At 34.2% G+C, this 63,341-nt stretch overlaps 5 protein-coding genes and 1 non-coding gene across 9 annotated transcripts in view; 2 read left to right on the plus strand and 4 right to left on the minus strand.

The window, feature by feature from the left end:
- Positions 1 to 5,405: 5,405 nt before the first annotated feature.
- LOC101264274 (probable LRR receptor-like serine/threonine-protein kinase At1g06840) lies at positions 5,406 to 19,911 on the minus strand. Its single transcript, XM_004249655.5, has 21 exons — positions 19,692 to 19,911; positions 19,493 to 19,596; positions 17,332 to 17,479; positions 17,160 to 17,231; positions 16,989 to 17,060; positions 15,514 to 15,657; positions 15,348 to 15,419; positions 15,177 to 15,248; positions 14,977 to 15,051; positions 14,355 to 14,423; positions 14,197 to 14,265; positions 13,890 to 13,961; positions 13,683 to 13,769; positions 13,167 to 13,235; positions 11,120 to 11,640; positions 9,881 to 10,042; positions 8,630 to 8,913; positions 7,896 to 7,947; positions 7,225 to 7,469; positions 6,838 to 6,972; positions 5,406 to 6,037 (listed from the first exon to the last, which is right to left on the minus strand). The coding sequence occupies exons 2-21, from the start codon at positions 19,584 to 19,586 to the stop codon at positions 5,690 to 5,692; spliced, it is 2,862 nt and encodes a 953-aa protein (XP_004249703.1). The 5' UTR covers positions 19,587 to 19,596; positions 19,692 to 19,911; the 3' UTR covers positions 5,406 to 5,689.
- Positions 19,912 to 20,974: 1,063 nt separating this feature from the next.
- Positions 20,975 to 32,465, minus strand: SNAT (histone acetyltransferase TAP1). Its single transcript, XM_004248987.4, has 8 exons — positions 32,209 to 32,465; positions 32,041 to 32,126; positions 30,531 to 30,591; positions 25,876 to 26,059; positions 24,684 to 24,783; positions 24,430 to 24,530; positions 21,497 to 21,590; positions 20,975 to 21,384 (listed from the first exon to the last, which is right to left on the minus strand). The coding sequence occupies exons 1-8, from the start codon at positions 32,274 to 32,276 to the stop codon at positions 21,305 to 21,307; spliced, it is 774 nt and encodes a 257-aa protein (XP_004249035.1). The 5' UTR covers positions 32,277 to 32,465; the 3' UTR covers positions 20,975 to 21,304.
- An 867-nt stretch (positions 32,466 to 33,332) lies between these two features.
- On the plus strand, positions 33,333 to 37,157 carry LOC101261972 (mannan endo-1,4-beta-mannosidase 6). Of its 3 annotated transcripts, none has more exons than XM_010329401.4 (6): positions 33,333 to 33,647; positions 35,148 to 35,418; positions 35,589 to 35,783; positions 35,947 to 36,069; positions 36,170 to 36,381; positions 36,450 to 37,157. In XM_010329401.4, exons 1-6 carry the CDS (start codon positions 33,532 to 33,534, stop codon positions 36,880 to 36,882), a joined length of 1,350 nt encoding a protein of 449 aa, XP_010327703.1. In that variant the 5' UTR covers positions 33,333 to 33,531; the 3' UTR covers positions 36,883 to 37,157. The 3 variants fall into 3 exon arrangements, with proteins under 3 accessions (XP_010327703.1, XP_010327704.1, XP_004249033.1); XM_010329402.4 differs by lacking the exon at positions 33,333 to 33,647 and adding an exon at positions 33,783 to 34,799; XM_004248985.5 differs by lacking the exon at positions 33,333 to 33,647 and adding an exon at positions 34,791 to 35,065.
- A 154-nt stretch (positions 37,158 to 37,311) lies between these two features.
- LOC101261471 (serine/threonine-protein kinase AtPK2/AtPK19) lies at positions 37,312 to 42,241 on the minus strand. The gene is made up of 7 exons (XM_004248983.5): positions 42,095 to 42,241; positions 39,901 to 40,768; positions 39,611 to 39,693; positions 39,411 to 39,531; positions 39,109 to 39,282; positions 38,499 to 38,603; positions 37,312 to 37,889 (listed from the first exon to the last, which is right to left on the minus strand). Exons 2-7 carry the CDS (start codon positions 40,540 to 40,542, stop codon positions 37,587 to 37,589), a joined length of 1,428 nt encoding a protein of 475 aa, XP_004249031.1. The 5' UTR covers positions 40,543 to 40,768; positions 42,095 to 42,241; the 3' UTR covers positions 37,312 to 37,586.
- Positions 42,242 to 45,078: 2,837 nt separating this feature from the next.
- Positions 45,079 to 45,152, minus strand: TRNAI-AAU (transfer RNA isoleucine (anticodon AAU)). Its single transcript has one exon. It is a non-coding gene; the product is annotated as a tRNA-Ile (tRNA).
- Positions 45,153 to 53,097: 7,945 nt separating this feature from the next.
- The window catches only part of LOC101260883 (phospholipid-transporting ATPase 1-like), an 11,012-nt gene continuing 768 nt past the window's right edge, over positions 53,098 to 63,341 (plus strand). Inside the window, exons 1-8 of one of the 2 annotated variants that reach the window (XM_004248982.5) lie at positions 53,098 to 53,396; positions 53,730 to 55,958; positions 57,912 to 58,251; positions 58,521 to 59,310; positions 59,426 to 59,549; positions 59,777 to 59,996; positions 61,721 to 62,179; positions 62,276 to 62,575. In XM_004248982.5, coding sequence (XP_004249030.1) covers positions 54,119 to 55,958; positions 57,912 to 58,251; positions 58,521 to 59,310; positions 59,426 to 59,549; positions 59,777 to 59,996; positions 61,721 to 62,179; positions 62,276 to 62,477 — 3,975 coding nt within the window. In that variant the 5' untranslated portion in view covers positions 53,098 to 53,396; positions 53,730 to 54,118 and the 3' untranslated portion in view covers positions 62,478 to 62,575. The remainder of the gene's footprint in view (positions 53,397 to 53,729; positions 55,959 to 57,911; positions 58,252 to 58,520; positions 59,311 to 59,425; positions 59,550 to 59,776; positions 59,997 to 61,720; positions 62,180 to 62,275; positions 62,576 to 63,341) is intronic. The other variant, XM_010329403.4, reaches the window with a different exon arrangement.

Here is a 63,341-nt window from a genome sequence, read left to right on the forward strand (position 1 = left end):
AAACAAACTCATACAAAACAAAACGAATGAAATGTTCTTTTAAGGAACGTTGTAAAATTGAAATAGACACGTAAAACTGAACAGATGGAATAATAACCATATTAATGATTGTTTATAGCCCACAAATATATATGTTAACATAATGCCAGACTTATTCCAGATCACTTTTGTAATTAAAGAACTTAGGTAACACATGAGTTTAGGTGAGAAATAGATGGCAATTGCATAATGGTCTTTGTCATGATTTGTTCAACATTAAATACAAAAACCAAAAGTGTGATATATATATATATATATATATAGTTATTATTAAAGAGATACAGCAAAAGAGAAGTCGTCAAAGAGTTGATATATTTAGCAAAAAATGATGACTTATTTGGTATTTGGATTATATATAGGAGACATTAAAAAGTAATTGAAGTCTTTTTGTGCCGTTGGCTGGTGGAGGATGCTGCTAGCCGACAGTTGTTCCTTTTTCCTTTTTAAAAATAGCGGTAGGCGAAAGAAAAAGAAGATACGCAGTTAGGTAAAAATTCATATAGTCAATTAAATCGAGAGATGTGAGAAATGGTGGAATCAGAATTGTCTAACATTTATTCTATACTAGTTCTTGAATACGTATGTTACACGTGTATCTCATGTTATTTAATATCAAACATTTCAAATGATATAACTATTTTAGAATAATTGATGCATTATACAATATTTAAAGGGTAAAAATGATGTTTCTGGTAAAACATTCAACTAAGGTTGCACCTTGCAAAGATCAATAGAGTTTGAAGAATTTCTGATTGTATTGATAAAAACTTTCTAATTTTAATCAAGTGAGATACACTACATTTATTGGTAAAAAAAAAAGATTACTACTTCAATTATATGATTTGTCAAAATTGTCAGATGTCTAACACTATATTTCCATACAAATAAAAAAAGTTAATTAAACAAGCAATATATCAATAAGAAAAAAAATGACCAATAAATAAAAGATTACATAAGAATTATAAGATGTGAAAATATAAAGTGTAATGGACTAATATTTTCTATTTAACTTATAAAGAGAGAAATTGTGTATATGAAAGGTTGTGAATGAATGTATTTAATTGTAGAAGCTAAAAAGTTTAGCAATTAAAGTCATTAAAAAGTGAAAAATAATAAATTGTGACATCTAACCATGTATTCTCTTCAATTAAATATTGATATTGTATGAATCTCTCCATATGCTCTAATGTTTAAGTTTTTTAATCTAAAACGGTAATTATTTTAAGTGCTCAAAATTCAACAATTAAGAAGAAAAATTGTTAATGCAACTTAATGATAATGCCAAAAGGAATACTCTTAAATGCACTTCAAATTATTACAGTAATATTTTAGTGGTATGTAAAAAGTTTTTTGTTATGAAACTTAAATTACTATTTAATAATAATAATAATAATCAATAATAATAATATAATGATATTATTGTAGTAACTCAACTATATAGGGTTATTTTATTTTAACTTTCGACTTTTTTGTTCACACTTATGATAATATATGATACATAAATGTCTATAGGATTTGGATGAAATCTCTTTACTTCTACTTGACTTTGTCCTTGATTTTGGATCGAGACTTGAATTTATACATTCTACTCTACTTTTTGTATTTATGAGACATAAAAAAGACTTTCTCGTCTAAATATTAAAATAATCAAAACGATTGAGAGTAAGCTAATGTACGTCCGATCTTTTTTAAACTATTATATAATTGAAACTTATATTTTCTCTACTAAGATACTAAGATGGTAATATCTATGGCATTCATTTGATTTAATATAGAAAATATCACTTAATAGTTTTATTCGAACATACATACATATATATATATATAATAGGTCAAATATTTGAGCAAGGGGTATTGCGTCAATGTGGCTGCGCTGTTGCTTGAACGGTATGAATTTAAATTAATCTAAATAAAATAATTAATATCAAATATTGAATGAAAAATAATAATTAAAAATTAGATAAAAAAAATTAAAATATAAATGCAAGAGAAAGAGACGGAGATAGATACTAGATAGATTGAGTAGGCAATTATCAATGGGGAGGATGACTAATTTGTTATTGTCCAACTTCACACGTAGGGGTAATTAATGTTCTTCCGCTAAATATTAATTTAATGACCAAAATTTTAGTAAGATTTTTAAATCGTATGATAATGTGTAATGATATATATTATTGATAAGATATTATGTATATAATTAATTAATCAGTATTTGAAATTTAGTCATCAATTAATTTGGAATCGCAAACCTTTTTGATAACATACATTTGTCTTTGATTGTGTCATCGATATTGAGTAGAAATATCAAAAGAGGGGATGACTATTTTTTTATTGTCCGACCTTACACAGAAGGGTGGTTAATGTCTAAAGCTAAAAATTAATTTTGTGACGAAGATTTTAGTAAGAATCCCTGAATTGTATCATGTATGATTGACATATGTTATTGATAGGATATTATATAATTAATTAATTAATCGGTATTTGAAATTCATTCATCAACTAATTTGAAATCGTAATCAACTAATTTGAAATCGTAGATCTTTTAATAACATTTGTCTTTGATTGAGTCATCTATCTAGATTGAATAGAATTATCAAATGGGAGGATGACTATTTACCTTACACAGAGGGATGGATAGTTAATGTTCTAAAGCTAAATATTAATTTGATGACGAAGATTTTAGATATTAATTTGATGACGAATATTTTAGTAAAATTCCCTAAATTATATCATGTTCGATTGACATATATAATTGATGAGATATTATTTATATAATAAATCAATCAATATTTGATACTCAGTCATCAACCAATTTGAAATTGCAAACCTCTTGATAACATTTGTCTTTGATCGAGTCATGAGTAGAATTATCAAATGAGAGGATGACTATTTTGTTATTGTCTAACCTTACACGGAGGGGTAGTTAATATCTGAAAGCCAAATATCAATTTGATGACGAACTTTTTTGAACAGATTTCTAAATTGAATCATGTATGATGACATATATTATTGATAAGATATACATGTAAAAGGTTTATCGAATGAGTAAGAAAAAATTTCGATCTAGTCAATTCAAGTTCAAGACCACCTTTATGAAGCAAAACCTATACTTCTGACCCACTTCATGCCAAAAGTAATTAAACGGTGAATGATTATATATATATATATATATATATATTGGTAACGCTTAGAATATTTATATAATTAACACTTCAATTTATAGGAGAAAATAATGAAAGGAACTTTATAATTATTTTTTACTTCAGGATATAAAGACGAGAAGAATTATGTTTGATATTGGTTGAGTTTCTTCATCTTTTCTTGTTTGCTTTCTGAGAATATATTTTAGTTAACTTAATTGCGTTTGAGTTATTTTTATTTGAAAAATATCATAACTTTTTTATCAACGACACAAATTTTATACAAAAATAAGAACAAACGTATGATGTACGTTTTCAAAATCGATTAAAAAACCATGAGATAAAATCTAGTCAGTCATATTCTGATACAAAATTTTCCTTATCCTTTTCAACCTCTTATTTTATTTGGGTTGAATTACATTTATTGATATTATCAATTTTCAATAAATAGTCTATTATCTATGTTGGATTAACGATTTAAACAAATATGTCTTGGTTCATATGTATTTTGGAAGTTAATTTTAAGGACATATTTAAAAATATAACTATGTAAATAAAACATATATTATTTTTTATTATCAGTTTGAGCTGAAATTATCATAATATTCAGTAATTTAATTGGTTTATAAAAAAAACAAAAAAAAATATTAAAGATATAACTAAATGAATAAAAACGTATAATCTTTTCTATAATAATTCAAACTTTTGGAAGAAATGAACATACAATTTAACATGCTTGGACTCTTTCTTTTTATTTTTTATCCGGTGTTCGATATCCACATTGAAGACTGATCAAATTTTACTGATTCGATATTCCAACTAAATTTAGATTTACAATGAGAAGACCCACAGTGGGAGGTAAAACGCTCTCTAACAAAGTCGACCTCGTACATAAGGGGACTCAAACTGAAGACCTCTTGATTAAGGATAAAATAATACTTACCACTCCACCACGACCCTCGGTTACTTTCGACTCTTTCAATCTCTTCTTTTTCCTTTTTTTTTTTTGTTTATTTGTTTAAACTTTGAAAATGGTATTTCCACACTGCACACACTCCGGTCCTAAATGTTCTTCCTTCTTTTCAATACATTTATTTAAAATATAAATAATAATTTAATACAATCATGTCATTGTAGTCCTTAATGAGTGTGAAGTTATTAATATCTTAAAAAATAATATGTGAAATAGTTTTCACATATAGCCACTAAAAAATAATTTAATTACTCTTCATAACTATAGTTTGATAATTACAATTCGTAGCTACATGTTATAGGGAGGAGAGAGGCGAACGAGACTGTGAGAGAGATGAGAGGCGAGAGAGGTGAATTATATATGTTTATTGGTTAGATAATTATATATTATACATATGTATTTGTATATGTGACAAGCGAGATTGGTAGAGAGAGGAGAGAGGCGAGTGAGATTGGGAGAGGGAGGAAAGAGGAGAGAGGAGAGAGAGAGAGAAGTCAGAGAGTAGGAAGATCGAGAGATGAATTGTATATGTATATTGGTTATATAATTGTATATTATACATATGCATTGTATAAAAAGCAAACGAGATTGAGAGAGAGAGGAGAGAGACGAACGAGATTGGGAGAGGGATAAGAGAGGCGAGCGAGAGAGTGAGAGAGAGTCAAATTGTATATATATACTGATTAGATAATTATATATTATACATATGTATTTGTATATTATGACGAATTATACATATACACATATAGCTAGTTATACAAACTCGAAGTCAGCCCACATAATAATGTATAATATTAGTCGTGAGTGGTAATTATAGCAAACTATAGCTATGATGAATAATTAAGTAGTACAAGTTTGTTTAACCGCGTAATTTTCCCAAAAATATTCCATATCCTGTATTTAGTATGAGGAAATATTTTCTCCTTAAAATGAGTGAATAATTATTTTTTCATGTTAATAAGTAAGTAAATATATTATTCAAAATATTTGTATATAATATTATACATATACAATGGAAGAAGGGGAAGGTGGGTGGGTGGGGATTTCACTTTATAATGAATCCATTGATTATATACTATTTATTATTCCTCCCACTTTTGGGGTAGGGGTGATGGTGAAGGTGGGATCATTAATGTAGAATGTCATTATAGAATTAATATACAGATTATGAAGCAAAGACATTGGATGACACAAATAGAAAGTAGTTAATAATAATCTCCAAAGGGAAAATAAAGGATGTAGTAACATAACCATTTGTAAAAATGATCTGATGATATAAAAATTGTTTACGCTGACGGTATATTCCGTAAACTCATCACTTATTATGGTCATAAACAAGAGGGCATATCTAATGGAAAACAACGTCACCATATGATTATATACAAGTCTTTTCATGGTCTCAGAGTTGATTCAACCTGCTTATAATACATATATGTACATTACATACCTCAGACTAAAATGTGAAACTTCTAATACTTCAGAATCTGACCATTAACATGTTGGTAAATGAAGGGTATATAGCAAGTGATTAAGCGCATCAACGAGGCCTGATGGTGGGAATGACACCGCTCACAAGCTCAATTCCTTCCATAGTTGTGTAGGTGGTAGTGTGTCTGGAATAAGTTGAAGTTGGTGGTGATGATGACATTCCAGACGTGGAAACATCTGTATCTGGTGGAATATTATAGTCGAATACAGATGGAAGCATGTAAGTGATGTCCTCTAACTCTCTCACCACCTCCAGCATTAAAGGTCTATCCTTTTGTTCATCCAGTGAACACCTGAGAGCCAAATCCAGGAATTTCTTGACACAATCTGAGGAATATGGACCTATACCCTTGTCGATAATAGAAGACATCATCCCTGATTCACATGCTGCATTCACCTGTCATTGGTTCAAAGAAAACTTTTTCTTACTCTGTTCGTCCAAAATGAATGACACTTCAATTTCTTACTCTGTTCGTCCAAAATGAATGACACTTCAAACTATTTAAGGAGTCCAACAGTTTTTTTCTAAATAGTTGAGCTTTAATTCTGAGAAATGAGAAGTCAATGCTTGATTCACCACGAAAAATAGATGTGTTGATACTGTACTCTGATCTTCTGCCATTCTCGCTTTCTAGGATAGAGAGTACTAGTTGTGGATCAAATTAAACATTGAGGACTTCACATATTCAAATAAGTCAAACACTAACAGGATACTGCTAAGACTTTGGACATATTATTAGTGTTGATCTCACTTTCTAGCTATCATAATATTTTAAGTCAAAGCATCCATCTTTGGGAACTCGTCCTAAACATTCAACAGTAAGATATAAGGTTTGGGGTAAAACAACTTTCACTACTTCATTACTAACCATTTCATGTTAAGATCCTTCCATGCAACACAAAATATGAGAAAGCTCAACTCAAATAGCCATTAACTAGTGTAAGGGTTGCCAGCAAGTATACTGATTCATATGCGGTATCTCAACTTCATAAAATAGATCACATTGGAATTTATTGAGGTTCTTCTCAAAGCCACAAAAGAATTGGAACTCGTGAAAGCAAATGATCTCTACTGATTTAGTACAGATCCATTAGCAGACAGCGACTATATCTAGAAGAGCTATTTAATGTTCCCCAAAAGATTTGTCTTCATGAACAAAGTAAAATACCAAGATAAGGGGGGAAAGAATCAAGTACCTCTCGGACGATGTTCCTTCCCTGAGATATAGGTCGCATCCCTGTTAAAAGCTCCAGAAATACAATACCAAGGCTATAAACATCACTTTTCTCTGTCAACTTGTGAGTAAAGAAGTACTCAGGATCAAGGTAGCCCTACATGAGTGCCAAATTTTGGCAATTGTCAGCTATCTTTGAAAAAGCAAAGAGAAATAAATGAGAAGGTAAAAGGCAATATTGAAATACTAGAAGATCATAGTATGTGTATTCATGATCAAACTTAGAGAATGAAGTCCTCCTGGTCTGTAGCCATGATACCTAGATTACTCAAGTTGCAGGTCTTATCTCATTGCAATTTTCTAGCATTTCTATTTCAGGCTTCGACATATAAAACGAGTAAAGCCTTACAGGAGTTCCTTTCACAACAGTTGATACATGTCCACTCGTTTCAGCATCAGGTAACGGTGCAAGCTTTGAGATTCCAAAATCAGAGACTTTTGCAGTGAACTTAGAGTCCAACAGTATGTTATTTGCTTTGATATCACGATGGATTATTGGAGGATTAGCCTCAGTATGGAGGTAGAGGATGCCCCTGGCAGCACCTAAAGCAATGTATAACCTTGTTCCAAGACTCAGACGTTCCCCATATCTAGCTGTATAAATAAGTAAAAAAATATTTAATGTTCTCATGGTAAACTTTGGAGGTACCTGTTTAATATTCATATTGGAACTGACACGTGATTAAAATTAAGAATATAAAGTTCCATGTGATAAACTTGTTGATGAACACACAAGTCAAGAAAGCAGGAAAACAAACAGTGACCATCGGGATTCAGGAGTCAAATTGAAGTAAAAACTTCAGAAAAAATGGGACATATTTTTCACCCTGAGTGATTAGATATTTAGATTTACTTTCATCTATACAAGCATTCTTTACTAGAGGGACATATCTTTCACCAGCTTTATCGGATAAGAAATACTACACCAGGAAAAAAAGTGATAGAGGAGAATGAATGTGCTTGATTCTAACACAAGAAAGTCAAATGACATCATAGACAAAGGAAGGATACATCACATACCAGAGAGAAGATCATGCAAGGAACCATTTGGCATGTACTCATACACCAACATCTGCATGCACATGTAACCTACTATTACAAAAGTAGAATAAAAGACCACAAAATATAATATCCATTCTTATCCTTCCATCTGCCTTTTGATTTGATTACTTTATTAGAAGACATGCATTTCACTAATGTGACTAGACTACGCAAGTATAAGAGGGATGTAATTGATGAGCTAATCATAGATGGGAATTTGGTTGAACTTAATATTCAATAATCTAAGTGATATGCTCATAAATTGAATCACTTAACATGTGATAATAATTGGTGAAAAAAAAATGTATGACGAAAATACTATCTCAGAAGACTTTTGCTTGAGTTTACTTCAGAATCAGCCAAGACTATGAACGTCGAGCTGCAATTTAACTACCATTATGTGATAGTTGTCATTTCATTTGCATCTGGATTGTATCAAATGAATTTCTCTAAGCAGAAGGTAACTGACATTATGCTTGATTGCGTCTGCACAACGGCAATGAGGCATCCAAAATGATTGAGGATACGGAAAAAAATTCAATTTTGACCTAGGTGTTCAAATGGCAATCAGACTTCAACAAGTGGCTAAACTGGTACATCAAAGAAATTATTCCACCGAACATACTCCCCTCTTCCCTCTGAATGCATGAATAGCAGCATGGACTTGGCTCTGTGAGTGTGTGTGTGTTATTTTTCCAGTTTGAGAATCTTACTTGTTCACTTCCTTCATTACAGTATCCCACCAAGGAAACCAGATTTCGGTGATGTACACGTGACAGTAATTCTATCTCAGTATAGAACTCTTTCTCCCCCTGTAATGAGCCTTGTTGTGCACGTTTTATTGCCACTATTGTTCCCTCTGCCAAAGTGCCTTTGTAGACTTTTCCATAGCCTCCTTGGCCAATTTCAGCAGTACTGCTAAAACTGTTAGTTGCTGCCTCTAATTCCTTAAAACCCAATGCCTTAACACCTTCTATTCGCATTGGAAATTTTGGTACTACAAAAGAAATGAAAGTACTATCACTATGAGTGCCATGTGGTCTTGGGTAAGTTCGTTTAATAAATACATCATTGCCACAAGATCCAATTTATTAAAAATCAGATATTCATTGAGAACTTCAGCATGAAAAGTTGACATAAAAAGAATGAAAGGAAAAGCTTAGGTGATGGTAGCATGACTTTAATGCAAATGAACCTTTGATACAATAGTTGGCTTCAGCTAACTTTGTTCACTTTAAGAATATGAATTAATCTGACTAAGAAAAGAACATAAATAATCATCTAATTGATGTACAAATAACAGAAGCACTACAACAAGAGTATTACTTAGATATACATGCCCATTTCCCAGCAAACACTTCCTATTTATTTCTTTTCCACTTTTTGTTCTAAGGATGATGGGGCAATGCCGGAGAGTTTACTCAAAAATATGCACAAACTTCCCATAAAACCGTAAACTCAAAAATATGCACAAACTTTCCATAAAACCGTAAAGTTCTCTGTCCATGTGAGGAATTAAAGCACTATACTCTCTCCTAAAAAAAAATTAAAAGTAAAACATCAAGCAGTATCATAGCTAAATTACAAGCAAACGTACTAAGAAAGATAATTTGCCACATTGAGAAAGATGGTTGACACTGCAATTCTGTGTTATTTCTTGATTAGATAGAGAACTTAAACAAGAAAATAACAGTAAGGAAGACAGATTTTATGATTTTTGGCATCTTTTTGTTTTTTCAGAAGATGGAAACTGGAAATTATCAGGTGCAAAGTTTGCATTATATGCATGAAGCACTCAAAGAATGTGGTTTCATGTCCTCTTTTTGGCGATTCACCAGATACCAAAGAAAAGTTAAACCTATTGACTACTTAACCAGCAGGTCCTAATGGGGTGAATGAAAGAAATGGAGAAGAATCTCCCTATAGCTGAGGAAAAGTCACAAAATAACTGAAGATTAACTCACATGGTTGATCTTTTGAAACGTGTGACCTCCGCCGCATTTTAAACAACACGAATATTATGGCCATAAGTAGCACAGCTGCAGCAAATATGGACCCTAAGACAATTCCAACCACAGTGCCTCTGTTTTTTCTGCTTCCCTCTTCTCCCAACGGAGGAAAAAGGACTGCAAGAAGGAAAAATATTAGTTATTTGATCTTGAGAAAGCAGAAAGAAAGACAAGAGCAGAGCAAGTTATTGGCTCTCTTATATGATAGCATATATTTTGAGGAAAGGTAACAATGATATATTTATATTCAGGACAAAGGCTGTGTTGTGACACATCTCAAATAGAAAAAAAAAAGTAATCCTTCTTCTTCTCACCAAAGATTCTATAAGGCTTCTTCACACAGATTCTGCATCATTAACAAATTCTTCTTTACACCAGAATAAAACAAAACTAGCCAATTCATCTTGAGTTTCTGGATGGGGATATTCCCATATTTTGACATTAACATATGGTTCACCTAAGATTTTACTTAATCAAGAACTTGTACTAAGGTAGTCAATTTAGTCTCTTCACCCTTACTGAGTATCTAAGAGATTACTAGCATCTCTGTCAGGTTACCACCTTCATGAGGATCTTAAGCTTCAAAGCATGCATGATATCTAAACCATTTCACTGAATTTTCATACTCGCATACTTCCATGACAAGAAATAAAACTATGTTGTATATCACAGGGTAAACGATATCAATAGACATTTTCAGAAACGAATGGAGCACAATGGGAAAGAGAATTTTTTATCCGAGCATGACCAGTAAAGAAAAAAGAAATATAATAATCATAATAATTATATTCAAGAATCAGCAAGAACAAAAGAAAAATTAGTCATGTGGGTGCACAAGAGTTCCAGTCTAGTTGAAAAGTATCCAATATTTGGCATTAGATACAAAATACGAACTGAAGAAACAAGTTTTACAATAAAGGTGTTTCTCTCGGCTTGCATGTTAATCTCAACCTTGGGTTCGTGTGCCTCCCTATAGAAAATTAAACTAAAAAAATAGAGTTGTTGCCACTCACCGTGCCTGAACTAAGTTGTAAAAAACAAACGAGATTCACGTTGTTTTTTTCTATTATTGTTCACATTGGTTTAACTTTAAATTCCTCAGGAAATCATTACAGAACTACAACTGAAAATGTCCACATGCTAATGTATTATTATATCCTACTTATACAAGAAATAATGGATTTCGAGACATACCAGAATTATATGCCATGGCAGTGAAATTGAGCAGGTCATAAGGGCCAAAGATATCATTTCCAGTAAGATTAAAAAAGGCAAACTTATTTGCGATCCGTACTATCTCGCTGTCATTAAATTTTCCAAAATCATTGGTTCCAGAGTCATTTGCACGTGGAGGGAAGAATTTCAAAAAGAACCTAAGCCTAGGACCGTTTTGCCATGCAACCGAATCAATGTGCAGTTGATAATCATTCAAATTAACACTTTTTGTAATCCACTGTTCAAAGTCACTATAATGTGGTGGAAAGTCTGAAATGCTAGGGCTTCTTAAACGCAAACCGACTCCAAAAGGTGCTGCACAAAAGCAGTCATTCATTAATGCTGGGACATGTTCAAAATCCACGTCGCAAGGCAGCTGGGCTGCACAACTTGGAATAGAGTTGTTCAAGCGTCCATACTCTTCACCTCCGTCTCTTGATTTACAAAATTGGGTAATCTGGCGCTCATTTGCATTTCCACAAACAGGATTTCCATAAAGCCTGAAAGTTATTCAGTTAAAGTGTCACACCTAACGAATTCTTAATCAGAAATATAAAGGAGTGATAAAGCAAAATGTGTGTAGTGATTTTATGCCATTGAAGATATTTGCTCGTTAAAGTACCAGTGATTGGGTTAAAAACAAAACTCAAACTCATTATTTATGTTACTCATGAAATTAGCAAATATGGCACACAAAACTGCACACAAACATGTATTATATAGTTAGTAGGTGAAGCTGCTCTTCAGAAAAATAAAGTTAGTAGGTGAACCAGAATTTATTTAACCATGATAGAAGTTGAACAATTTGTTTTTAGAATTAAATATATACAGCTTGAAAGGTATTGCTAAGGCGTGATCTCTCCATCAAATTAGAAAGCCCGTTACTACTTCAGTATGTAATCAGTTAAATGTCTGGTTTAGAGGCAAGTCATGCCAGATTTGTAATAAAAATAAAAAGAGTATAATGCAGGGATCATCATACAAGTGTACACAGGCTGCCCTTTTTGCCTCCATAACTGCCAACTTTGCCTCTCATCCACCAATACTCTGCCTTTCTCATCTTTAATGCACTTCATTTGCTCCAGGTTTCAGTCTTCCTCTCTCTCACCTTGGCTAGCCTATACAACTTCTTATCTCCGCCTTTGTCCCCTGGTTTTTCATATAAGCGTTCAAAAGCTGCCATTTTTGCCTCCATAACTGCCAACTTCGCCTCCTTCCTCGCCACTTTATGTACTTCTCTCGTCGCCCTCTTATCCTCCCCATCCTTTTGCTCTCCAGCAACTTCACATAAGCCACCTTCTTTGGCACTACCTTCCGTGGACTTTGCCATTCCACCAGAAATCTCCTCGGTGTCCACTAGAATTACCTTTTGAAACCCCCAAGACCTCTCTAGCCGCTTTCCTTATGCAACTAGCAGTCCTATCCCACCTATCGGTCGCATCCCCACTGCTTTCTTAGGCTCCCATTGCCACCAACTTCTCCCCCATAACCCTAGATTTATCATATTATCAAATCATATGGAAAGAAATTCACATATATGAATTTGACCCCATTGTTTTCGAGCTCCATATAAAGTGTACTGCTAGAAAGAAAACTACCCATCTTCTGACAAGAAATGAAGTTTTGAAACGATGACAAAATAAAAGAAGTAGAAACTGTGTTGGTTCACTACTCTATCTTCATCAATGGATACTCGAAGTAAATCTCTATACTGATGGAAAGAGTTTAGCAGGAAAAAAGCAAATGAAGACAGTGTTATGCAACTATCCCATATGTTGTCATGGGGATATGCTATAGAAAGTTTTCCTACCGTCTTCATGATAGTAGTTCTGTTGAATCACAGAAATCTGAAATAGAAACTAAGACTACACAGGATTACTTTGTAATTTGAAGCTTAACAAAAGCAGGATAATGGAAGTTAGATAGAAATTGAATTAGGGGAGCTTATTTCGCCACATATAATTATAAAAGCCGAGAACTGAAAGTAATTCCCAAATATGTAAGACTACCAGAAATAAGGTCTTACATAATATCAACATTTGGAGGAGGATCAAGAATACCCGAAATATCTGAGAGAAAATTACGTTGAAAGTTCCTGCACAAAGGAGAACAACTGGATCAGCCTGGCTATCTGATAAGTTAACATCTGAGGGGCCTTTTCTAGTCAGACATGGCCTGGTTTAGTAAGAGGAAAGAATGCGTGCTACATTACCTTGAACAACACAAAACACCAGACATATTATCCCTTGTTATATATTAACTGTATAGAGATAGGAAACATTTGTTGACAATGGACAAACTATTCCTTGACTTTACTATTATTTTCCGGGATACCTTCTTTGTATATCCAAAACTACATGTGGACTGACTAGCTACCAAAATGAAATAGGAATACAAATTTGGCCTGATTCTCTACAAAAAGCTTTTGTCTGTATCTTACAGTTAAAAACTTTGACTGGCCAATAGATTGTGGGGCAGCAGACAACAGAAACATGAAAATCAAATTACTGATAAGAGGAAAGTGTACAAATGAGACACTTACAATCTAAGTTTTGCACCTGGGGAAAATGTCTTATTCTCCCAAATGGTAGTTGGCACAAAACCACTTAACCTATTATTGTTGAGTGACCTACAAGAAAAATAATTTAATGAAAGGTAGTGTTAATACTGCATTTATTAGAGTATTGACATGAAATTTGAAACAGACAGGGGATCAAGAAACAAGGATATAGCAAATGAAGCTCCTTACAGCCTCTGCAGATTTGGAAGGACAGAAAAGTTTGAAGGGATAGAACCATTAAGCATGTTTCCTGACAGAATGCTGCAATCACCATCAAAGTAGTTGGTTCACTATTGAGGGTCTGATACCAAGACCAAGTTACTCAAACATCAAAGAAAGAGTGCATGTTAGGACACTAATGTCCATTCACCCACCTATTCACAGATATCGATAGAGAGTTTGGGGTGGGGGGTGGGGGGGAGTGTGATTAAAGATGGGTGAATCAAACCAGGAAAGATATCAGCAGTATCACACTTCCAGATAGGCAGATACTTACATGGTTGTGATATTATCAGACAGCTTATTGGAAGGTATATTTCCTGTGAGTTGGTTTCTGCTAAGGTCTCTGTGAAATGAGAAGGTTAGAACAACAAGAAATAAGCCTCAACATGTGGTTTAACAGGACACAGGACTTTCTCAATGAAGTATGCTTACAAGTAAAGAAGGTGTGGTATTGTGCTTAGATCAGGAACTGTTCCTTGCAAGTTGCAGTTCCTAAGACTCCTGCAGGTTTGATGAAATAACATATGCACATTCATCAAAGAATAGTGAATACAATCATAGCATGACCAAATTGTAAGCTTCATATTATAATACAGAATTCCTCCAACAATCTTTACAACTTTCTTTAGATTATTACTCCATCTTAAGTCAAAAGGCCCTAAGAATGAAAATACTGCTCCAGCCTTGCCTTTTTTTCATCAAAAAAATGAAAATACTGATGTAGCCTTTCTCATTTCTTGTGAGGAGGGGTGGAGGGGGATGGGAAACCCTTATTGGGAGTACAGTGATGATTATGGAGAAAACTTTTTGTTAATCCTCTTTTATTATTCTACCGCCTGATAAAGGTCACATCAGAACAGAGGATATATTTATTTCTGAATGTTCACAGGGGACTTGTTTCTTTATCAAAATTTGGGATAAAACAGTTTTTAACCTTAAGTGATGGCAAACATCCTTTAGGATTCTATGTTCTTGCTTGGTGAAAATGGGCATATATATCATCAGACAGGAAAGGGGACATGAACCAACAATACCCAAGAGATCAGTAACTTACAACTTAAATAGTTTGGACATATTGCTGTAAGAAGCCGGAAGCCCCGAGCCTTCAAAGTTATTGTTGTCAAGTTGACTGCAAAAGTTGTTATTGTGTGGGAGAAGGAGGTGTTAGGGTTTTTTTGTTAATGCAAAAAATAAATTAAATTGTTGAGAATTTAAAGACATTGAAACAGAAAAAACTCAAGAGTTCAAACACACAGAATCGTTAGGTTCGGCATCAATGCAAGCTCTGGTGGAAGGTAACCCGATAAGTTGTTATTGTCCAGAAGGCTGAAATAACACACATCCAAGTAAATCCAAACATGAAACTCACAGAGCAAAAGATCCTTTTTCTTAGTATTTATATATTGTTGGCTAAGTGATTCTTACAAGTGTTGAAGCCGGGGTAAAACAGACAGCTCTGGAGGAATTTGACCGCTTATTGAATTGTTATTCATATGGCTGTATCAAGAACAAGAATGATCAACACAGAAGCTAAGCATATCTATACCACCACAAACAGTAGAGAGTCTTTGGGTTCTAGTGGAGAACTCACAAATGTGCAACTTTTGGCAAGTTTGCAAACGATTTTGGTATTGGTCCTGATATATCATTTAAGTCCAACTGAAATTTGTTTAAGTTAGGAAGATAACCGAGCTCTTCTGGTAAAGAACCTGATATTTGATTTCCACTCAAAAGCCTGCAAGAACAGAAGAATGATAGCTGGAGTGGAGTTTCTCATGAATGTGCACAGTCCATATATGCAAGTTTTATATAAGATATCTTCAGCTAATATATGCATATTCGGGCTTCGATTGAATCAAGTATTCAGAAATATTGATTGAAGCTTATATGGAGAAGTGAAATTCCAGTATATGTCATTTCTCATGATAAAGGTAACATTTCCAACAGGGATAATGGCCGTAGGAGAACTTTATTTCTCAATAAAAACAATTTAGATGGAAAATCTGTAAATCCTTGCAGCAGTCACTACATGTATGGTATTTAGGACTTCAATCTGATGAGTCCAAGTAGTTAGTATACTTAGTTCTGTAGATATTACACCAGAAACTCCTGACAGTAAACAAAACATTTTTTTGTAGTATACTTGGTTCTGTAGATATTACACCAGAAACTCCTGACAGTAAACAAAACTTTTTTTTTTGATAAAGACAGTAAACAGAACATTAACTCTGAACCATTCCTTTAATTTTCAAGATTACACTTGGAAGTAGCTGAGAATCATCACTATTTGCCTTACTGCCCTTACATGGAACAAAAGCTATGTACTATCGCTGTGTTCTGCCCTACGATTGACTAGCATTGATTGACATTGAGAAGTTCTATTTCCACTGCAAAAAAAATAAGAAGTGTATCTCGTACTTTTCACAAATGCAGAGTAGTCCCTCCTTCAACTATCTCCCCACGTTGGAACTTCACATTATGTTTGAAAACATTCCATTGTTTTCACTACCAAGCAACTCCCTCTGTTTCAAGTTATGTGTCTTCGTTTTTAGTCTGTTTACATAAGAGTGTTACTTTCTGTATTTGGTAACTCTTTGAAATCAATGATCCTACGTGGCATATCTAAGACGACAAGATCATAGGACGTTTTGGTACATTACACACATCTTTAGTTTAGAATCACCAGAATCAAACGTCCTTTGCTTTTTTAAACCTCGTATCCAGTCAAACTAAGACACATAAATTGAAACGAAGGGAGTAACCTTTTTATAACCTCTATCAGATTTACTTCTTAACCATTATTTTAATACTTCTTCAATTACAAAACATACTATAATATACACTATCATACTACAATCCTGTAATCTTCGCTAGCACAACAACCTCCTCATAACAACACTCACTACGAAAGAAAGTAAACCGAAAATGAGTTCACGGAAGGCCATTCATTTGTCCTAACTATTGATTCTTTTCAATTCATCATATCAAACAAAAAGGGGTTCTCTTAAACAATGATTAGAATGAAAATTGAGGGAGTTCCTAATTGAGCAATGAAGAGATACATACAGTAGCCTCAGAGCAGTAATGCTTCCTATCTCCTTAGGTATACTGCCACTAATTCTGTTCCACATGAAATTCCTTTTCGAAAAAAGAAAAATCATCATCATCACCAAAACTACAGCTGATTAAAATCAATAAATACCAAATGGGTGTTGTTAAATAATTGCAGGGACTCACAAAATCTCCATATGTTTAAGTTGGCCAAGCTCAGGAGCTAGTGTACCAGATAGGGACAAATTCATCAGACGCCTGCAATTCGAAATGAAAGAAAAGAAAAATAATTGTTAGAGAATCGCAAAGCGAATGGAGGAAACCCAGTAAAATTGGTATGAAGGATTAGACGACGTACAATTCTTGAACATGCTGGTAACCGTCGGTTTCGTTTTGAAGGCAATGAACAAATGACCAAGAAGTGCAAGGGTCTTTCTCCTTTTCCCAATTTCTGAGATAACCCATCGGATCTTCCAGGCTTCCATGAATGGCCTCTAGCGCCGTCACTGCACATTCCGGCAGTTAATCGTTCAGTGGTATACAATTACTCTCTCCCTTCTATAATGAAAATGTATATTTCACGTATAATCAGTATATATTTTATGTTTGAACTTTTTCAGCTTATAGCTCATGTATAGATAAATTATGTTGTATAGTTAAGTTGTATTTAGCTTCAGCCTATTATAATGTATAATCCATGTATAGCTTATGTATAGGTAAGTTATGTTGTATAATTGTGAATATTTTATGTATAGTTTAAGTTTTATTCAATTTTTTAAGTGTATCATAACGTAGTCACTACATAGCTCATGTATAAGTAAGTTATGTTTTATAATTAGTATATACTTCATGTGTAGTTAAGATATAGGCATAATACATAAATATGATTCTTAACATGATGTCAAATTGCGACTATGACCCTTAACTTTGGATGTGAACAAGTGAGCACTTAAACTTACATGGCATGATACACATAGACGTCATGTAGGAAACATAATTTTTATATAGGACAAAAGTGTCAATTTGTTTAATATTATACAAGTTTAAGTGTTTATTTATGCATATCTAAAGTTAAGATCATAGTTATCAAATAACGCAAATCATGTTATGTATTATGCCTAAGCTATATTTAATTTTTTAAGTGTATCATAAGGGTAGTTCATGTATAGGTAAGTTATGTTGTATAGTTAGTGTATATTTTTTATATGACTTTAAGCATATTATATTTTCTAACCAGTGTATACTTCCTATGACTTTTGTCTATATGTAAATAAAACATAATTATGTTTGTTGTAAGCTAATAATTTTATTGTATACATTTGAAACTAGCCTTAATTTATTTCAGCTTCTTTATGAAAAGTGTTTTGTATTGTGCAAATTTCACTGATTTAGGACCTAATTACATGCTATGAGTTTTTGAAATTATCATTCTTGTCACATTTAGGTCCCAAGATACATGTATTGAATACATAGGGTCAAAATTAGTTGTAATTTATTTCAGATACATTTTATTCAAGTGGATTCGCAGATACTGACTGTCTAGCTCACCTCTCTCTTACCTCACTCACCTCTCTCCGTGTAGATTTGTATTTCAAAATGTATATAGAATTCCATATACATGTACCTACAGTATTTCACATGTATCTGGGATACAGTAACTCTCTCGACTACATCCCTCATATCTCGCTCGCCTCTTTCCCTTTCTTGCTCGCCTCTTTTCCTATGTAATTGTATTTCAAAGTGTATTTTGGTAGCAACGTGCATTTATCTAACTTAAAATCTGACATGAAATTATTAATTAGTGAGATAATATGTAATTATTTCAAACTATAGAGAGAGAATTACCAAATATGGTGTAAATATTTGTGTAGTCTATAATTTTTCTTTTATTACGTTTGAAAATCAGCGTTTAACCATAAAAATTCAAATACTAACTTAAAATTTATTTAGTGGCCATTTGGCCAAGAATATATTTTACTTTTTCCGAAGTTGAATTTCAGAAATTATGTCTGGCAATAAAATTTCAAGAAAATCATAATCCAACTTGAAGTTGAATTTTGGGTGAAAAATATCAAAAAGATACTTTTTTTCCACTAGAAATCACTAATAAAATTAAAAAACAACTCCAATTTGCATTTGTCGTCAAACTAACTCAAATTTTCAAATATCATTTTTTACTTTGAAAACAAACTTCGATTTTTTTCTTTCAAATTCCACAATTTTCATGGTTAATGACACCCAAAACGAAGAGTTATTTGTACAAAATGAAATGTTTTACAAAGGTTATTAACTAGTTTGGACAATTACAAGAGAGGAAGAATGTAATTCAGTTGATGGGGTTGCTCCTCATTAAATCACTTGTTTGGGATTCAAATTTTGGGTACGAAAAAATTCGGTTGTAGGGAGTGTTACTAAACGGGGTTCTATCCAACGATAATCCAAACTAGTCGAACTCAATATAGATATGGGACACCGGATGAAAAAAAAAAAACTAATAACGAACAGAGGAGACAAATTACCTTCATCTGGATCAGTGAGCATATCTTGTCCATAAACAGAAAAACATGTTGAAAGAACCACAATCAGTAATATTACTTCCTTCTCCCTTCCCATATCCAAATATCTTTAAATCAAAAAAACACGTCATCAGAGGTAGAAAAAACGTTTAAAATACATCATTAAATCCGTAGCCCAGAAATAGAATATTAAATCACCTACCAGAAAACCTTAAAGAGATTGACAAGAGTACTCAAACAATGTATAGAGAATATAATGTCTGCATAGTAGTACCATTTTAATAAACTTGTACTAGATATTGGAATAAATTGGAGAGTTGACAATGCCAAACTTGACATTGTCAAGTTTTGCTCTTTTTATATGTATCAGAAAATGAAAATTAACTAACACAGTTGTTAATGCAACATTTTCAGTATAAGTTGACAAAAAGGCAATTGGCCAATAGGGATTTATATAATATGGCAAATTGTTACACAAAATATTCACTTCCCAGTTTTGTTGTGAATAAACAATGACTTGCAGACGGTAGTGGTTAGATTATTCCACCCTTAATTAGATTTCTTGAGTTCGAGCTGTAGATATGGAGAAAATCATGTTGGGAGTGTCACCCTAAATAAATTCTATATTGCACACTTCAAATTTAATAGGGGCTCTAATATGAGTGCCAAATTTAATAGGAGCTCTAATATGAGTGCCGAACACGAAATGAATTTTAAAACAATGACTCTATATGACTAGGCAAGTGGACTTGGTCTTTAATTTTCACCTGGCTAAGTATGGACTACAACATTGGACAACAATTTAGGTAGCATTACTATGAATTGGTATACATTCTTTTATTCAAATAAAACCTAACTACCTAGATAGAATGTTTTATTTATTTCAACCATGCTATTAAATATTAGAATTATCTGTATGTATCATACGTGATTCACTGTTCGTGTGCTGACTAAATTTGCAATTCATATATAATCAATATTACTACTTGTACATTTTCTTAAATATTACTCTCTCTAGAGTGCTTCTCCATTATTATCATCAGCAAATAACATACATCATGACACGATTTTTTGTATCACAGTAATATATTCAAACACAACTAGTAGTATTATATATGAATTGGATTAAGATTCCAACTTCTATCTATTCAAGTTATATGAAATGAAGAGTCTCAGCAGCTCATTGGTTGTTGATTGGACACTTTTCAGTTGTCACATGGAACTAGTTAACAACTTTTCAATCTTAAACCAAGATAATGCTGTTAAGTTGGACAAATCTCAACAGAGTTCAACATGCACAACTGGAGTGGCAAATGGATGAATCGAGTTGTATGGATGGATCAAGTGTCATGTGAAAACGGACTGGAGTGGCAAATGGGTGAATCGAGTTGTATGGATGGATCAAAATGAGTCATGTGAAAACGGATAAAATATCATTGATCAACAATAATGAATGTACAAGTCACAGCTATAACGAAAGAAAAATAGAAAAACCAAAATTGCAAGGTCATTATAAAGTATGGATAAACAATGGGTTTGAAGATGAAAGCAACAAGAAATGCTATTTTAGACAAGGACAATAAGATCTATTAAACAACCAGAAATCCTACAACAAGAACACAACAAAACTATCAAGCTACAACAGCAGAGGTTCCATGGTCATTGTAATGTACATTACAAGATGGCCAAAAAGCTCACAAACTTCCAAAAAGAATGCTGCATGTTAATCTCAGAATCCAACAGCCACATTCTTGCAGCAATCTTTGGAATCTGTACAGAGCTAGAGGCCATAATTGTTGGTCCAACAATACATGCCTAATACATGGGGTACCAGAACATTCCCTTAATTCCCTCTGGATCAGGTTCAAAACCAAGATTCCTGTAAAATTCCACAACTGCAAGAGAAAAAAAAGTGAAACTTCAGAAGCCTATTTAAGTAAAAAGTTTTTCAAAACTAACACCGAAGAAATTTTTTACAGGTCTGAGACCCTGGTCTCATCTTGGTACCTTTACTATCTGCAAACAGTGAAATATTTCCGATGTCCCTTTGGAGAAGGGTTCGTATCAGTTTCTCGATAAGAACTTTTCCAAGTCCTTGTCCCTTTGAATGTCAACAAAACCATCATAGGAATTACGTTAGCTCATAATATCATCAAATAATAAGATGAATATCAAGAAAATCATTACCAACAGTCCCACTGATATTTGAAATAAAATGCATCTAATATACAGACACGAGAGGGTAATGGTTATCATAGTAGTCATTTCCTCTTCAACATATATAAGCATTTCCCAGAGAAGTCATTTTTAGTTCAATATTGCATTTATGGGAAATTTCTTTGATTATTTCATAGTATTAACTAAAATTCATATTAAATATAGGTTTGATACCTAGACACTTACACTTGTCCCGATTATGAAAGCCCCCCACCCCCGCCACACCCCTGTCCAATCTCTCAGTTTCCCAATTTAAACACCTCAAGTCGATCACACATGTTTAATACAATCCTCACCCTGCATGTAAATCAATTGTGCTGAGTCAGATAACATGTCGATATCCATGCGACACAATTTTTTATCTTCATTATCTTATAACCCAATTTTTTTTGACTGGCTGATGTTCCCTTCCCCTCCCACCATCCCTTTCCTGTAGCCCAGCGAAAGCTCAAAAACATTACACCAGAACAAGCATGGTTCCTCTCTGATTTACACCATCACCCCAATATGATCAGCCACCGCTCACCTCATGCACATATTTGCACACAGTCTTCTTCCCACAGGGATACATGCATACTGCCAAAGATTCAGGCTCAAATGTACCACCTCCCACCAACTTGGAAACACCATTTTACATTAACACGCCTGCATAAAGATGGAGAGGACTGAGGTAACTAGGGAAAGAACTCGCACACAGTGAGAGAATAACTTCATTTTCCACAGATGGCCACCCCATCACCTGGGGGAGACTCATCAGGAATCAGCCACCAACAAATACACAGCCTTTCTTCTCAAAATACCCCGGCGCCACCACCTGCAAACAAATGCCACTCTTGTCTTCCTGTGCCAGACACCAGCCATAATCACCCCCTCAAGAAACATCAAAACCCCACTATTTTCTTCGTTTTGGATATCTGATATACTCTCAACTTAAAGAGAAGTGTTTTGAAAAATAAAAGAGCAAAGAAGCAATGATGAAATTACTGAGGAAAAGGAAAGAATCTAAAGAAAAAATAGTAGGATAACCAAAGATAATACTAGAATAATATTAATAGTACTGATAAGGAGAAGAGGAAGCAGAAAAGGTGCTCCAAGTCAAACCAGAACCATGCCCTCCCACACACAAAGAAAAAGAGAAATCGCACGGCTACCAACTAACATGCTATCCTAATCCTGAACCTACATGATCTCCTATCTAGGGTAGGGTCATGTCCTCAGTGAGCTGAAGATGTGTAATGTCCTGTCTAATCACTTCTCCCCATTTGTTCTTCGGTCTACCTCTACCTCTACCTTTTATTTTGAGAAAGGAAACCATTTGTATAATCTACATAAACTCAACACCATAACTGGTGCTGAATTTAGAACTTCACATCATCAAAAGAGCAAACCGAAGGGGAAAGACTCCTACCAGATTTATAATATTTACACTTTACCAATTAAATCTACTAAATCTCCTATTCCTCCCGCCCCCCATAAATTTTGTTTACACCAAAAAAAGAACAAACTAAGACAATTCATCCTAATATTTTGAATGGAATTGCTAGGATTTTCAAATGTCTTGAGCCTCTCTTTCGATATTGTCTACCAAATACATGTTGGATGATCTTCCAATAATCTTCCTCTCCATTTTTCTTTTCCACATTCATCCAGCGATTCAAAAGATTCATAGTAGAGCAGAGCTAGGCATAGGCCAATTTATGCTCAAAATACAAAAGAACATGTGCCACCGTTTTATTGTTGTCTTGCACTATAAGAAAAGATGTTCATTGCTTTCATCCTCCATAACACATAGTAGTCATCTTGAACAAATCTGAAGACCTCTTCTTTGTAGTTTAATTTTTCTGGAGTTAAACATGATCTACCACTCCTTAGATCTGTCACTATCAACCTCTTGCACCTCCTAACTTGGAATCTATTCTCCTCTTCACATGCCCGAACCATCTCACTCTCGTTTCCCTCATCTTGTCCATCGCGGAGGTCACTCTCACCTTGCCCCTTATATCTTCATTCCTAATTTTATCTCCACTAGTATGCTCATACCTCCATCTTAACATCCACATTTATGCTACTTTCATCTTTTGAGCGTGTTAATTCTTGATTGGCCCCATACAACACAGTTGGTCTAACAACTATTGTAGAACTTACCTTTAAGTCTTGGTGACACATTCTTATAACATGGGACACTGGATAAAAGTCTCCATTTTATCCCCTACTCCAATATGATGTGTGACATCATTGTCAACAGTCGATCTCCCTAATTCTTGGATTTTTGACTCAAGATACTTGAAACTTCCTTTCTAAAGGATGACTTCTTCACTGATCATGTTACTCCTTTTAAACTCGCGTCAGTCCAATATTTGAAGATTTAAGTTGTCTAGCGATATAGGTTCTCTTTAATTTCTACAGGCATACAAATCTCTAACAAGACTAAAAGACAAGCTTGGGATTGAGGGCAGTTGATGAACTGCAGTAGTAGGATACGAAGAATTAAGGTTGACACTTTACTCTAATCCAAATAAAATAAAAAATAACTATATGCGGAAGAAAATATATAGATTAATTGTTGTTCCTCCTAATCACTCACATCATATTAAAAAAATTGTGTTACTACTATGAAGTTTCAAAAGTAACTCCCCTGACTAGTCCAAGTTAATGACCAGGAGCCTCTATATAAACATATCTACAGCATGAATAAACTTATTTAAGGTGCACAGAGAAAATACCTGATAGGAAGGATCAACAAGAACATCCCAAATTGTTGCATTGAATGCATGATCTGATGTTGCACGGGCCATGCCTATCAGCTTCTTTTCTCCACTCCCCTCTGCCAAGTAACTTGTCCAAGTAGACTAAGGTTTTTATCACTTACTTTTAAAACTCATTTGCAAGAAAATTCAGATAATTGAGCATAACAGAAGAAAAAAAAAAAAGACACAAACATATGAATTACCACTATAAAGTTGTTCGATCTACATACCTTCTCCTGATGAGAATTTCCTAGAATGCAAAGTTGCAACTATATAGCTATTTTTCAGAGCTGCAGCTAGCTTAGACAGTGGTCTTCGAGGCCAACCAACCTGTCAAACCCATCACATACTATAACAACATAAGTTTTACAACATCTAAGAATAGATTATTTGCAGATTTTGCATCAGTAGAACAAAAAGAAACGCAACTTTTCAGAATTAAGGAAATGTTAGAGCTTCAACCAAATTAAACATCCACAGTGAAGGATTACTCTTTTTGAACTTTGATTTGCATTTTGTCATCCTTAACATAGCTACTCAACTTCTGTCGTAATTGAAGTCCTGAAAATGCCCATATCATCTTAAGATGATCCAAATTTTTTCTCGAAATGGAGCATTATGATAAGCCAATCCAATAAATCGGGTTGTCAGTTTTTACTTGACATAAATAATGAAAAGGCACTCAACACAAGCATTTGACGTTCAAAAACTACCGGCTCGGTAAGTCAATTACAAGGAAGGAGCGTAGCAAAAAAAAAGCACCTTCAACAACAACTACATACCCAGTGTAATCCTATATGTGGGGTCTGGGGAGGTAAAGTTTACGCTGACCATAGCCCTACCTCGTGGAGGTAGAGAGGTTGTTTCTAAAAAGACCCCGGCTTGGGTGACGCACATCAAAGTAAAGAGAACAAAGCAAATAATAGGGAAAGCATAACATAGCATTCAGAAAACAAGGGGCAATCACAAAAAGAGCACCTTTTGTGAAATTATTTTAAAATAGAAAAAGGTGCCTTCAGTAAAATTTAAAAAGCCATGAAAGACTCATTTCTTGTACAATGCCTTCAGAACTATACTGTAGTTCTTTTCTGCACCGATCGGATTGCTGCTTATCAGCCTTTTGCAGGCCCGGAAGGCGTGCCTCTGGCCACACACCTTCAATTTGTACTTTGGAAAAACACGTTTCTCTCTCTGTGCCTTCCCCATTTATACTACAACAGATCATTCCATTTTTTAACAAGAGCGCTACCTCCCACCCCCACCCAATTCCCACCATTAGAGTTGAGGCACATCGAAACTTAATATCTATATGCACCAAATCATCATTGTTTTTTCACATGAAAATTATGTTGTCTAAATCACCGGAAAGAAAGCATCAAAATTTTCACCCCAGTGCAAATGGATTTTGACGAATGTAATCACCTTATCACATAAATCTTGGAGATCATACACATCAACATCTCCTCCAGAAGAGAATATAATCTGTTCAACTGTTCCATCAGGTTGAGTCTTTTCAACTAGAACAAATTCCTCAGGCAAAGGTTCTTCCTCTTCTTCTTCACTGGATGGTGTATCTATAACCTGTATTATGTTATTCTTGCCAAACCTGCACCGATACGCATCATAAGGCTATTTAAGCTTTACAAGTCTAAGCAATATATTCTACTATTACTCCAAGACAATCTATTAAATGTTTTAAAGAAAATTAATACACTCCTTATAAAACATCCTAGAGACAGCTATATAAAATATAAATAATGGACATAAACCAGTTTGTCGGGAAGTACTTACGAAAGCGAAACTAACCCCCACATTGCATTTACGTCATGTATAAGAGAACCTATCAACCTAAAATCCAATGAAAACAAACCTGCTGAATATAAATCTCATATACACCAACAATTGCTCCACCTTTCTATCATCACTGGTGTTACTGAAATATCACTTCTACCTTGGTACTTAAGAATTGGGCAGGGAAACTATTCATGGTTGAAATCTAATTTCACATAGCACTTTGTCTAACTACTTGACTTCATACTTGTGACAAATAACATCTTGAAAGACAACAGACTTCTTGATTTCATCAAATAGTTTCATCTTCCTTCCCATTTTGTTGACATGTTTTCTCTTTTTGACTGTTCCAAAGGATTGACCTCTTTCCTTAAATATCATAGCCTTTTTGATAAGTATGATGGCATAACTTACCGTCTTCAAGACTTCAAAAAATATATAATAATACCACCTTTTTTAGAATGGTAACATGTATTATATATACATGTATTCTGCACAAGTTGTGTAGTTACCCAAAAAGGTACATAGACAAAATACCTTAGGCTGCAGATAGCCCAAAACTTCAGAAATCGACTGAGCTTCCTCTCATAATTCTTGTTTTTACACTAAAAGTCACAATTCATCTTCATCTTCATCTTTATCTTCTGAATAGAATTCTTTTATCTTCAAAGCACCTTAAATTTCTCTCTTTTCATACTGTCCGCCAAATACATGTTAAGATAGTCCTCCATCTTTCCTTCTGATTGGACACCATCCATATTCTAGCTAGCTAGCACTTCCAAAACACTCACTGGCATAGCCCACGCCTAATTCCCCTCAGGTCAATGAAGATCTCCATTGTTGGTCGTCTATATACAATGTAAAAATGACAGTTGACTATTTCTGCTTGTTCTCCACATAGATAAAATCTGGAGCATAGTTGGAATCCTTTCTTTGCTGGATTGTCTTGGGACAAAACTACCTCTTTCACCAAAAGCCAAAGAAAGCAGACAACTTTTTGTGGTATCTTAACTTTCCAAATCATCTTCCATGGCCAACATCCCACCAGATTGTTTGGAAGAGTTGTACTCTCTATAGGTTGACTTAACTAGTGATTTACCTGTACTATCACTTTGCCACAACGTACGGCACAGCCTATGAAGTCCCTCTGATTGTGCTAAGGAACTATAGGCTGAAATTCTTTCCACTTCCCAGTCATTAAACATTCTCCTATCTCCTAAAGCTCAGATTTCACCCTTAGTCTATCCACACCTCACCCATAGTTGCATTTTGCTGCTGATACAGATTGAAAAAATCTGGAATGACTGCCTCAGAGAGCTTTGTCCTATCCAATAATCTTCCCAGAAAAGAGACCTTTCTATCACTTCCCACTTTGAAACTGGATTTACTTCTGAAGGGTCACCACAAAATCCTTATTGATCTCCACACACTGACTCCATAAGATGTATTTATTTAGTTTGTTGTCCAGTGGTAGGACTTCACCAATCAAGCTTCCAATTCTATTTCCTCCAACTCCACTCACTGGACATGACACGTTCTGCTATCTTCCTTGATGGAACTTCAAACAGAAATTAAAATCATTCATCTAGAACACATTGGCCCCACCTTCTGATTTCCATGAGTTACAGACTCATCACCTAACATTGTCCAAAGATGATGCTTCCTGTTTACCAACAAGGCATCAACCTCGTAGGTCTTTGTCCGATACTGTTGTGCCACCAGAGATGGTTCTGATAGCGAAGTTCTTACCCATTCTGTTGCATCTTACAGCTTCCATAAAAGAAAGCCTCACCCACCCACCCACCCAGGTGGTTACTACTTACTAATGGAAGATATCTTCTGGGCTATATGTCCCCACCCCTCCACGAATGTAGTCTCCAGTGTAAAACTAATACATTTGTTATCTCTTTTAATAGCAAATAAAGCTAATATATCTATCATGCTCGTTGTATTTGTGGGTGAAGAACTTTGCAAGAAGATCCTTCTTACTCCATCTCTTTACTGTCCTCTTCTGCTCCTCGGATGCCATCATAATACATCCACTAACCATTTCATAGCATTAAAGCTCATAGAGACTTGTCTCATTAAGTTCCTGCTAAGTTCAACCAAGTAGAAATAGGTCTCGGCCCTTGAACTTATCCTTATAGTGTCAAATTATTTAAAACCTGTCTTATCGTAAATCCTATCTTCTTCCATGTTCAAGGTTACTTCATCTCTGATAAAATTTGAAAACTGAAAATTGATTCCGGCCAACCTTATCGGAATCTCCCCCAGGTAAGTAGTTGGTGAAAGTGAGGCTAGAAAGAGTTAGCCTCAGGAATGTGCCTGAAAGCAGCTTGTTAGATTTTACTAGATGGGAGTTTTACTCGCACATAATACTACCTCATATGATTTTATACATGATTTGACATTTTTCTTCCTTCTTCACATCTTCAAGTTCTAGCAAAATCAAGTATAACAACACAACAATTTTTCTCTTAACTGAAGTGAAGTCAACAAAAGTCAAAGAATTTTGGACAGAAGATAGATCTAAAAAGAAACGAAAATGTGATCTTAGGAAAACTCAACATCTCTCAAGGAAACAGAAGTTGCAAGTGTTCACATTATTTATGCAAGAGATCCCACCAATTTGCATGAATATGCAGCAAAATGACTACCCATGAAACTACAATCTATTCTACAAGCACCTAGGGAAATACTGTTAATCACTTTAGTCACACAAAAACCACTAAATGCAATATTAGAAAGGAAAAGAAAAGAAACAGAAAAAATGAGGTGAAGAACAAAGCCATATGCATAACCAATTGTTTGGCGAGAAAGATCTTTTATAATTCAAATTAAAAATGGAGCCGTAAAAGTGGCATATCTTTTGGGATTATAATCATAAGCATTGGATTTTGGTGATAAAACCAAACCAAAATACTTTTAAGTCGAAATTCGAAGCGAAAAAAATATCAACTCACTTTTTATGAGATTTCATGAAGAACCAGGGAAATGTAAAATACACCCTTTCATCCATGAAGTTTGCATTTTTACTGAGTTGTTGATCACAGGCCTTAACTAGCAAGTAACTACTAATGTAAACAACATTTAGACTTGAGTCTTAACTTTTCAATAACAACCTAAGAAGTTAAACCTTAAAGTCAAGCTTCATGTTTTAGTGCTTGAAAATTGTTGTGCAAACAATCATCAAGGATTGTGTTATGAAGTGAAGATCAGTGTAGGAAAATTATGGAGAGGTGGGGATTCGATATCGGAACAAGGCTACAGTAGTAACTGAATTTCGGAAGAAGTAACTAACGTTAGAAAGGAAAGGCTAGGATTTAATGGAAAGCAATGATGAGGATGATGCCACGTAGATTGAAGGTGGTTATATAATAGCGATTAGAGGAGAGAAACGTAACTAAAATTTGGAGAAGTCACGTTTTCTTCCTTTCTGCTTCTCTGTTTCTCTTCTTACCTTTTCTTTTCTCTGTACTTCTTCTCGTTCTCATCTTTCTTCTTCGTTTCTCATTTACAGCTTTTCTATGGAGGTTATGAAGTTCTTAGTTGATAGTTACGTGTAATTGAGACTTCCGATTATCAATAAAGTTGGTTTGGTTTTCTGTGATTTCCAATTCAAATCGTAAATTGAATTTGTGATCCTATTAAGGTCATAACAGATTGTAATTGGGAAGTCAACCATGGGGTTCGCATTTGGGTGAAAGTTCACTTAGTATACGATCCATCAATATCACAACAACTGAACAAACCTATAATGACCTTACACATGGAGAACTTTTGTTCTAATAAGCAATGAGGAAAATTGGAAGTTAAACCATTTTTGTCCCCCTAGAAACATGAGTGAGTTTCCAGGAACATAAACCAAAACTAGTAGCAGATACATATACTGACATCATATAAAAGATGGATAAACTACTCCGAACATGCAGCCTTTTTGTAGTTTATTTTTTCTTTAACTTTTTGGTGAATAATTATACATCCTTAATCATGTCTTAGCACAAGATCTTTGCAAGCTTCCACTATCATAGCAACAACAGCTTAAATTTCAAAATCTTGTCCCAGTCCCATACCATTTCTTCAGACACATCACAGAAAATTAGCATAACCATAACATGATAAAACCATATCATTGGCCAGGATTTCCTATAATGATTTTTAGTGAGGTTGATGGGAAAGCGAGAAATAAACTTTAAGGAGTCCGTAAGTTGGAAGCAAACATTCCAAACTATAAGCTTTAGTGCACTTTCTGTCAAATGGAAAGCTTGCTAAACAAATTCATGTACCCGGATCTGATGGAATCCCAAAAGCTAGCCTTCAAGTTAGAAACTTTTGGTTGCCTCTTAACTGCAAATATGATGAGAAGTAAAAATAACTGTATTAGAAGACAAATTATTGAAATCGAATAACATAAATGAACAAAATGAATTTACTGTCTGCTTGTTATTGGTGTTTCCTTCTATTCATTTTTATGCAGATCGAGCACCATGAAGTTTCCTACTATGTCAACTAGACAGAAGAAACAGAAGGGATGAATTAAGTCTTGACTCGGATTAAGGAATCTAGTTGAAGAGGCAAGACAAAGTAAGAAATTTCATAAGACGGGATAGGGAAGTGGAAAAGAAGCAGGCTTTATCTCAAAAAGTCAGCCAGGTCTTTTTCGACAATATACCAACTTCCTGAACAATCAAGTTTAACAACGATCATGCACTTACAACCACAAATAAAACTCACTACACATCTCAATTTTCAAATACTGATTAAAGCTTTGCATCTAGGATTTCTACACCGAAAAGAAAAATCTTGTACATCCAAATGTCTGCCAGATATTTTACCTATATTGTCCCTCTTAATTTGTTTATCATATTATTTTGTTTTAGTTATTGTTCCTTTTTCAGTATGCCTTTGCCATGCCTTATGTAGTATTTCGTCTTAGTTTCTTAATTATTTTCTTGTGCCGAGGGTCTACGGGAAACAACCTTTCTATCTCCCAAGGTTAAGGTTTGCATACACACCACCCTCCCCAGACCCCACAAGTGGGACTACAATAGGTACATTGTTGTAGAAACTTCCAGAAGAATCAGTTTAGATAATGCACTTCGCAGTTGCAATGACTAGAGCTTTTCAATCAAGATTCAGACATTGGAAAAGAAACAGGTTTTTGCACCAAAATTTCCAAACAGTGCCTGTTCTAGTATTTAAGGCAGTGGGTACTCCTTGTGATGTGTAAATTTAGTTCAACTTTTTTACTTAACTTATCTGGATGCTGATGAGTGCTTAAAGGCTGTTTGGTAGCTGGGTAGAATTATGTTGTGCGGGTATTAGTTATTCCATCATCTACCCCGCATAAGATAATACACGAATTTCCTTGAAACATATACATGTATTAATAATGCAGGTCTCAAAAATTCCAACCAACTAATCTGCAACCAAACATAACATTACTTATGCAGAATGTAAGTCCTACATAACTAACACCAAAACTAGCTACCAAATGACACTTTTTTACAACACAGGGAACAGAGACAGCCCCAATAGCAATTAGGGCATTTTCTAAACTTCTTTCCCTTTTACACCATAGTTTACATCCAAAAGTCAACCAGAAAGCTTTACAATTTATCAACTTCCTAAATATAAGATTTCAGAATGATCTTGCATATACAATCATTAATCACCCAATACCCATTAAATCATTTCACACAATTAGAAAGACATACAAAATCAAAGTTAAAATTAACTAGTCACACCAAAGTTGACTGCTTTAAACTAAATGAAATTTCAAAAAAAAGGAGCTACCTTTCAGAAAACCCAAATTAGAATTGGGAAATGGCAACTGATTTGAAGGTTGACAACGGCAGCAATTAAGAGAAACAATAGTGGGTCTGCAACACATAACACAAAAAAGTAAAATTAAACAACAAATTCAAAAAAAAAACAGAAAAGAATTAATTTTTCATTACTTACAGGGAAGAAGAAGAAGAAGAAGAAGCAACAGTAGAAGTGGATACTAAGTGGAGAGTTTGCATTTGCATAAGTTTTTTAGTGGAATTTTGGGTAAAGATAATTCAAGAAAATATGAACGGTTTGCGTCCTTTGAGCTTTTTATTAGTCAATGGCAATGCTTCCTCAATTTTATTTGTTTTTCTCTTCAACAAATATTTCAGAAGATTTTTTTCATTAAGTAAATTATTTAAAGTTTGAAAAAATTGTGAATTAAGTACTCTTTATTCAGTAGTGAAGTTTTTAATTATATAAATAGTAGTCAGAAAAAAATTAAATAAATTTATAAAATCAAGCTCATACGAACATAATCATAAAGAAAAGAAGACGAGAAATTTCCTTCTTATTCAAATGTATTTAAGTTTTATCTGTATATCATACAATAGTGACTGAACAATCAAATAGAGTGAGTAATCATTCTAAAAGCCACCATACTAAATATCATAATAAATAGATATATTCTTATCCAAAACGGTTCACGAATCTAGTGAATATGGATGATTGTTTATGTACCAATATTATGTACTATCCACCCATTCATGAATTTATAAAAATAAATAATTTATACTAGTAATAAGTAATTTTTTATTTATATTTTTAAATATTCTTTCAAAAAAATATGTTATAGCGTTAACGATTTACTTTATCTTACTCAGAGAAAATATTATTCAAAATGTTATATTCAAAATATATATATAAATTTATTTTGTGTCGTTCACTATTTCCTGATTCATTTTTATATAACTAAAAATCTACTTAATTATTCGGTGTAATTATAAAAATTAACAATTATGATTAATTAAAAGAAATATTAAATTTATATTTTTTATTTAAAATCATAAAATTTTGAAAAAATACTTTTTATATGTTTATCAGAATAAAATTAGATAAATAACTTAATATGAAAAACATATAATTTACTAAGCGAATTATGATATACTTCAATAAAATTATTGATTTTCAAATAAATATAAATTTTAACATCTCAGTAAATTGAATATCAGAACTTTCACCTTTTTTGTAACGATTGATTTATCTATTTCTCCTTCCTTTGCTCCAAGAAAAAGACAAAATAAGAGTGAGTTGGGTTTTTTTTTCTATTAAAAGAAAGAAGAATTTAAATAAATAAGAGAAGTAGAAGTATGTCGGTAAACTTTGTTTTTAGTACTTATATACTTGCTAGAAAAAGAAATATAAATAAATAAAGTTTTTGTTATTCAATTGTTTGTTCAATACTCTAAAAATATTTTGAGATTTTTTGCTATTTTTGAGAAAATTATTAGAAGTATGAGTGGGGATAGGAATGGACCTTCAAAATTTGTAACAACAAATTGTTGGTGGTGTGATGGGCTTTTGCTTTTCTGCAAGAAATTACTACATGTCATTTTATGTAAAATTTTGAGGTATATATCATTAGTTTTCTTTTTATGATTTATTAGTCATTTATATTGCCTAAATAATAAAAATTATTAGTCATTTTCATGTTGCTAATCTTACTTTTTGATGTTTATAACTTAGGTTGGAGTTATCCTTAACTTGTTAGAGTTTACAATAGTTTTGAACTCTTCTTTTTGTTCCAACTTTTTCTTTATGTTCTTGTAATAGTTAGATCATGTTTATATATAGAACTAAATTCACTAAATATATCTATAAATATTTGACAATTTACTCGGTTTTTTATTTGTTAGGGTTAGTTGCATAGACAACACCACACAATAGCATCCACAGTATAGTCATTAAATTAGTATTTCTTTGGATGTAGGTCAATTGAACTAGTAAACTAGTGTGAAGTTTGCAATTGTTAGTTTCCGTATGACTTTATGTTATGCTGATACCAATACTATTCTATATATAGTTAAAGATCGTTATAAAAACTCATAAAGTCCAAATTTTGAATTGTTTGCGCCCAAAGATCACTTATGAGGAAAAATGGACATTTTTAGTATCATAATGAGAATACAAATTGTTCTTTGTTTGTGTTTGATTATTTTTCAACTCAAATAAGATAATGAGGGCTTTCTGTTGGAGTAGAGTTCCACTTTGGTTCTTCCTTTAGTGATTATAATTACTTTCACTTTAACACTTCTTACTGTAAGTAGCAAATGAAGGAGTGCAGATAAAGGGAAAAAGATGCCTTGAAGTATAAGAAGTTTTCTGTTTTGAATCTTGTGTTTGACGGTGATCATTTCGAACAAGTCATATACTTTTCCGTTATATTTTATGTGTCTTTAGTTTGATTGTACACGGAGTTTAGATAGATTTGTACTAATGATGCTCCATCTCTAATGCTTTGAAGTCAAGGACCACTTCCCATATGACAGTTAGGATGTTATCATTGCTGATTGCTGAGGGGTTTGGTTTATAATTTTTCACAAAGTTTTCTATTGATAAAGACATTTGAGCCAAATTTGAAAGCCATCCATCACAAACTTAATGTGTCATAGTCATTAATTTGATCGATATCGATAAATCATTTTAAATGTTTTGAGAAAAGAATGGAGATATGATCAATATGATGTCACTAGTTGAAGGGACAATGGATCTTTGCTTTCAAGGTAGCTTTGATCATTCCCTCAAGAACACTTCTGTCTATTATCATAAGTTTGTTGCTTATACAGAACAACCTCGGAAACAGCCTGTTGTGCATCTATATATATATCGTATGTTGCTCAAGATAATCTCAACTTGTCCATTCACTAGCCAACATGGTCACCCATAAGCAGAGTTTTAGTTCTAAGTTCCTTATTCTGGCTGCTAGTTTTGTACTTGTTATGTTCATAAAGAACGCAAATTGTGCTCCGTTTGATGAAGCTGGGAATGAGTTAGCATTTTTCATATTTTTTTCCTTGTTATGTTGCAGAAAATTGTTTGTTTCTCTATTTTTGATGGATTTAATGTGACAGGGGAGAGATGAAAGATGAAGCAGCGTGGACGATGGTGCAGAAGAGCGGGAACCAATTTGTGTTGAATGGCCAACCTTTCTATGTGAATGGATTCAACACTTATTGGTTGATGGTATTTGCTGCTGATCAGTCTACAAGGGGAAAAGTTACTGAGGTATTCCAGCAGGCATCAGCTGTCGGTCTATCAGTATGCCGAACTTGGGCTTTCAATGATGGCCAATGGCGTGCTCTTCAGAAAACTCCTGGTGTTTATGACGAAGACGTTTTCAAGGTATGCTTGCTTATCTTGTAGCCCATATTTCTCTGTATGCACATATACTAACCTTCAAATACTTGAGTCGACATGGTCAGTAAGGATTCAAATATCCAATCCCAACTTGCTTATATTGAGCATAGTGATCGTTGTTGTTGTATACATATGCTAACATTCAAAGGATTCAGGCTCTGGATTTTGTGGTGAGTGAGGCCAAGAAATTCAAGATTAGGCTGATACTGTCACTAGTCAACAACTGGGAAGCATACGGTGGAAAATCGCAGTACGTAAAATGGGGTAAAGCTGCTGGCCTGAATTTGACTTCTGACGATGACTTCTTCTCTCATCCCACACTCAAAAGCTACTACAAGGCTCATGTGAAGGTGCATTATTCATTTCCATAATAATTTCTCTGTAGTACTCCCTGCGTTGCATTGTGTTTATATGGTTTTGACTAGGCACGGAGTTTAAAGGAGACTTGTAAATTTTGTCGTCTCCACAATGCAGCGTTGTATTAACTGTCAAACATGACTTTGTTTTCTGCAGGCTGTGCTCAATAGAGTTAATACCTTTACCAACATTACATACAAGGATGACCCTACTATCTTTGGTTGGGAACTGATGAATGAGCCGCGATGTGAATCAGATCCTTCTGGGGATAAACTGCATGTTTGTCATACTATCTGTAACTCATCAAACGTTTATAGTCAAAGCAAATAACTATGTTTGCACTTGCAACTTAAATATCGTTCTGTTTGATATTTTTTAGGCTTGGATAGAAGAAATGGCTGTTTATGTGAAGACCATAGATCCGAAGCATTTGGTGCAGATTGGACTGGAAGGTTTCTATGGTCCCTCGACTCCAAATAAAGCTCAGATCAACCCAAACTCCTATGCTCAACAAGTGGGAACTGACTTCATTAGAAATCATCAGGTTCTTGGAGTTGATTTCGCCTCAGTTCACATATATCCCGACTCTTGGTAAGCACACTGAACTATTGCAGCATCATTCATACTGCAATACCTCTAACATTCTGCATATGCCTCAGGATTTCACAAGAGATTTCTGATGCTCACATTGGATTCACCAAGACATGGATGCAAGCACACATTGATGACGCAGAGAACTATCTCAACATGCCAGTGGTATTCTCAGAGTTCGGTGTTTCTGCAAAAGACCCTGGCTATAATTCATCTTTCAGAGATGCACTAATCAGTACAGTTTACACGGTCCTCTTGAATTCTACCAAGAAAGGAGGGGCTGGAGGTGGAAGTCTTTTGTGGCAAGTGTTTCCAGAAGGAACAGATTACATGGATGATGGTTATGCAATAGTACTTTCAAAGGCACTTTCAACTTCGAACATCGTATCTCTTCATTCTAAGAGGCTAAATACATACAATTCCCTCTGCTCTTGGAAATGCCACTGGGGTTGCAAGAAGAAACATGTCCTTGACAACTTCCAGTTACGTGAAGAGCTTTAACATGTTGAACAAGATATGCCGAGTTCCCATGCCCTATAAATACTACATATAAGAAACAACGATAACCCAAAGTTTATGCGTAAGGTATGCAAAACACCAATAAAGAAAAGTTGCATCATGTTCATGAAGTTGATACAATGTCGTTTACTTGGGTCATTGTATAATAAAATGAGCAAAAAAAATATTTGAGCTGGAATTTCGTTATTCCTTATGAAAAAACATGCTGCTTTGTTAAACCATGATAGTGAATAAACATATATACATCTTGTAAAGAAGTGATTCCTCTTTTTCTATCGCTAGTCTTTTCCTTCCCAAACCCCACACGTTACAACAGTGTAATTCGAAGTGGAATCTGAAGAGGATTGTCCATACACAACCTTACCTGCGTAAGAGGTTTTCGATAGATCAAATACACGTTATCAAGGAAAGTGAAAAAACATGATCTTTCTTCTTCTTTTTTCGAAGTGCAACTCAACGAAGAATCTTATAATTTTAAAGTACAAACAACCTTACCAAACCTTAGTGTCATGCACCTGATGGAAGGTCTAAGATAATGAGTCTCTGAATCAGTAACAGAAAATGTAACAACTTAAATAATGGAACAGAAGGATAGGTTTCATTCACCCAACGAATTAACCCAGCTGGCTACTACGTCCTATAGAAGAAAATGGAACAACATAAAGTGCTATCTCATCAAACCCATCCTAGCACAAGGGACTGCTTCTCAGGAGAAAGGAAGCAGCAGGCTTAACGTAAGTATAACCCTGAAAAGGGTCCGAATTATCCTTTGGACTCGAAATTGGAGAATCAACCAGTGACATATCTGTCCAGCACTTGTCGAAATTTGCAATGCAGTGTGTTCCAGCAATTTCAGGACGGAAACTTGGCCGCATCTCTCTTGCCTCCAACTTCTTCCAGTTGATTGGCTTGAACCATTTATGGTCCCTGATTTCATCACTTCCCTTCAGCCCACTGCCAAGCCTTTTAGTTGGGTCCTTTTGCAGCAGCTAGAGAAATGGGAATTTTGATTAGTCTTATGGCAAAGAACAAAAAAAAATCTGAAAACACATCAATAGCAGCATAGCTCTACTAATAAGCCAGGCAGGCATGACATTATTATAGAACCATAAACAAGTTAAGATACTCTCACTGTCCTGATTTAAGTAGTGTAGTTTGACTTAACGTGAGGTTTGAGAAAGAAATGAAGACTTTTAAACTTGTGGTTTTAAACCTACCATAAATAACATTCGTGTGGGTTTGAGATTTTTTTAACTAGTGGTATTAAACATACCATAAATAACATTCGTGTGGGTTTGAGATTTTTTTAACTAGTGGTATTAAACATGTCACAGCACTTTGTGTGGCTATAAAAACTTCTCATTAAGGGAAAAATGAGAAGTTCAAAGTAAATTGTTTTAAAATATAGAAATGTGTTTTTCTTTAATAAGAAAATTGTGTCATAAATCAGGACAGAGGGAGCACCATCTTTAGTTAAAACAATGGTGTGAGTGTGAGGACAAAAAGGATAATCTCATCTGGTTTTTACTGCAACTGTACAAGTGAACTACAGTTCAACGAGACTTGCAGAGAGAATAAGAGGAGATAAGGAAAATTACCCCTTTAAGAAGGGAATGTGCTTCACTGGACAAAAAGGCTGGCATCTTGAGTTTGTCCTTAACTATCTTCTGCTGAATCTTTTGCCTATTTCCAGTGAAAGGAGGCTGCGAATACAGAAAAACAAAGCATTAGCAATGAATTTACAGTTAAATTTTTTTGAAGGGTGCGGCATTCTCTTTCCAGGAAATATGTACAACATATGTACAACTGAAGAGTTTCCTGAGGTCTGAAAGATCTAAACATTTGTAAAAGAGTCCAATTGTTTCTGCTAATGATAGATTCCTTCCATGCCCCACAATTGATAGAAGTGATATAACATAAATTATTTAGTAAATTGGCTTCCAAATTAAAGAGGCTACATATTCAGATGAAATCACCATAGGACACCCTTTATTTCATCATATGTGAATGAAGTTTGATGAGGTTGATGGAATAGGTCAAATCAGAGAAAAAACTTGTTGGAATAGCACGTGGCTCTTAAAGAAAGTCTAAGAACATTATCGGTGCAGGATTTTTCTCATAAGAAATTGATTAGGTAATGGCCAAGACTTATGACAAAAGGAATTGTTATCCAGCTATATGTGCAGATACATGAAGATAGATACTGACCTTCCCCGTGAGCATCTCAAACAACAAAATTCCTACACTCCACCAATCTGCAGCCTTATCATGGCCCTTCCCAAGAACAATCTCCGGTGACATGTACTCTACTGTTCCACACATGGAGTTCGATCTTGTGTCCTCCTTGAATTCCTTGGCAAGTCCAAAATCAGTCAACATGGCCTACAACAAGTACGGGGATCGAGGAAATTAAATTGATTATCTTTACATGCAAAGAAGAAGGAATCAGATGGGTTTTCACGCTCGCGCGCCCACACACAGAAACAGAGAGAGGGGAGAGGTGAATATACATGGCCATCCACATCCACTAGAATGTTTTCCGGTTTGAGATCCCTGTGCATTATTCCATTTGCATGAAGGTGAGACACTGCTGATATAATTTCAGCTGCATAAATTCGACCCAGGTCCTCTCTGAGAAGCAAAGCAGGAATGAATTAATTCATAGTTTCAGCTTTCACAAAGTAACAGATAGGAAGAAGGGAGAATCTACCTGAAAAGGCCTTGCTTATAGAGCTGAAAGAAGAGATGGCCACCATTAACGAAGTCGAGCACAAGGTAAAGCCTATACTTAGTCTGCAAGTTAAAACCATGAAAGAAGTGTTTGATGATCAAAAAGAGCTCCAAAGTTTTAGTTTTTTTTTGAGAATGATAACTTAAAAAGAGCTCCAAAGTTGAAAGATTGAATTGTAATCAACAGTTGTAAAGATTGTAATACAGTACTATCCTTGTATGGTTGGGCAATGACTAGATACCTATTGAATGAGAGGTTTAGGAAATCACCTGAAATGAGTACCTAAGCTGGACAACAAATGGGTGATCTATCTTTGTCAAGATATCTCTTTCTGCTTTCATATATTCAGCATGGTTCTTCTCCATAATCTTATCCTTCCTCATCACCTTCATTGCATAAATATCTGATGTACCCTTCTTTTTAACCTGAAATACTTTCCCAAATGCACCCTGACCAACAACTTTCATGACTTCAAAATCTTCAAGGCAGACAGTCCCACCTTTTGCTGAGTCGTTGGCAGATAGCTCCTGGTCTTCCTTAATTGTCTGTTCGATAACATTCTCTATCAGTTCCAGTGAATCTTCTGCTTCATGAATGGTGAGCCTCCCAAGTTTCAGTACCTGACTTTTATATGAAGAAGGACCAACCAAAGAATGTGATCTACTGTGTACGATCTCCGGATCATCATAGATAAGCTCACTCATATCTGCTGGAAACACCATACCCTCAGACATTCCATTAATTGATTCATTTGAGGCCAGACACGGAGGAGGACCAAACACATCAGAGAAATCGAGTTCAACCTGCTCGGAAGGAACCACATCGGGGGCACTCAATGGTAAAAGCAATTGCCGGTGGAAAGATTTTTGCAAGTTTGTTTTTGTCGGAGCAAAGAGCTGAGAAGAAACCATGTTTCCAGCAGCTCTTTGACAGATGTAGATGGCCAAATATTAATACTATAGTAGGCAAGCCTTTCCAAATGCTTCAAATGAGTGCACGTTCAGCGTAGCAGTCTTAAAGAACTTAGAAAGCAAGCACAACAAAATCCAGCAGAAGAAGCCGTTCTTGTTTCCCGATTTACAGGAAACTGCAGATACCACAGTAGTTCTAGTATTCATGAAGATTCTAAAGTCAAATCTGTCATACACATCGAAACAGAGAATGAGGAGCAAGTTAGGAAGATGTGGTAAAGTTGCATGTAACTCCAGAAAAAAGAAATTACTGGAAGGAAACCCACAAAGGATGCATGCTAACATAGTATTCAACGCAGTGTACAGACATTCAAATTACTACCAAGTACTTCGCACGAATAAGACTAGCACTCTTGAAGAATTTATCAGTTCAAAACAAATTAATGGTCAAATAACCAGTATTCCATATTGTTGGTCCATGAGTTAGGAAGAGTGATAATATCAGCCATTAAGTTCAAAAATGTTTTATAAAGAAGAAAGTACTTTGAATGAATTCATCGCATCATTCAAGAGAACGAAGAAAAGTAACTTGGTTGATTTATCTATACACATACATAGAGTAATATAATGGAGATCCTTATTAGAAAAAACACTATGCAGTCTACTTCTACACAAATTACCACACAAAAACATAAACGGCAGATGAAATATGCTTCATTATCCCGTGCAATTCTCTGATATTCTCATGCAAAAACAAAATATGCTGCACTATCCAGTGTACGTTTTAATCTCCAGCATCATTGTACAAAATTTCTCTCATGTCTTCTGCGTGATTATATAACATCTATCTTATATACACCCAAAATACGGATTTAACATAAGAATTCACCTACTACTAAACATCAATAATTTCTCTAGTCCTATAAGGCAAGTTACATTGACAACAAAAAACTCAACAGCACTGTTTTCACATATCAACACAACCAATCATTTATTTAAATTAGTTTCCTTTCATTTAACAACCTATTCAAAATTTAGGCGCTGATTTTCCTAAGCATTTCCATTTTCAATCCACGAGACGAACAAACAAAATTAGGACATTGTTTAGAATGTACAACACTGGTTAGTTAGTTATGTCCTTATTCAGATCCAACAAAATTCACTTAATTCAACACCAGTTCCAACTATTCAAACACTACATTGTACCAAAACTATCAAATTTCAACCAAAATTCATCATATAAAATCAACGGAATTATCTCTTTCACTGATCTATACAACATCAAAAACAAAACAACGAGAGCTTAATGAAAAGTACGAGATCTAAACCAAACACGTAAAAATAAGAAGAATTTTAACGAAAAATGTATATACGAACACAGAATTTCACCAACAAAGTGATTTTTTTTCCAAATCTAGATCTGTCTTGACAGAAAAAAACGAATAATCATTCAATTCGCTATACAGATAACAACGATTGCTTTAAAAAAATTCACAAACCTATGAAGTAATCACGAAAAGCAGATGTAAAGAGGAGAAAGAAGATGCATTACCTGGAAGAAACGGCGGAATTTCGTTGAGGAGAATGGGATTAGCTCCGTCTAAAGAGGGAAATAATTCGGTTTAACCGTATAAATAGTCAGTAGTGGGTGGCTAAATGGGGTGGGTGGGTCAAAGTCCGATCTATGATCGGGTAACACGCCAATCAAAAAAAGATTGAAATCTATTTTTATTTTGTTGATAATTACACGTGGCGTGATTCTAATGGTTAATGGGAATTTATTTAGCATGCATGGTGGTAATATTTTCTCAAATATGAGTATATTCTTTTGTTGGACACCAAAATTCCAATTGGAATATGTGGTGGAATGTTTTTTTCTTTTTTTAAAATTATAGTGTTGCTTCTTCAAATTTTTGTTTATTTATTCTCTTTATCACTTATACGAATTATATATTCAGTTTTCAGTGTAAATAAAAATATTGTTTTTTTAAATATTTGAAATAAAAATTAAGCATAATACATATATTGAATCATAAATTTAATTTCAAATTTTAACTTTGGCCTCAAACTTTCATAGTGCACAACTAAACACTTTAACTATCCCATCTTTTAATAAATAAATACGCGATTCCTATCTGACAAAATGCGTGAAATGCACACACGATTGAGGGGTAATTTTTGAGGCCCACAAAGGTTAAAAAATGCTGAAATGACAATTCTACCTTAATGAATCTCTTTTATATTAATTAAAATTAATTTTAATTTTTTTTAGTTTCAAAATGACATGTAAGATATTTTTTTAAAAAAAAAAAAGACATGTAAAATGTTTAGTTAGTTGGCAGTCACTGATTGGCTCACTAATACACGTGGAGTGTTTGCATTTCACGCACTTTGGCTTCAAAAATCACGTGTTTATTTATTGAAAGATAGGATAGTTAAAGTGCCTATTTGTGCACGATGAAAGTTTGAGGTCAAAGTTAAAATTTGAAGCCAAATTTAGAATCCAATATATGTATTATGCCTAAAAATTATATTGAGATAAATTGTTTAACTCTCGAATAATGTTGAATGATGGTGTAGAACGGTAGTTGGGGCCTTCAAGTTTGTTACTCGAGTTCTAGTCATAATACATGACAATTTTTTTTTGAAATAGAAATTAGACTATCAATCATGTAATCATGTAATATATTTATTTTCTTTCTCATTTTCATTGGAGTTATGCTATGTTTGTTGCATAATTATATTTGTATTACGATCATATCACTATCTAAAAAGGTGATTTTCCATGAATTTCATTGAGGATTGTTTTGTTCGGAACTATTTTGCCATTTTGGTTTTAAAAAGAATTGAAGTGCCCTTTAGAAATTTGTAGCAATTTTTTTTGCCCTTTTGCTTAGAACTCGAAAATAATTAATGTCCACAACTAGATTCAAGTACGTCATGCATCGCCTGCTTTCTCAGCCGCTTGTACATATAAAAATATAGTAGTAATATTTTCTTTGTGGTGATAATTTGTGAAAAGTGTTGTAGGTGCAAATAAGGTGTATAAGTCTGGCTATACGTGAAGAAAAGAGAGTTTCCTTTAGTTGAAGGGAGGTATTTTTATTGGTGAAATTTTAAAAATTAAATATCTTTTTAGAGTTTATTTGTCAGTCATGTTGTCGAACTATTATATCTTTACGAATAGAGATTATCGTTACTAAATTGGTAGGTACCTTGTCGCATTATATTTGAATCTTCTTTTTAAAAAGTGACAAATCCCATGCGCCTCAACTTGATCGTATTTAGTTTTTTTATTTTTGTTTTCATTTACAATTATATTTTTCACCAACACTCAATCCATATATAAAAGTATTTATTCTCATTTTTCTTCTTCTTTTTAATTTCGTATTATTTATGGATATATATCGCTCTTACTTTTATTCCATGCGGAATCTTATAATTCTAATCTTTCTTATATTTATCTCTTACTCGAAAATGATAACAAAATCAGTTTCTTTAAGCAACTATATATTTAAACCATCAATTATAAAACTAACAATAGAAAAAAGATAATATTACATTATATCACATAAATTAATTTATTTATATTTTGAATTTTCTCGGTTAGAAACCGACATTAACACATGACATAAAATTTGAAATATATTATTAAGTTCGACAAAACTCGTAATAGAATGATTAGCTCTATCCTACTTGCAAAAAAAAACATAAAATTAAAATTAAAATTAGATAAAAGATTATAGATTGATATTCGTCAAATCTACCGTAGCAAAGAGAGAATTAAGCTGGCAAACAATGAGGGAGCTAGCATTCCCATTAAATGGGCTTAAAATATTTTTTAAAATTCTTGAAGAAGCTAGAGACGACTCAACGTCTATTGTATATAGATAAAAGATCATTCTAATTATATGTCATTAAATTGGGTAAAAGTTTTATATTTGTTGAAGAATTGAGTGATGGTCTCTTTACATGAACTTGAACAATTCTCTCCTCATAAAGATCAGTTTTTCCACATAACAAGATTAAAAAGTACAATATTTATATATAATTAAAATTTTACATATAGATATAATAAATATTGTACTGCTTTAACTTTTTCGTATATTACTTTTTCAAATTTTAAAATTAAAATATCTACTATCACAATTAGCACCCACAAATTAATTGATCACATAAAAAGAAGCATAAATTAACACTAGTGATGGGGTATTTATGGAATTGGAAATTCAATAAGAGGGCATTACATAAAACACTAATTTGACGGATTAATAATTAATCAAACTTATCATTTGCCGCCCCACAATGTTCACGCCTAATTTTTTGCATTTTCCATATGATTGATTAATAATTAATGTCCATCCCCTCCTCTTAGCCTCAAGTCCTCCATGGGACAGATCATATGAGTTATATTTATATTTTAAACAGAAGAGCTTATAAAACGATTATATGTATAATTAATATGCAAAATAAATATAACAGTGAAGAAGCAATAATGAAAAGATTTATTTTATAAAAGTTGAAAAATAAAAATGATGGCCCATGCAGGTCTCGAACCTGCGACCTTCGCGTTATTAGCACGACGCTCTAACCAACTGAGCTAATGGGCCTTGTTGGTATTCTTGTGTTTTGTATTCTTATAGATGATAACAGTTCAAGCAAACTCCTAACATTGTAGTACTTTTTGTATATTATTAATAATACAGAAAAGGATCTAAAATACCATCGAAATATTGGAAATTGTACAAAATTACCCTTCATCCATCTATTGGCTTCAAAATGTCCTTCTCATCCACCTATTGGCTCCAAAATACCCTAGTCATCCATCTTTGGGTTCAAAATTGACCACTTATTTAATTGTTTTAAAATTAAACTGTTTTAAGTATTTTTAAAATATTTGGCGCTCAACTGTTGGTTATAATTTAATTTATTAATATAATTTATAAATCAACCCACTACCCAATCATTACTAACTAAACACACCTAATTAATAATCCAATTATAATATCAAAATTGCCATAAACAATACTAAAACACGACAAAATCATAGATTCCTGAAAATGACATTCAAAATTATTCGAGTCTGATTCAAACCGTAATTAAATTTAGGTTGAGCCGCTTATTTGGGAGGACACTTTCAATATGATACTCTTTCAAGCTTTAATTAGAAATTTATGATTAAAGGTAAAGAAGTTGTACATCTGAATTAATTAATTCACTTTTTAAATATAATTTTATAAATATTTATGATTTGTTTTAAAACCTTTAATAAATTATTTTGAAAAAAAAGTTATCATGAAGTAACATCACATAATTGAGACGAAATAATAATTAAGATGAACATTGTCAGAATTTTAAATTTATTGATAATTTTTATTTAGACACTTGAAGTCTTGAATTCTATAGATATTTTCGCTTCAAATTTTTAAGTACGCTTATTGACAGTAACTTTCATGTTGTTGCATTAGTAATGTGACGGGTTTACTAATTTGGAGGGGTTTAATTAGTAACGGGTGGATAGTGGATTGATTTATAAATTATACTAATAAGTTAAATTATAACAAATAGTTGAGCGCCATATATTTAAAAAAAATATTTAAATAGTTTAAATTTAAAACCGTTAAATAAGTGATCAATTTTAAACCGAAAGGTGGATAACAAGGGTATTTTATAGCAATAAGTGGATGAAAAGGGTATTTTGGAACCAATGGGTGCATGGAGGATAATTTTGTGCCATTTTCACTACTTCAAAGACATTTTAAGCCTTTTTCTGTTAATAATGTAAAGCTAGGCTAGTTCTAATACTTTTAGTTCATCTTTACACAACAATATTATAAAATTTGAACCAAGTCAATGAATTAATCGAAATTATAAATACCCGAAATACCCACTAGCTCCAAATCTGAATTGCCTCCAAGCATTGATACATGCTTCAGTACTGTAAATCTAAGTATTTAAAATGACGAAAATTAGCTTAATACTTTTTTATGAAAATAATTGAAGTACATGAATGTAAGCTTTTCATGTTAGTAGAAACATAAAAATGGTCCACACAATGGTATGGAGGAATTTTACCCAAAATAACATTTAAACAAAAATATCTTAATATTACACGTAGAATATATTTGGCCATGTGATATTTAAGCATGATATGGTATCATAATATGAAATCATGAGATGGAATTAAAGTTTTGTTTGAATATGCGATATGAAATTTTTGTGTTGTATTTTTTCTAATAAATATAAGAACTCCATAAGTTGTAAAACTATTAAAATAGCTCTAATTGTTTATTCAATCTTACCAAATAAATTTAAAAAATTATAAATCACATAATAAATTATTACAAAACTATTTGTTCTGCACTTATGTAACAGTTTCATCTAACTTTAATTGATCAAAATTTAATTCGATAAAAATAATTGATAATGTACTGGTCTTTAATATAATTTTCTCACATTGTACAAATAATCTCCTCACGTTGAACTTGCATTTCTCGATCATATGACCGAGAAGACGAACCAACATTGTTACTTTGAGTCATTTGTTGGTCAATATCATGTGCAATTATATTTTCATGTGGATAGACCATAAATATATCATTACGCTTTTGATATTCTCGTAAGTAATTATGTAACAATGCACAAACTATGACAATTTTCACTTGTGTGTCAATAGCAAAATGATTTATGTCTTGTTTTACTTGTGTACAATTACACATTTTCAGTGCATTAATTTAGTGCTAAAAAATCAAACATATTGAAAGTAGTAATTATCAAACATACATCACCAGTTTTGTCTTTTTTCATATTAAATTATTTTAAACATTTCATATTTAGCTGAAAGATATATTTTTTTATCATGATAAATCAAAAAATTATTACTCCCCCCGTTCTTATTTATATTCACCAAATCAATTTCTATTTTATCATTTATATTCAACAAATCTAAAGTAATAATAAATTTTATGTTAATGAAAATAATAAACTTTGAAAAGTAATGATACGATTATAAATTTTAGAGAAAAGACATACAGGCACCATCAAAGTTGTTCCGTATTTGCATAAAGACACCTTAACTTTTAAAGTGTCCTATTACCCCACAGAACTAATTAATTTCTTTGTAAATGGGCCATTTTGACCCATTTTCTCGTCTATGTAGTGGCGCGTGTTGCTCAACTCCCTATGATCTAATTCAACCCGATCCAACCCGACCTTATTCTTTAAGAGAAGTCATCTTCTCCATTTCTTTTCTTCTCTGTTTGGCTTGCACCTTCAAGAAATTTTCGTTAATTTTTCTTCATTCAGATTTTTTTTATTCAGCTATGGAGTTAGGTAACAACAAAATTTTGAATGTGGGATTGCTATTAGTTGCAACCCTTTTGGTAGCAAAACTCAGACCTAAATAACTCACACATTTATGCTAACTCAAAAAAAACCCATGCGTAACACTTTCTTGCACATTGCAAGAAAAGTTAATGCAGATCCATTGACAACAGTTCCTCCATTAACCATTTTCTTGTTCATCATGTTCCATTGGCCAACTTGTGGCAGACAATCTTTTTCTCAGCCATTATGGCCAGTTATGATGCTTAGACAGGAGCATCCATAGCTTGGAAGTGTTTACTTTGAATTTATTGAACAAGAAAATCACATTCTTCATTGGTCCAAAAGTTCCTCGTCAATAGTGGTGTCTTATTTTCTTAGAGAAGATGATGAAGTGGTCAAACAAAGAGTATCAACGTTGATTTTGCTATGGAAAAACTATGAAATTGAAAAATTAGGGCTAACAATGATTATTTTGGGTTTAAATTTGGGAAAGATGACATAAATTGAAAAATAATTAATAATAAAGAAAAATAATGACACATGACACCTTTAAACTGGTCCATGGCAGTAAAAATAATGCATGACGCGCCTCATGTGCGTGGTAACAACTCAGACTAGGAAATGGGTCAAAATGGTCCATTTACAAAGAAATTAAATAGTTCTGTGGGGTGATAGGACACTTTAAAAGTTAAGGTGTCTTAATGCAAATACCGGACAACTTTGATGGTGTCTTTATGTCTTTTCTCTAGATTTTATTTACATATGAAATAAATGGTTAGTAGTTATAAATGTAGGGTTGTTTTAGCAACATATGAATTTGTGGGTCAATTTTTATATTTAAAAAGTTCTAAATATGATATGAAATGAAATTTCCATATCATGATTTTCGGAGAACATGAAATTTCATCTCATGATATGAAATTATGATCAGATGGAATCAACGTGAAATTGCATATCCAAACGTTGTACCTATCTCACGATTTCAGATCATAATATGTTATGCATGGCCAAGCGCATATTTAATAATATCATATTCTAAGAAAATATAAAAGTACGAACTAGGTTTTGAGAAAACTATTATAACTACTATTCATCAATCGGTTTAGAAGTTAAGATTCCCATCAAGATCAACATTGATTCTAAAGAAGTAATTTTTGTGGTTGATAATGACAATCTTTAATACCGTGCAATTATTAATAAACACAGGTTCCTAATAGAAGGGATAAAAGGATCATCGGTAAGACATGACTATATGGAGTTAAACAAGTTGACGGATATTCTAGCCATAAAAAGCAGGGAAAGAACATAGTGATACACATGATTGAATTAAGAGAAAAGACATAAAGTTACCACTTAAGTTGTCTCGAATTTTCAAAAAGACATCTTAACTTTGTGGTTGTCCTATTTCCCACTGAACAATTTTTAAGATTGTTATAAATATCCCATTTTTCACCGAACTCCAATTGCAAGAAAAGAGGTGCAATCACGCACCAATAGTTGTTTGACACGTATTAAGTTCTTTTAATTTTTAATTTTTAGTTTCATTTTCATTTTTATTTTATTATTTTTATTTTTATTAACTTTATTTTCATTTTTTCCTCTTTCTTCTTAAATCTTCATTACTCAAATCCTTTGTTCTTTATTGTAAATCCTCCAAAAGTAACATTCATAGTCACCTTCAATGTAGGCTCATGATGTTTTCATGTTACAACACTATTTTCGTCATCAAAACATCACTAAATCAAATCAGTTCAACTCTCAAGTTATTAAAGCAAGTTAATGAGACCAAAAGAAGATGGAGTTTCATAGTATTCTCTAATCAATGGACTTTTTTTTTTTAAAAAAAAAAAAGATAAAAAGAAGAAAAAGAAACAACGAAAAGCAAGAGAATTTTTTTTTTTAAATAAAAATGGATGAAGTAAATGGATCTCCTAATTTGAAGAAGATGAACAAAAGATAATTGGATTTTTAAATTTGGGTGAAGAAGATAGTGGGGAAGATGATGTAAATTAATTGAATAATTAATATTAAAGACATATAATGACAGCTGACACTTTATAGCTGGTTATGACAGTGAAAAGATTGGGTTACGCACCCCATTTGCGTGATAACAATCCATACGAGAAAATGGGTCAAAATGGCCCATTTACAAAGATATTAAATAGTTCCATGGGGTGATAGGACACTTCCAATGTTAAGGTGTCTTTATGCAAATACGAGATAACTTTATGTCTTTTCTCTTGATTTAATTGAATTTAAAAGAGGTTGTTAATTATTACAACATAAAATTTTCAATCAGATACTAATTTCAATCAATACTTTTAGGTTTTGTCGTTTCAAATCTAAAAATTAAAATTTTTTTCTCAAAAAATATTACGTTAAATGTAGCATAATATATGATATTATACATTATATTTAGGAAAAAAATATCATACATAAACCATAGTATTATTATGTACATGTCAACCTTATAAACATATATAATAATACATACAAAAACATTTATATACAAAAAAATTAAATTCAATGTAATACTATATAATACATATTTTATATATATATATATATATATATATATATATATATATATATATATATATATATATATAACTACATTTTCTTTCAATAATATTGTCACGCTCCAAATTCAACAGGCGCAACTGACATCTAATGCTAAAATATAGATCTGAGCTGACTCTGTTGACAATTTGCTAATAGCGCACAGAAGCCACACATAGTTAAGAAAACTAGTGAATATATCTCCGCTTAAAAATAAGTCTTTGACCGCCAAAACTCATATCAACAACTATACGAGAAAAACAACTACTCCCAACCGTTCATGTAAAGAAATTAGATTAATCGATGCCAATATGATATCTAGAAAAATGTAAATGTTATATATCAAGACAATACACTACCATCAAACTTCAGCCAACCAACAAACAAGACAAACATGACAGATAACATGGCTGTACAATCCAACACACTAGTTTTCAAATCTCTAAGAGTAGTAAAACTTGATCGAAACAGGACCCTGACCTACCTAAATACAACAAAAGTCAACAAACTTTTAAGCTCTAACTACTTCAGGATAAAGGGGCTAGCCAACCTGCTAATAGAACTAACTGTAGTTAAGGAGGTCTATGGAATCGCATGTAGGGATATTCAGCCATAAATGTAGTGCCCCTAGACAAGGGACGTTAGTACGAAATAATGTACCGAATATAATAAACAACAAACTAAATAGACAAATTACCAAAAGTAATCAGTTAAGGAAATCAATACTAAATCTAAACATACAAAACAATCAAACAACATACCAATCAAGCCTCTGTAAGCTCGACATGTACAACAAACAGACAAGACCTCCTACCTAAGCCCCCATAAGCTCAAAATGTGTCAAATCAATCTATATATCTCTATCACTAGCCCACATGCCCCCCGAAGAAAGTCAAATAGCCCTCCTATGCAACTATATAACCATGTAGGCAGTGCATAGCTCTCTTAGGCAATAATATAGCCCTTAGGTAGTTCATATACATTTTAGACATCGATATAGCCTCATAGGCAGCACATAGACTTCTTCTTTGGCATCAAATAACATAGTAGGCAACACATAATCCTCTTTGACATTAATATAACCCTGATACTTAATAGCAAGTTCTACATAATACACAAGACTGACGTGTATGCAATGCTTGATACCCAGGCCACCCAAAAGACAAGATTTAATAATCCTGAGTCTATAATCCAAGTAATGAAGAGATACACGATGGTCTCACACATCTTATTATTGTGGATGGAATGAACGCTTGCTTCTGGAGTCTTGTATGATAAAAATATACCATCAAAACTTAAAAGACAATTTCTACAGCATAGTGATAAGACCGACTATGTTGTATTTTAGGCAACCATATATCCCTCTTAGGAAACAATATAGCCATGTAGGTTGTTCATAGCTTAACGATTAACAATAATATCCCCAAGGGCAATAAAAAATATGATTCAACAGGCTAAAGACGAACAATATAGCTATAAGCAACCTATATAAGTAGCCTCCAAGTCGTGCTCGATATAGAATCATTATTAATAGATTGGGAGTCCCCAAAACAAAGCATTATAATCACTCGATCAACCAACCACTCACAATTATGTCTATACCCCACAAGAAAGCATTACAATCGCATCGCTCATAAGCATTGCCGAACAAAGAAAATAGCCTTTAACATACTTTTGATGATTATAAGAAGTCAACTAATAACCTTTTCCTATACCCATGTAATAATACAATATGGTAGAAATTAAATCATATGCAAGAAATGTGGTGCTACAATAATCTGACAAAGATATGAATTTTCACCAAATGAAATACCACCCATGCAGGTCTAAAGTAGCTATAAACCGATAAAAGAACGTTCTTACCTTACTACACCCTTGTAGTAATATCCAAAACACTGGATAGGGTGGTACCTAACTGCCACAACACCCCCGTAGATGTACCACAAAATTGATATGAAATACTATGCAAATATGACGAGCTCGCAACATAGAGCAACTTTTCTGAAGCTTGCAAGATGAAGTCACTAAGATCTAAAGAGTATTTTATGAATTTTAGGATATTTTTTCTGTATTTTGGGCTTCTGTAACGTGGAAAGAATAAAATGAAGGTAATGATTAAATAAAGTTTCCGCCGACCTTGGCCCACTTCACATGCCTGCTTGCGCTATCTCGCTAAAATATAAATGTCTCTCTATTATGAAATTATATGAATAAATAGTTTAATGCCTTGAAAACTAGACTCATAAACATTCAATTTGATTAGTCATGGCCCCATGACTCATAATAGATTGAGAGAAAATCACCTAGACATTTAACTCAAATTTCAGAAAACTTACGATAACTTTCGTCAACTTTTACTTCACATGAACTTGCTTAACTTCATAACATTAGATACGACCATTAACATTTAAATTATGACATACTATATCATTATTAATTTATAAATCACTTTTCATCTTATCGTGAAGGCACGAGTTAAGCTAGAGTTTCGAAAAGTTGAGACATTATAAATATTTTCTAAAAAGTAACTTTTTCAATTCAAAATATTTTCCAAAAAATAAGTTCCATTTTATAAGACAACAATCTAGCTGTGAAAAATAAAATTTAAATTTGGAGGCATAATAATAATAACTTCAAATATATTTAAAAAAAAAAAATAGAAAAGAAAGAGAAAGAAATAAAGAGAAGGCTTGGAAGTTATTAAGAAAAAAAGGTGTGAAACAGATAAAGCAAAATTAAAAAAATAAAGTGTTCACCGGTGGGGGCAAAGAGGGGAGGCAGAGACCGACGAGTCAAGAAAACCCAAATAAAGCCAATATTTCTACTCCACCAATATCTCTCCTTTCTCTCTCCTCTTCCACGCTTTCTCTCTCCTCTTCTCTCTCCGGTCGATCTCCGTCTCCATCTACATTCTCCAAAAGCAACAAAGTTTTCTCAATCTTTTGAATTGCCTTTACTACGGAAAACAGGTAATTGTTTATTTTGTTTTTCATTTCGGTTAATTAAGCTGATCGGGATCGAAAGTAGATCTGTGTTTTTATTTATTGATTTGTGTTAATTAGATCTGTTATCTTCATTGTATGATTGCATTGTGGTGAAATTTGCGTTTTAGTCAAGGGGATATGGTTTCTATTTTTTTCAATTTTGTGCCTTTTCTGAGATCTGGTTGAATTATTATTTATGTTCAGTCATTTGGCTGGTGGGTTTTTGATATTTGGTGGATGCGTTAACTTTTATGTGGATTTGCTCCTTCCTATTTTCTGTCAATTTCTGAGTTTTAATCGGCTGAAGTTGAATTACAGGAAAAAAATCTGTCTTTTTTTGGTGGGGTGGAATTTGCATTATTACAAGAGTATTACGAGAGTTCTGAGGATTAAGCAAGGGATTTCATCACCTATTGGCGCAAAGATCAAGTACAGCGCCTTTTTGGTGATTGTATTTTGGCTGTAGATTGTCTGAGCATTTTAATGGGAAATTCAAGGTAAGTAAGGGTTTGTTTATATTTATACCTTTCCGATGTTAGTGCTCCGCGTGTTTGATACTGGAATAAAACGCAAGTTGAAGATTTTCAGCAAGCAGGGGTTAAAAATAAGGTTTGGGAAGTTCATTTTTGTGGATACTTTGGGGATTTGAGATAATTTTCGGGTTTTAGTTTGATGCTTTCCAATGCGATTTCATTGGAGGAGTATTTATGACTTCCGGCAAGCCATTGCTGTCACCATCTGAGCCTTCTTCTGCACCAAGCTCGCACCATAATAACTCATCATTGGGGATCTGCTCGTTGGGATGTCTCCCCCAAAATGCATCAGCTTCTGCTGATTTGGATGAGTTACCTGAGACCAAATTATGTGACTTAAAAGAGGAGGTGGACAGAGGTAATCAACCACTAGAAGATACATCAGGTGTAAAGAATTCTAGGCTACATTCTTCTTCACTTGTCAATGGAAATGGGACAGCTGAACTACAGTCATTTTCATCAAAATACCCCCCTTCACGGGAGAGGAAACGCCTTGTATCATGGGGTGGTACTGCAGACCATCCGCTTGAGCAAACGACCTTTGAAATATCCACTGATTCTTCTAGGGTGACTTCATCTGGAGCAGTGTCCACTCGGGCGTCATCCCTAAAACATCTTGATGAGTCGAGGGTTTTATCCCGTGGTCAGGATAAGCTAAATAAATCCCAGAGGCTTCTTCAAAAAAGTATGCAGCTGGAGAATGACTTGTTACACGGAAGTAACGCTAGGTTGATTCATGTTAATGATCCAAAAAAGACCAATGATCAATTTGAGTTCACTGGAAATGAGATCCGAACTAGCAAATATACAATAATAAATTTCTTGCCTAAAAATCTCTTCATTCAGTTCCACCGAGTTGCTTATTTATATTTTTTAGCAATTGCAGCTCTGAATCAGCTTCCACCTCTTGCAGTTTTTGGGAGAACTGTATCTCTATTTCCTCTTCTTTTTGTTCTTTCTGTGACAGCTATAAAAGATGGTTATGAGGATTGGCGAAGACACAGGTCAGATAGGAATGAGAATAATCGGGAGGCTCTAGTACTTCAATTCGGCAAGTTTGAGTTAAAAAGATGGAAGAATATTAGGGTTGGTGAGGTTGTGAAAATCCTTGCTGATGAGACAATTCCTTGTGATATGGTGTTGTTAGGAACAAGTGATCCTAGTGGGATTGCTTATATCCAGACAATGAATCTAGATGGTGAATCAAACTTGAAGACAAGGTATGCTAGGCAAGAAACAACTTCGTTAGTGAGTGAAGTGGACACACTTTCGGGAGTTATCAGATGTGAACAGCCTAACAGGAATATCTATGAGTTCACAGCCAACATGGAGTTAAACAGGCATAAGTTTCCACTCAGCCAATCAAATATAATCTTACGTGGTTGCCAGCTGAAGAACACCGAATGGGCAATGGGAGTGGCAGTTTATGCTGGTCAAGAGACCAAGGCTATGCTAAACAGTGCGGCATCTCCTTCCAAAAGAAGCAGGCTGGAGACCTACATGAATCGGGAAACACTTTGGTTGTCTGTTTTTCTTTTTGTCATGTGCTTGGCAGTAGCATCCGGGATGTGTGTATGGCTGAAAGAACATGAGAAACAGCTTGATACCCTGCCTTATTACCGGAAAGTTTACTCTGAAAAAGGAACACATCCTGGTAAACGGTATAGATATTATGGGATTCCTATGGAAACATTTTTCTCTTTTTTGAGTTCCGTCATAGTATTCCAGATAATGATACCCATATCTCTTTACATCACGATGGAGTTGGTTCGCTTGGGACAGTCTTATTTTATGATTGGAGACAGGCACATGTATGATGATAACAGTAATTCAAGGTTTCAGTGCAGATCCTTGAATATCAATGAGGATTTGGGTCAGATACGTTATATTTTTTCAGATAAAACAGGAACACTAACTGAAAATAAGATGGAATTTAAAAGAGCAAGTGTGTGGGGAAAAAATTATGGAAGAGCCTTTTCTGCTGCAGGTGCATCATTAGACCCGGATTTTGGAGGTATGGTTATCATACGCAATGTACTTTTCAAACATAATTTAAATCTTTGAACCTGTATTACTACATCATTAGCATTATCTCAAACTGTGTGTACAGTCAATGATGTACAGAACTAGAAGTGTTGTACCCATTATGCATTGTGAAAAGAAATCGAAGTAACTAATGCAACAAAAGAAGTAGATAACTAGAATTGTTTTACCTATTATGCATTGTGAATAGATATCGAAGTAACAAATGAAACAAAAGAAGGGCCGAGGAAGGAATAAGAGGTTATTTAAGACAAAAATGTAAAAAAATGGAGAGTTTTTAATAACTAGAAGAAAGAAATAGGAACCAGAATGCAGTCCTTTTTTATTGTTGTTGATGTTAGTCTTAATCATTGATTTCACCGCATGAGAAATTGCCAAATGGCTAATGATTCATTCCTTGATGGTGCTGTCTTTTCTGAAGTAAGAGTTTGTATGGACATATCCTTTTCAAGTTCAGCTGTTTATTATATTTCTTGATTATGACCTCGCATTATGGAGTGTACAAAGTAGATGCTCTTTGCTAATGGTAACAGGTTTTGTAACTTCAGCCTCAAAACCCCCAATGTGCCAACATTAATATCTGTATCTGTTGCAGTCAGTTTGAGCCTTGCTTGATGCGGTTCCTTCCTTTCCTTATATTTGAGTTCATTAGATATTAGGGAATGAGCTCATTTTCTAATGCAATTGTACAAGCTATTCAAATCTTGTGTATGTCTCATACAAGTAATGGACCCAAAGGCTCCAATTAGTTGACTTGTGTACTGTACGTAGAGATGATATTGTGCAGTGACTGATTTTTTAAAAAATAAAAGACCCGACCATCCTGACAATAAGTTCTAATTTTGCATGAAAAAATAAAATAAAAAATGAAATGATTAAAGAAAAGAGAGACAAAAATGTTATCTTTCTTACATCTAGCACCCAAGGGTGTGACTTTTTTTGATGACAAGGGAAACCCGCAGCTGCAACCCTTTCGGGTGCGCACAAGGTAAAACCCCCCCTCGATGCAATAGCTTGCAAATCACACAGGAGAGGTAACCCGCACTAGGCAAACCCGGTGCAACAAGCTCGACCCAGAAGGCAAACTCCTTACTTTCGCCACAAGGGATTTCGAACTTGAGACCTCTAGGATGGAAGTCCCAAGCCCAAACCACTGGCCACCCTGAAGGGTCCCAAGGGTGACCTCAAAAGTGGTCATTTTGCCCGTCGAGAACCCGAGAAAGTGGAAGGTGCTTGTGTTGGTTGGAGTTTTATGTGTAAGGTGTCAGGCGAAGATATAGACCACCTCCTTCTATATTGTCGTGTTGCTTCGAGGTTATGATGCACAATTCTGGGATGTTTTGGACTCTCTTAGGTGATGCTAGAGACAGTAAAGTGTGTAATTTTTGGTTGGTGTGTCACTTTGTTGGGAAAAGAAAGAGAAGACACAAGGTTGGAGTGTTGCCGCACTTCCATTTATGTGTGCCGTGTTTGGAAAGAGAAATAGGAGAGGGTTTGAAGGAGTAGTGATGATTTTTTTTTTAATTGAGGAGAGCCTCTTATCCCTTATTTCTTTTTGGTGCAACCATGAGGTTCCTTGTTGAATTGAAGATTGGGTGTCTGTTGCATAAAACCATGTTTTTATAGGGTAGGTTATCAACCTTTTCTTATACCTCTTGTATACTGGCGTTCTTTTGCCCACATTTTAATGGGGTTTATTTACTGTATAATTTATAAAAAATGCTTAATTATTTAATGATTGCTACTATTAAATTCAATGATATGCCTTGTATAATAGGTAATTGTGCGGATGCATATCCTTGCAGATTAAATGATATTGAAGTGAAAACTATACATTATGTGATGTTCCCTTTTGAGATTTCTCTTTTCTCTAGCTATGCTTGTGCTGCAGACTGGACAATATCTTTTGTAATCTTTTGCGCAGAATCGACAGCTGTGCCTTCAAATCAAGGAAAATTGAGGCTTAACGCAGAAATTCCAACCGATTCTGAACTTATGGAATTGTTACATATTGAGCTAGCCGGGGAAGAGAGGATTGCTGCACATGAGTTCTTTATGACATTGGCAGCATGTAATACCGTGATTCCTATTCTTACCCACAGTTCATCTTCGGATGAAGTGCATGACACTGTTGGCACCATTGAGTATCAAGGTGAATCTCCTGATGAACAAGCACTAGTTGCTGCTGCTTCTGCATATGGATATACACTTTGTGAGCGGACATCTGGTCATATTGTGATTGATGTCAATGGTGAGAAACTAAGGTAGTTGCTCTCACTCAAAATCTCTAATTTGGTGTTAGTTGCACATGGACACTTGTAGAACTTAACTAAATATTGTGGATTAGTCTAGTAGGTGTGATGTACTCTATCTATGACATAGGAATGTTTCTGAAGCATAGTTTCTTCTCTCCTTAAATTTCACTTTTCTCTTCTTGTTTACTTTAGTCTGTTGTAAAAATATCTTTTGTTATACAATAGTCTGTTCTTCCTCCTTCAGAATTGGGGACTGATGTATTGGCCTGCTGCCACAGGTTGGATGTCTTGGGACTGCATGAGTTTGATAGTGTACGCAAAAGAATGTCTGTGGTCATCAGATTCCCAAGTGGTGCTGTGAAAGTTTTGGTTAAAGGGGCTGATACTACGATGTTTAGCATTTTAAGGAAAGACCACAAAAGCCACCACGACATACAAAATGTCACTCTTAGCCATTTGAATGAGTACTCATCTGAAGGTTTGCGGACCCTGGTTGTTGGTGCAAGGGATCTTACGGGAGAAGAACTGGAGGAGTGGCAATTCATGTATGAGGATGCTAGCACCTCTTTGACCGACAGATCAGCAAAATTGCGCCAAACAGCATCTCTTATAGAATGCAACTTAACTCTACTAGGGGCCAGTGCAATTGAGGACAAACTACAAGAGGGCGTACCGGAAGCTATTGAGTCTCTGCGTCAAGCAGGAATGAAGGTTTGGGTTCTTACTGGAGATAAGCAAGAAACTGCAATTTCAATTGGTATGTCTTGCAAACTCTTGACCTCAGACATGCAGCGGATCATCATTAATGGCACTTCAGAAAACGAATGCAAGAGGTTATTGTTTGATGCTAAAATCAAATATGGTATAAACTCTGCAAGTTGTTGTAATCAAATCTCAACATGCCAGAGTGATGCAGAAAATAGTTATCTCGAAGCTTCTGCTAGTATGCAGACAAGTAATTTGCCAGAGCCGCATGCAGGAGAGGAAGGAGTTTCTGATGGACCTTTGGCACTCATAATTGATGGGAATAGTCTGGTATACATCTTAGAGAAAGATCTCGAGACCGAGGTATGGACCATATCTCCCTTCTAAGGCTTTATTGTGATAATATACATGTTGTGGTACTTTTTTTCTTCTTTTTGTGTAGCTTGTGTCCTAATGTGTGATTCCAATCCTTCCACAGCTATTCGACCTTGCAACCTCATGTAGGGCTGTGATTTGTTGTCGTGTTGCTCCCTTGCAGAAGGCTGGAATTGTTGACCTAATAAAGAGCCGCACAGATGATATGACACTAGCCATAGGTGATGGTGAGTTAGCTACATCCGATGCCTTGTCTGTACAAGGGAAAACTTATGTCAGAACCTTCATTGGTTGTTGGAAGAATGCAGTTCTATGATTTGTGCATAAAGTTTTGAAGTTTTTTTTTGGAGTCATGTTTTAAGGTTTTTCATGTGCATTGCGTTACTGCTTTTTGAGATGCATTTCATGGGACGTTTTTCTTCATTTGTTTGCCCCTAATTTAAATCTTGCTCAGGGGCTAATGACGTTTCAATGATCCAAATGGCGGATGTTGGTGTTGGATTATGTGGTCAAGAAGGGCGGCAAGCAGTGATGGCATCAGATTTTGCTATGGGACAGTTTCGCTTCCTGAAAAGATTGCTCCTTGTGCATGGACATTGGAATTACCAGCGAGTTGGTTATTTGGTTCTTTACAACTTCTACAGAAATGCTGTTTTCGTTTTCATGCTTTTCTGGTATTCTTCTTTTTCCTTCTGGCCTACATTCTTTTGTATAGTATCTGGGCAACAGCACGCCCTCTTCCCATTGAAAAGAAAAGAGGAAACTATACATTTAAATCAGTGGTAGTACATATTTTTGTGCTGATTTTTGGATGTTAATGACAACTTTACTGATAACATTCTTGGGACTGCTCGGGAAAAAAACTTTAAGGTGAAGATCTCTGGCAGTCGGTAATTGGCTAGTTCAAGGAAAGGTCGAGTTAATGAAAGAGACAATATCTGTGTGTGTGCGTGTGGGGGGGGGGATTACATCAACATACCCATTGTAATCTCACAAGTGTGGGGTCTATGGAGGGTGTTGTGTATGCATCCTAGTGAAGGTCGAGAGATTGTTTCTGATAGACCCTCGGCTCAAGTAAAGCATAAAGAAAATCACGTATGGAAAAGGTGATACAACAGTGAAGCAGTCATGTTGAACATAATGGAGAAGAGTACTGTAGCAATAACACATAATACCATAAGCAAATTAAACACGTTACAATAAGATCGAAGAACAAGATAGTATGTGAGTAGTAGTAATAATACTGATAAGGGAACGATGCTCGACTACCTACTGATCTTTTAACCTGATCCTTGATCTCATCCTCGTATCAAGAGTCATGTCATTGGTAAGCTGCAAGTATGCCATGTCCTGTCTAATCACTCTTCCCGATACTTCTTCGGCTTACCTCTACCTCTCTTCATACCCTCCACAGCCAACCTCTCGCACCTCCTCACTGGACATCTGTGCATCTCCTCTTCACATGCCCAAACCATCTCAGCCTGGGTTTCTTGTGTGAAGCAAAGAAGGGGGGGGGGGGGATAGTCATGAGTAGATCGAAATAAGAATCTAGTCCTGTTAATTAGAGGAACTATGATATGAAGATTGTTGTTCAGTATAGCACTGTGGAAAGTGGTTATGGAGTTGCCAGTTCATCCATATCCTGATGCTTAAAACGTTTGGCCTGAATCACTGTACAATGTGACATTAATGCCAAGAAATACGAAAAGAATCTTTTCTCTGACAGTAGTGTCTCCTGACCTAAGAAGGCAAAAGAAAATTTTAAGCCGAGTTCGCAGTTAATGTGTAAGGAGAGTAGAAAGCATATTGATTATTTGCTTCTATATTGACACTGTTCTCAAAACATTGGGTCTAATCTCCAGATGGTTGATGTGAGTGGTGTGTGCGTGTGTTCATGCCGGTAATTTTGGCTTTGATTTGCATTTGAGGGCAATGGAAATTAAACTGTTTCATCAATTATGCTTGGTTAAAGGATGGGGGAGGGTAGACGGACTAGTCTTCTTTAGGTATGAAGCATTATCCTTTCCTTATGTTTAGCTTGACAGAAAATGAAGTAAAAAAGATTTACCTACTCATCTCTTTGTAATCCTGTACTTTAGCATCATCTATGAAGTTTACCAATGTAAGGAACTCTGCAAACTGGGATAGAGAGAGTGGGTTCTTCCCTTTGTATGTTGTGCCTTCAACATATTTTTTTTTGCGTTGCTGAGGATGCATGCTTAATATTTGTTTTCTAAATGCTGACTACCTGAGTTTGATTTATCAAATTCGCAATTTTTTCATGCATTAGAGTCCCCTCTTCTTTTAATTGTTGTCAAATTATCGTGTTTGATGATGCAACACTAAAGTAATAATGCATTTGTCATCTGACTATATTCCTGTTCTTGGTAATGTTTAGGTACATTTTATATGCAGCCTTTTCTACAACATCTGCGTTGACAGATTGGAGCAGTGTGTTCTATTCTCTCATCTATACTTCCATACCTACTTTAGTTGTTGGTATTCTGGACAAGGACTTAAGTCATAAGACACTACTGAAGTATCCAAAACTCTATGCTGCTGGCTATAGGCAGGAGAGTTACAACATGAAACTCTTCTGGGTCACAATGCTTGATACAGTGTGGCAGAGTCTTGTACTCTTTTATGTACCATTGTTCATCTATGATCAGAGTGATATTGACATATGGAGTATGGGTAGCTTATGGACAATCGCTGTTGTGATCCTTGTAAACATGCACTTGGCAATGGACGTACAGCGGTGGTTAATATTTACTCATATGGCAATATGGGGGTCAATTGTTATCACATATGGCTGCTTGGTGGTGCTGGACTTAATACCTGTCTTCCCCAATTATAAGTTAGTATTTCCTTGTGAAGTCCTATTGGGTCTAAGCATTTTTAAAGTTATTGAGGTTTATGGCTTGGTACTAACTTAATTTTTTTCTTCTTGCAGTACAATCTTTCAATTGGCAAAATCACCTACTTACTGGCTCTCTATTTTGCTTATTATAGTTTTGGCTTTGCTTCCTCGCTTTATTGTCAAAGTTATAAACCAAAGTTTCCGCCCTTCAGACATCCAGATAGCTAGAGAAGCAGAGATCCTGAAGAAAAATCACAGCTATATTATGTCTAGGCCAGATCATGATACAAGCTAGTGCCTCCTGTTTATGTTGTCAATCACCCTATTTTGGTGTAGCTCCTTGAGTTTCCCTATACTTGACTTCCTATGGCATGCAGGGTTAGAAGTAGGTAGGTAAGTCATTTACTCTTGTACAATTGTTTGATTCTTTTTTTTTGTCTGCCCATCTTTCTGTATCTTTCCTATGATATCCGATATCTCCCTTTTTTTGAGTTTGAAGTAAAAAATATCTCTACCTCCATTTGGATTTTTTTTCTCCAGTGTTTCATTAGCTTTCCGTATTCACTATCATATGGTTATTATATTTAGTATTAGAGTGAAAATTACAGTTACAAAAAGGCTGGCAGCAATCGTGCCTGAGTTAAATAAATTATGCTTTGGAGAAATGTCTGCTAAGTAATGCTAAAAATTACCAAAGCCATCTTTTTGATTCCTGGCATTGACATGCTACCCCTTTTCAAATTATATCTGAAATGAAACCAGAGAAGTGAATAGTGTTGAAAATGTAATGGGATGAAGAAGTTGGTACTAACTTTAATTGTATGGATGCATAATCTGTATGGTACAGGTTTTACTTTTGCTCTGTTGGTTCTTGGGGAAGGGGGAAGCTGAGGAGAGTGAAGAAAGCATGCAATCTGTGATATCAACTGTTAAGTGTCCCACATTAGTTGGGGAAATGAGCTTTTGCATCTTCATATAGATTTAGGCAATCCTCACCTTATGAGCAGTGAGGCCCAGTTCCATTTTATTGGTTATGCAGTGTTGGCTCATGTTATTGTTGTCCATGCTCTAGATGTCTAGGCTTGGGCGTGCTGGGAGGGGAAGGTGTTACGTAGCCCACCTTGATCGATAGAATGGATTGTAGTCTTCTTATATGGTT

This window comes from Solanum lycopersicum, chromosome 10 (assembly GCF_036512215.1).
Source record: "Solanum lycopersicum chromosome 10, SLM_r2.1".
Lineage (NCBI taxonomy): Eukaryota > Viridiplantae > Streptophyta > Magnoliopsida > Solanales > Solanaceae > Solanum > Solanum lycopersicum.

What these genes read in the sequence shown, in the direction of transcription:
- LOC101264274 (XM_004249655.5), bottom strand. Translation starts at nt 19,586, where the DNA reads ATGGGAAGGGAGAAGGAAGTAATATTACTGATTGTGGTTCTTTCAACA. An exon ending in CTTCCAAATCTGCAGAGGCT is followed by an intron (nt 13,770 to 13,889) that starts GTAAGGAGCTTC and finishes TTTTTCTTGTAG; the next exon opens with GTCACTCAACAATAATAGGT. An exon ending in CCTCCAAATGTTGATATTAT is followed by an intron (nt 11,641 to 13,166) that starts GTAAGACCTTAT and finishes AATAACTTTCAG; the next exon opens with GCTTTATGGAAATCCTGTTT.
- SNAT (XM_004248987.4), bottom strand. Translation starts at nt 32,276, where the DNA reads ATGCAAATGCAAACTCTCCACTTAGTATCCACTTCTACTGTTGCTTCT. An exon ending in TCTTCTTCTTCTTCTTCCCT is followed by an intron (nt 32,127 to 32,208) that starts GTAAGTAATGAA and finishes TATGTGTTGCAG; the next exon opens with ACCCACTATTGTTTCTCTTA. An exon ending in ACTGTTTGCAGATAGTAAAG is followed by an intron (nt 21,385 to 21,496) that starts GTACCAAGATGA and finishes TTTCTCTTGCAG; the next exon opens with TTGTGGAATTTTACAGGAAT.
- LOC101261972 (XM_010329401.4), top strand. Translation starts at nt 33,532, where the DNA reads ATGAGTGGGGATAGGAATGGACCTTCAAAATTTGTAACAACAAATTGT. An exon ending in ATGACGAAGACGTTTTCAAG is followed by an intron (nt 35,419 to 35,588) that starts GTATGCTTGCTT and finishes CAAAGGATTCAG; the next exon opens with GCTCTGGATTTTGTGGTGAG. An exon ending in CACATATATCCCGACTCTTG is followed by an intron (nt 36,382 to 36,449) that starts GTAAGCACACTG and finishes CATATGCCTCAG; the next exon opens with GATTTCACAAGAGATTTCTG.
- LOC101261471 (XM_004248983.5), bottom strand. Translation starts at nt 40,542, where the DNA reads ATGGTTTCTTCTCAGCTCTTTGCTCCGACAAAAACAAACTTGCAAAAA. An exon ending in AGCTTAGGTACTCATTTCAG is followed by an intron (nt 39,694 to 39,900) that starts GTGATTTCCTAA and finishes TTTAACTTGCAG; the next exon opens with ACTAAGTATAGGCTTTACCT. An exon ending in TAGTGGATGTGGATGGCCAT is followed by an intron (nt 39,283 to 39,410) that starts GTATATTCACCT and finishes TACTTGTTGTAG; the next exon opens with GCCATGTTGACTGATTTTGG.